At 41.8% G+C, this 72,089-nt stretch overlaps 2 protein-coding genes across 5 annotated transcripts; both read left to right on the forward strand.

The window, feature by feature from the left end:
* The first annotated feature begins 10,773 nt into the window (after positions 1 to 10,773).
* Positions 10,774 to 25,845, forward strand: LOC139402152 (uncharacterized). Of its 3 annotated transcripts, none has more exons than XM_071146241.1 (8): positions 10,774 to 10,895; positions 11,806 to 11,918; positions 18,892 to 19,099; positions 19,568 to 19,644; positions 19,730 to 22,768; positions 23,722 to 24,215; positions 24,868 to 24,972; positions 25,095 to 25,845. In XM_071146241.1, exons 2-8 carry the CDS (start codon positions 11,891 to 11,893, stop codon positions 25,095 to 25,097), a joined length of 3,954 nt encoding a protein of 1,317 aa, XP_071002342.1. In that variant the 5' UTR covers positions 10,774 to 10,895; positions 11,806 to 11,890; the 3' UTR covers positions 25,098 to 25,845. The 3 variants fall into 3 exon arrangements, with proteins under 3 accessions (XP_071002342.1, XP_071002349.1, XP_071002358.1); XM_071146248.1 differs by having other exon boundaries at positions 19,733 to 22,768; XM_071146257.1 differs by lacking the exon at positions 18,892 to 19,099 and having other exon boundaries at positions 10,802 to 10,895; positions 19,733 to 22,768.
* Positions 25,846 to 31,716: 5,871 nt separating this feature from the next.
* Positions 31,717 to 58,619, forward strand: LOC139402172 (neuroligin-4, X-linked-like). Of its 2 annotated transcripts, XM_071146266.1 has the most exons (10): positions 31,717 to 31,817; positions 32,861 to 32,941; positions 35,579 to 36,233; positions 38,289 to 38,441; positions 43,461 to 43,646; positions 43,780 to 44,060; positions 51,480 to 51,641; positions 51,815 to 52,176; positions 52,302 to 52,448; positions 54,268 to 56,520. In XM_071146266.1, exons 3-10 carry the CDS (start codon positions 35,747 to 35,749, stop codon positions 55,088 to 55,090), a joined length of 2,601 nt encoding a protein of 866 aa, XP_071002367.1. In that variant the 5' UTR covers positions 31,717 to 31,817; positions 32,861 to 32,941; positions 35,579 to 35,746; the 3' UTR covers positions 55,091 to 56,520. The 2 variants fall into 2 exon arrangements, with proteins under 2 accessions (XP_071002367.1, XP_071002376.1); XM_071146275.1 differs by lacking the exon at positions 31,717 to 31,817 and having other exon boundaries at positions 32,593 to 32,941; positions 43,795 to 44,060; positions 54,268 to 58,619.
* Positions 58,620 to 72,089: the final 13,470 nt, after the last annotated feature.

The following is a 72,089-nucleotide window of genomic DNA, read 5'->3' on the forward strand; positions in this document are numbered from 1 at the left end:
CCATAACACCATGGCTGTACTAAATTCTACAGTGACTTCAGGTTACAAAAAAAAAAGAATGTGAACTGTAAAAATGTGAACACTATGAAGTTGATATGAACACACAGACACTCAATTACATGCTCGCTTAGACATACGGATTTATACATACACACCTGATCTCTCTCTCTTCTCTCACTCTCTCTTTCTCCTCTCCCCTTTCTCTTTAAGTTTTCTATAATTTAATGTTTTTATTTGTCTATCTTTTCTATGTCTTTGTCTACATGTTTATCTATGTTTACAACAAGCCAGGGGATGATATCAGAACGGGGAAGATATCAGAACAGGAACGTTGTGGAATAATAACATATTGTACGGGATACATTTGTACTGTAGTGAAGCCGTCTCTATAGTAATGCAAGGTCTCTTTCATGATCATGTGAAACGTCAATTGCTATGGCAATACTGGGATGTGTTTTTAAATGAAAATGATGCAACTATGATGGTGATATGATATGGATTACAATTATCACCCTGAATACTAAGGCTATACTCACTTCATGTTACAAACATAGACACTCAACCATGCAAATTGTCTGGGTTACTATTTATTTGGACATCACACATTATAGTCTTACTCTAATCCAGAAATCATACACACTCTCACTAAATCACATCCAATATCATACACATCATCCTACTCAGATTTACTACACACATAATATCTTTGCCCAATTTTCCAACATCTGTGGCATTGGCTCACAGGCAAACAGGCAAGGGAATGAAACAAATATTGCTAGAACCTGTTTCTTGAATTCTAAATATCAGACATTTGAAATCTCAAAATATGACCGTCATAATACCTCTTATGGCAGTAACTTTACAAGCACTAATTATGGTCAATTTAGACTGAGAATAGTATGCTAATCCTTTGCACATGAACGCTCACTCATTCGGGAACAATTGCAATCAATATATCTATTTACGCTCAGGGTGTCGCCGGGATCGCCGGGATCTCTGCTGAAAAGTCTCTCTCTCTCTCTCTCTCTCTCTCTGTGCGTTGTGGTTAGAGGGGATAGTTCAGTGACATTCATTCATGTTGTTGTATAATGAATGTTTCGGCGGTTGTCGTTCTTCGCGTTCAATGTTACCGAATTCCTAGCTGCAGACTAGTAATTAATATCAAAGACTTGTTCTTATTCTGTCGGTATCGATAGTCTAAGAGTTTAACCACGTCGTATGGTTAAAATATTCAGCAATCATCTCAACCTTTGTCCTCTCGTGATTGAGAGAAAACATGGTCTGTAACCTTTGTCCTCTTGTAATGGAGAAAAACATGGTCTAGTGAGAACTTCTCAAAGTTGGGGTTTTATTCAGGAGTTGCAGAAAAGGACTTGTCCCAGGATGCCCGACCCTAACTGGGCTCATGGGCGGTCCTCTGATTTAGTTCAACTCAAAATGGAATTGGAGTTTCCTTCATTAAACAGTCCAAAATCACATTACACAATTTTACAAACAGTATCATCCTCACTCATTCATCTTATACAACAATTAGATGTAAACCTTGTTGGGGATGAATCAGAATTAGTTGGGTAACATAGATAAGATGTTTTATTTTCATAATATGCTTGTGAGATACTTGTCATTTAGAATGTATCTTTTTGTACTATAGTGTTGGCCGTTTGCAGTTATCCTTTCTCTGTCAGGGTTCAGAGGGCCACACAGAGAGGAGAGGTCAGGCTTGTCTTCATATGTAAACGTATCTTTTAAACCATGTGAAGGAATGATTGAGGGGGAACCAATTATCTCTTCGCTCCACAATGTCCATGTGCCAGTCACTCCCTACTTTTCCCATCGGGGAGAGGAGGATGGCAGTGTCTGGAACCATTCTATGTTCCCTCTGAGGTTGCCCTTATCTTGACCTAGAGGCTCACTCTCCTCTCCGTGAGCTTGTCCAGGATGGGTTGTATTTGGGATGGGAGTATCTAAAATGACAATTGATATATCCCATTGGATGAGGTATTGTCTTGGTACTATTTTGTACCAAGAACGATATAAGAGCTTCGTTTAGGAGACCAAACTGAACAATCATTTATAGCTAAATACTGTCTGGCGATGGGATAGTCCTCTCTCAAGTAAAATCTTTCTTTGTATAATGTTCTTAAGATATGTTATTTGTCATGTCGACTAGGGGGGTGGATCTTTGCTATAAAGGATCTCAGTTGCCAATATGTAAACACTCTCTTCATTTATAGACACTGAATTGATCTGAGAGTCACAGGGTTGTGATGGAGCTCATATAATTAAAGATGGACTTTATGATAACTCTGACTTGTGTGTGGTTTGCTCTCATGCCTTGGTAATACAGGAAATTTCCACTACAACCTCATACAGTGCCTCGCGAAAGTATTCGGCCCCCTTGAACTTTGCGACCTTTTTCCACATTTCAGGCTTCAAACATAAAGATATAAAACTGTATTTTTTTGCGAAGAATCAACAACAAGTGGGACACAATCATGAAGTGGAACGACATTTATTGGATATTTCAAACTTTTTTAACAAATCAAAAACTGAAAAATTGGGCGTGCAAAATTATTCAGCCCCCTTAAGTTAATACTTTGTAGCGCCACCTTTTGCTGTGATTACAGCTGTAAGCCGCTTGGGGTATGTCTCTATCAGTTTTGCACATCGAGAGACTGAAATTTTTTCACATTCCTCCTTGCAAAACAGCTCGAGCTCAGTGAGGTTGGATGGAGAGCATTTGTGAACAGCAGTTTTCAGTTCTTTCCACAGATTCTTGATTGGATTCAGGTCTGGACTTTGACTTGGCCATTCTAACACCTGGATATGTTTATTTTTGAACCATTCCATTGTAGATTTTGCTTTATGTTTTGGATCATTGTCTTGTTGGAAGACAAATCTCCGTCCCAGTCTCAGGTCTTTTGCAGACTCCATCAGGTTTTCTTCCAGAATGGTCCTGTATTTGGCTCCATCCATCTTCCCATCAATTTGAACCATCTTCCCTGTCCCTGCTGAAGAAAAGCAGGCCCAAACCATGATGCTGCCACCACCATGTTTGACAGTGGGGATGGTGTGTTCAGCTGTGTTGCTTTTACGCCAAACATAAAGTTTTGCATTGTTGCCAAAAGGTTCAATTTTGGTTTCATCTGACCAGAGCACCTTCTTCCACATGTTTGGTGTGTCTCCCAGGTGGCTTGTGGCAAACTTTAAACAACACTTTTTATGGATATCTTTAAGAAATGGCTTTCTTCTTGCCACTCTTCCATAAAGGCCAGATTTGTGCAATATACGACTGATTGTTGTCCTATGGACAGAGTCTCCCACCTCAGCTGTAGATCTCTGCAGTTCATCCAGAGTGATCATGGGCCTCTTGGCTGCATCTCTGATCAGTCTTCTCCTTGTATGAGCTGAAAGTTTAGAGGGACGGCCAGGTCTTGGTAGATTTGCAGTGGTCTGATACTCCTTCCATTTCAATATTATCGCTTGCACAGTGCTCCTTGGGATGTTTAAAGCTTGGGAAATCTTTTTGTATCCAAATCCGGCTTTAAACTTCTTCACAACAGTATATCGGACCTGCCTGGTGTGTTCCTTGTTCTTCATGATGCTCTCTGCGCTTTTAACGGACCTCTGAGACTATCACAGTGCAGGTGCATTTATACGGAGACTTGATTACACACAGGTGGATTGTATTTATCATCATTAGTCATTTAGGTCAACATTGGATCATTCAGAGATCCTCACTGAACTTCTGGAGAGAGTTTGCTGCACTGAAAGTAAAGGGGCTGAATAATTTTGCACGCCCAATTTTTCAGTTTTTGATTTGTTAAAAGAGTTTGAAATTTCCAATAAATGTCGTTCCACTTCATGATTGTGTCCCACTTGTTGTTGATTCTTCACAAAAAAATACAGTTTTATATCTTTATGTTTGAGGCCTGAAATGTGGCAAAAGGTCGCAAAGTTCAAGGGGGCCGAATATTTTCGCAAGGCACTGTATCTGAGGCTATTATATAAACAGCGTTATGGCAATGTGGCCGCACCGTCTCTCATGAGTTTTACAAACTTGTACCAAACGGACCAGTTCGTAGCTGGATTCTTCACCAATCTTTTATACCGTCTCCGGAACATAAATGTTGTTCGGACCTCAAGTTCTGTGAGGTGGAAGAAATTCCTTTGTTCTCTATGAAACTTCACTCTGTCTCTATACTGTGTCCATGAGACAATCTCTTCCAGGAATTTACGACCTCTCTGGCCACAGCAGCCTAGTTGTAGGAGGCAGGGAGAGGGGGATGGGGCTTGCTGTACCCAAAGAGGGCAACGTCATGACAACTGTTTACAGGAAACTCGCTCTACAAACTTAGATGAAGTTGCGTGGAAAAAGAAATGAGGTGGTGAAATAATTTTCTGTCATGGACAAAGGAACTCAAAAGGTGTAATGATATTAATTAACAAAAATGTTGATCTGAATGTGCAAATAGTCAAGAATGATTCGCAAGGAAGGTGGATCTTTCTGAATATGAAAGTGGACGAAAAAGAGATTTGGCTCATTAATTTATATGGTCCAAATCAGGATGATCAATACTTCTTTGAAAATATTCATACCAATTTATTGAACTTACAAATCAAATCATCATGGTGGGAGATTATAACACAGTGTTAAGTTCCTCAATGGACCGAAAAGGAAATCCCTCTACAAACTATCATCACCTTGCCCTTAAGGAAATCACAAATATTATGGACACATTAGAAATAGTGGATATTTGGAGACTATAAAAACCCGACCTAGTGAGATATACATGGAGGAGACTTAATCAAGCTAGTCGTCTTGACTACTTTCTTGTCTCTTTCTCTCTTGCCTCATAGGTTAAAAAAGTTTTAATAGAAGACAGAATGCGATTGGATCATCATCTAGTTGGCCTTCACATAACTCTTATAGAATTTCCACGTGGACGGGGATATTGGAAATGGAATCAACATTTACTGGAGGACAATTTATTTTTTAACTAAGACATAGTCATTTATAACTGAATTCTTCCAGTATAATATAGGTTCAGCAAATCCCCTTATTGTTTGGGATACTTTTATGTGTACCTTCAGAGGTCATCCAATTCAATATTCATCAATAATAAAAATGCAGTTTCTGGCTAAAGAGACAAGACTAACAAGGGAAATACATGAACTAATAGTACAGGTAGATAGCAATAAAAATGATACTACAGAGATACAAAATAAGTTAAAGGAAAAACAAAAAGAACTGGAGGAACTTATTCAAGAACGATCTAATGTAATCTATTACATAAGTAAAGCAAACAGGATGGAATATGGACAAAAATGCACCAAATTCTTCCTGAATCACCAACACAGGAACGCTAACAAAAATAATTTGCAGAAACTCGTTACTGAAAAGGGAGTCATCTATGATTCTCCAAATTATATTTTAAAAGAGGAAGCTAAATATTTTAAGCAGATGTTCTCTTTTCCTTCTCATCCTCAACCACTGAATTATGATTATTGTAAGGAATTCTTTCCAAATAATAATTTTAAAAAATGAAAATTAACAAATGTACACAAAGATCAGTGCGAAGGCCAAATTACAGAGGAATTACTTTTTGAGGCTATTAAACCATTTCAATCTGGAAAAACCCCAGGGCTTGATGGATACTGGTAGATGTATATCTAAGTTCCATTGCTAGCTTGTTTTAACTACTCCTGTAGAAATGGTAGTCTGTCAGGTACTCAGCAGTAAGGTCTGATTTCACTATTATTAAAACAAAACCCAGATGGCAAATATAAAGACCCAGTATATATAAAAATCTGGAGGCCTCTTACACTTCAATGTTGTGATGAAAAAATACTAGTGAAATGCATAGCACTCAGAATTAAAAAGGTTTTACCATGTATTGTTCATCCTGATTAGACAGATTTTTTTACATGGACAATGCATTGGCGATAATATACAACTACTATAAATAATAGAACATCATGAAACATCTAAGAAGCCAGGCCTGGTATTTATAGCGGATTTTGAAAAGGCCTTTGATAAAGACTGGATTTTATTTATAAATGCCTGGATTTTTTCAATTTTGGTGATTCTCTTATAAAATGATTAAAAGTAATGTATAACAACCACAGGTGTAAAATAGTAAATTGTGGCTACTTCTCAAGAGAGTTTTGAATTGTCAAGAGGAGTTAAACAAGGGTGTCTGCTGTCACCATATCTATTCATTATGGCCATTGAAATGCTAGCTATTACAATCAGATCAAATGACAACATTAGAGGATTAGAAATCCAAGGCTTAAAAACAAAGGTTTCCATGTATGCCAATGACTCAAGTTTTATATTAAGTCTACAAGCTAGATCCCTGCAATGTCTCATTGAAGATCTAGATTACTTTTCTGGACTCTCTGGACTAAAACCTAATTATAATAAGTGTACAATATTATGTATTGGATCTTTAAAAAATACAACATTTTACATTACCTTGCTGTTTACCTATAAAATGGGCTGACGGTGAAGTTAACATACTTGGTATTCATATCACAAAATATATTAATGAGCTCTCCACAATGAATTTCAAAAGAAAACGTGTAAAATGTTTACAAGATCCTGCAACCATGGAGAGGCAAATACCTGTCTATTTTTGGAAAAAATGTCCCTGATTAACTCCTTAGTCATATCTCAGTTTACTCACTTATGGCGCTGCCTACTCCTGATGATTAGTTTTTCAAATCATATGAGCAAAAATTATTTTGCTTTATTTGCGATGCTAAACCAGACAAAATAAAGCGTGCCTATCTACTGTATATAATGAATATGAATTGGGTGGGTTGAGATGATTAAATATAAAAGCACTTTTTTAATCTTTATTTAACTAGGCAAGTCAGTTAAGAACAAATTCTTATTTTCAATGACGGCCTAGGAACAGTGGGTTAACTGCCTGTTCAGGGGCAGAACGTCAGCCCTGTAACCTTCCGGTTACTAGTCCAACGCTCTAACCACTAGGCTACCCTGCCGCCCCACTAAACCTCTCTCTAAAAGCTAAAAGCTTACTTGTTGTCACGATCGTTGGAAGCATACTCGGACCAACGTGCAGCGTGATCTGGGTTCCACATCTTTTTATTTAAAGTAAGTGAACCACACAATAAGGACTAAACGAAATGACAATGGAGTGCTAACATGCAACTACACATAAACAATATCCCACAAAACACAGGTGGGGAAAAAAAGCTACCTAAATATGATCCTCAATTAGAGACAACGATTACCAGCTGCCTCTAATTGGGAATCATACAAAATCACCAACATAGAAAAACAAAACTAGAACCCAACATAGAAATAATAAAATAGACTAACCCCCAGTCACGCCCTGACCTACTCTACCATAGAAAATAAGGTCTCTCTATGGTCAGGACATGACACTTGTACCCTAAATGGTTCTCAAGTAGATTACTAAGAAAAGCTCAGCCATTGTTTAAAAATGTCCTTTTTGCCTTTGTGCAGATTGCCATGTCTCATTTTCGATTTATTGAAAATTATACTTTTTCAAAGTATCTCTCTTTTTCAAACAAGCATTACAGAGCTGGCTACAATTTCAATTTCATCGACCTGAAAAGATAGAACAAATATTACAACAAATATTCTGGCTAAACTCAAATGTGCTGGTTGATAAAATACCTGTATTTATGAGAAAGATGTTTGAGAAGGGTATTTTGTTTCTAGTAACACGATGATTGATCCTTGATTGCTGTTTGACAAATACCAATATTCTCATTTTTAGGCCTATATCCATAAAAATGTCATTATGTAGACTAGCCTAACTGCCCTGTATCTGCGAGTTGCTGGCTAGAGCGCACGTGCCAGGACCAGAGTAGGCACATTTGCTATTTGACACAATTACACAGTTTTTGTGACAGAACTATCATTAGAGTTGAAAAGGTGATGGAAACACATTGAACTTTAGATTTTTGTTTGGTAGGCTACATGAAAACTTAAGCGCAAAAGTAGGTTACATTTTGTGGAAACACACCACTGGTGTGAAAATACAGATTTTTTGAATATTCGCATGAAAATCTGCAGCCAATTGGATGGAAACCTAGCTAGTGATGTGTTTCCATCAAATTGACTTGTTGCGGATAAAATTGCCTGTGCGTAATTCCGTAGTGCACATCAAATCAAATGTTATTTGTCACATGCGCCGAATACAACAGGTGTAGGTAGACCTTACAGTGAAATGCTTTACAAGCCCTTAACCAACAATGCTTTACGAAGTTTTAAGAAAAAAGTTAAAAATAGATAAGTAAAAAATGTAAAATAATTTAACAGCAGCAGTAAAATAACAATAGCGAGGCTATATCCAGGGGTACCGGTACAGAGTCAATGTGCGGGGGCACCAGTTTATCAAGGTAATTGAGGTAATATTCACATGTAGGTAGAGTTAAAGTGACTATGCATAGATAATAAACAGAGAGTAGCAGCAGTGTAAAAGAGGGGTCTGGGTAGCCCTTTGATTTGCTGTTCAGGAGTCTTATGGTTTGGAGGTAGAAGCTGTTAAGAAGCCTTTTGGACTTGGACTTGGCGCTCCGGTAGCAGAGAGAACAGTCATGACTAGTGTGGCTGGAGTCTTTGACAATTTTTAGGGCCTTCCTCTGACACCGCCTGGTATAGAGGTCCTGGATGGCAGGATGCTTGGCCCCAGTGATGTACTGGGCCGTACGTGCTACCCTCTGTAGTGCCTTGCAGTCGGAGGCCGAGCAGTTGCCATACCAGGCAGTGATGCAACCAGTCAGGATGCTCTCGATGGTGCAGCAGTAGAACCTTTTGAGGGCCTTAGGACCCATGCCAAATCTTTTCAGTCTCCTGGGGGTGAATAGGCTTTGTCATGCCCTCTTCATGACTGTCTTAGTGTGTTTCGACCATGATAGTTTGTTGGTGATGTGGACCCCAAGGAACTTGAAGCTCTCAACCTGCTCCACTGCAGCCCCGTCGATGAGAATGGGGCCGTGATCGGGCCTCCTTTTCCTGTAGTCCACAATCATCTCCTTTGTCTTGATCACGTTGAGGGACAGGTTGTGTTCCTGGCACCACACGGCCAGGTCTCTGACCCCCTCCCTATAGGCTGTCTCATCGTTGTTGGTGATCAGGCCTACCACTGTGTCATCTGCAAACTTGATGATGATGTTGGAGTTGTGCCTGGCCATGCAGTTATGAGTGAACAGGGAGTACAGGAGGGGACTGAGCACACACCCCCGAGGGGCCCCGTAATGAGGATCAGCGTGGCAGATGTGTTGTTACCTACCCTTACCACCTGGAGGCGGCCCGTCAGGAAGTCCAGGATACAGTTGCAGAGGGAGGTGTTTAGTCCCAGGGTCCTTAGCTTAGTGATGAGCTTTGAGGGCACTATGATGTTAAACGCTGAGCTGTAGTCAATGAATAGTATTCTCACATAGGTGTTCCTTTTGTCCAGGTGGAAAATGGCAGTGTTGAGTGGAATAAATATTGCATCATCTGTGGATCTGTTGGGGCGGTGTGCAAATTTGAGTGGGTCTAGGGTTTCTGGGATAATGGTGTTGATGTGAGCCATGATCAGCCTTTCAAAACACTTCATGGCTACAGACGTGAGTGCTCCGGGTCGGTAGTCATTTAGGCAGGCTACCTTAGGCAGGTTACCTTAGTCTTGGGCACAGGGACTATGGTGGTGTGCTTGAAACATGTTGGTATTACAGACTCAGTTAAGGACAGGTTGAAAATGTCAGTGAAGACACTTGCCAGTTGGTCAGCACATGCTGTGGTTACATTCCCAAGTAGCCTACCGAATAAAAAATACTAGGTAATTGGGTTTCCATCTCATTTTCAACTCCACTGATGGTTTGTCTCAAAAAATGTTGCCTTATACAGGCTAGTAAATGCGCCCACCGGTATTGGCGCTGCACTAGCCAACAGCTCGCAGATAGGCTACACTGCATATAAAGCCAATTGTATACATGATAAGATTATTATGGACAAAAGAGAGAGATTATTTTGATTTGTCAAATTACAGTCAAGCATCGACATCATGTCACCAGAATAAGACCCTCGATATTTCTTGGAAAGGAGCATCAAGCTAAACAGCGTGCAATTTTCACCACTGTGAAGTTCATCATAACATATTTCATATGTAGCCTAATAAACTCCATGCTTTACAGAGTCAAGTGGGAGGACCACACAACATATTATATCAACATTTGTTCTTGTATAATTTATTTTATCTACACAAAAAGAACCCACCTTATCTAGCGTATTTTGTTTTGTCAACATTTGGAAATTTTACTGCCAAATGTGCTGTTTCCACCAGGCCTCTTTTAGGCCTACTTTACTCGCATATCATGTAGGATGGAAACCTGGTTTAGTCTCAGCTAAACTGGGGTGGTAATTATTAATTGAGGTCTCTACTAACGAAATATGTTTTGTTTTTTGAGTGACATTTTTGAGGGACACGGTCTGCTGCATGGCTTTTTACTCTGCCCCATGACCCAATGCAATACACTGTATATAGGCTACTGTATAGAATAGGCCTACATATTGGGTTGTAGAGAAAAAAACGTACAACCTGTCTCAGCTAAAGTGTCTATTTATATGGCCCCTGTGCCCTATGCCTCTGTCATAGAAATAGATAGAATATATTGGTCGAATTAATAATAGAATGTATGATTTCTTTGATTATTCTTTGTTGATTTTTAAAGAAGAGCCTTCATCTCTGAGTTGCCATGGAGATTCCTCTAGGAATTTGCCGCCCAGGACGGCATTCTGGGATTACTGGGTCTCCCCAAACTATCATGGCGTTCTGTGAAGATGGCGACTACCATTAAACAGGCGTTGCTGGATTTCCTAACTATTTAAATTCAAGGAATTGGAGACATAGGTAAAAAAAAAACACACAAAAAAACGGTGTGCATATGTGTTATAGCGCAAGCATCGGTTGTCTGCATTACGTATGGTTGGTTTTGTGCGACGAGTTAAGTAATCTACAAACTGTTAGCAAGCTAGTCGAATGAATGAGGCCGCGGGTGCTGATACGGCGTGTCTTTGTTAGATAACACGTCGTGGATAACTAGCTAGCTACATTTTAAAGTTCACAAGTTTTAAAAATTGTTACGCTTAAGACTTAACTTTTTTTGGACCATTGGGTTGGATTAAAAACGACACAATCCTCTCGTTGATAACTAGCTAGCATTAGCGTGCCACGTTAGCTAACTATACGCCAACTAGCTAACGTTAGTGCTTAGCTACTTTGGTTGCTATGTAGCTGCCCAGCAAAGTACCTTTCTAACTCTTAGCAAGTGTTCAGCACAGTTGTTTTTATCTAACGTTACAGAGCAAGTGTTATTGCCAGTTGAGATGAACGATTACAAAAAAGTTGCATGTAAGTGGGTCATTGGTTACGTAATACTGCTGCAGTGTTTCTTTTTGTTGTGTGCCCAGACTCAGTGTAACCAAGATGACATTCATGGCTGTTTGTTTAACGGTAGTAATGTAATTAATTTGTATTGTCTTGACATTCTGAAACTGGCAGGTGTTATTCATTAGTCAGATTCAGTTGCAAAACGTTTTGCAATGGAAACCGTTTATTATAGAAAGTAGGAACCACAGAAAAGGGAAGGGACATACCTGAATTTGTACAATAGAAACACTGATTTTCGTTGCAAAAGGTTTCAGTTCAGAGTAGACCTATAAACGGTTTTGCAACAGATGGAACATTTAACAACGGAATCTGACTAATCAACACATCCCTGTTGAGTGCCCTGGAGTAACTGTACTGTTTTTCCTTATAGAGTGAGAGACGAGGGCCAGGAGAGCAGTGCTAGTGGCCAGAGGTTTTCAGGCCATCACTCACCCCCCCCACACAGAGCTGATAAAATGGAGTGTGCAATGGACACTCGGCAAGGTGTGTTATCAAGATTTATTATAGAGATATGCCTGTAATACGATGGATGGTTATCCTCACAGGGTTATACCTATATACAGGAAATTCATGACCAAAACAATTTTACTTGGCAATGCTTCTTAAATTCTCATTTGGAAAGCACCGGTGTCTTATAAACGCCTGTTTCTAGTTGCTGGTGGAACTCCAATAATTAGGAAATATTCAGAAGTATATTAAATCAACGTTTTGTACCAAGTGAGAGATGCTTCTCGTGTGTGTGACGTAGATCTTTGTTTGGGTTGTGTGTGTGCTGTCACCTATTTATACACATGGCCACGTCTTTTAGAAATAACTAGTTCCAGCTTAGATGTTGGGAAATGTGATATGTCTGGCAGCTAAAATGACGAGGTATCGCCTCACTCAGTACAAAAGGTGGATTTAATATCTTTCTGAATATTCTCTGGTTATCAGAGTTTCACCAGCAACTGGAAACAGACACCCATGCCCAGACATGCTCAAACTTTGGTGAATAGTAAGTGTGTTTTTTTAAACCTCCCGCTTTGGGCTGCATGTGTAAATGTGCAGTATATACAGTACTAGTCAAAAGTTTGGACACACCTACTCATTCTAGGGTTTTTCTTTATTTGACTATTTCCTACATTGTAAAATAATAGTGAAGACATCAGAACTATGAAATAACACATATGGAATCATGTAGTAACCAAAAAAGTGTTAAACAAATCTAAATGTATTTTATATTTGAGATTCTTCAAAGTACGTAGCCACCCTTTGCCTTGATGACAGATTTGCACACTCTTGGCATTCTCTCAACCATCTTCATGAGGAATTATTTTCCAATAGTCTTGAAGGATTTCCCACATATGCTGAGCACTTGTTGGCTGCTTTTCCTTCACTCTGCAGTCCAATTGATCCCAACCATCTCAATTGGGTTGAGGTCAGGTGATTGTGAAGGCCAGGTCATCTCATGCAGCACTCAATCACTCTTATTTGGTAAAATAGCCCTTACACAGCCTGGAGGTGTGTTGGGTCATTGTCCTGTTGAAAAACAAATGATAGTCCCACTAAGCGCAAAGCAGATGGGACGGTGAATTGCTGCAGAATGCTGTGGTAGCCATGCTGGTTAAGTGTACCTTGAATTTGAAATAAATCACACACTGTCACCAGCAAAGCACCATCACACCACCACCTCCATGCTTCACAGTGTAACTACACATAAAGAGATCATCCATTTAGTCTCACAAAGACAGAGGTTTTTAACCCAAAATCTCAAATTAAGACTAACGGCCCTCATGAGCGCCAGTTTCATAATAGCGCTTGATGGTTTTTGTGACTGCACTTGAAGAAACTTTCAAAGTTCCTGAAATTTTTGACAAACCTTCATGTCTTAAAGTAATGATGGATTGTCATTTATCTTTGCTTATTTGAGCTGTTCTTGCCATAATAAGGACTTGGTATTTTACCAAATAAGGCTATCCTCTGTATACCACCCATACCATGTCACAACACAACTGATTGGCTCAAATGCATTAAGAAGGAAAGAAATTGCACAAATGAACTTTTAACAAAGGCACACCTGTTAAAACCTCTTACAGCTCCCCCCCTTACTTTGTGCAATTTCCACCTGAAGACATACCCGTATCTAACAGCCTGTAGCTCAGGCACAGAACCAAGGATATGCATATTCTTGGTACCATTTGAAGGAAAACACTCTGAAGTTTGTGTACATGTGAATTGAATGTAGGAGAATATAACACAATAGATCTGGTTTAGATAGAACAATGAAAAAAAAACATGTTTTTTTATTTTTGTATCATCTTTAAAATGAACAAGATAACATTCAGATAGGATGATGGGGACAATTTCAGTGAAAAATATAAGAGGGCAACAGTACTTGTGCAAAGTTTCAGAATGATAACTTCTAAAATGAGTGTGCTACATGACCCCCCCCCCCCCCCCCCAACACACTCACACACACACACACACACACACAAAAAATTGAGAAGAAAAATATTGATTAGAAAATATATATATATACATTTACAAAATAACATGGGTAACTATTTACACACTTTCAATATTTGAAAGACCCTCAGTCCTCTATCAAATCAAATCAATTTATATAGCCCCCGCCTAAAACCCCAAACAGCAAGCAATGCAGGTGTAGAAGCACGGTGGCTGGGAAAAACTCACTAGAAAGGAAGAAACCTAGAGAGGAACCAGGCTATGAGGGGTGGCCAGTCCTCTTCTGGTTGTGCCGGGTGGATATCACAGTGGTTGTAGAGGGTGCAACAGGACAGCACCTCGAGTAAAAATGAACAGTTTAGGGTTCCATAGCCGCAGGCAGAACAGTTGAAACTGGAACAGCGGCAAGGCCAGGTGGACTGGGGACAGCAAGGAGTCATCATGCCAGGTAGTCCTGACGCATGGTCCTAGGGCTCAGGTCCTCCTCCGAGAGAAAGAGAGAATTAGAGAGAGCATACTTAAATTCACACAGGACACTGGATAAGACTCCCATTCGGAGTCAGTGTCACTGTGAAAGAAAATGTTCAGTTAGAATAGTTTCACATATGAGCCCTGTATCAACAGGTATAATAAACAGATATATATAGAGAGTTGAAGGTTGAATATATTAGGTTGAATATATTATTATTACCTGCTAGATCTACTGTCTCTTTTATGTTATGACATTTCAGCTAGATCTACTGTCTCTATTATATTATGACAGACCAGCTAGATCTACTGTCTTTATTATATTACAACAGACCAGCTGAATCTACTGTCTCCATTTCACTTTGGCCATTGATGTGGTCCTGCCCTCTCCTCAACAGCCTCAAATAGGCTATTTCATGTGGGTTGGGGTGGGGCGGCAGACACACGTAATGTCATGAAATGTGAGATGCATGTTTATATATTGCTTCTAAAATGTTTTAAAAAAATCACAAATAATATTTCATATTATTAATTTCAAACAAGGGCATTAGCATGATAAGAACTTACCAGTCCAAAACGATGTCCTCTCCCGTTCAAAAAATATTCCTCCACAATCGCTAAATGAATCATCCTACAAGAATCTCTGTCTCACCTTCCCAATCAATTTATTCTAAAATTGTGTGAACATCTGTATATCTAGACTTAGATTTAGCTTTCCCTGACTTAGTCGCCATAATGATTGATATATAAACAACTGAATCTGCGCGTTCACCAAACAATGCAGTGCGTAACATGTGCTTCTCCTTCCGGTATGAAACTTCAATAGCGAATGACTCACTTTACGCTGGAGCTTACTACATGGGTTGGTCTTGCAACACATAAACATGGCGTATTGCCGTTTAGCTCAGCTCAGCTCATTGGCTATCTACAGTGCCTTGCGAAAGTATTCGGCCCCCTTGAACTTTGCGACCTTTTGCCACATTTCAGGCTTCAAACATAAAGATATAAAACTGTATTTTTTTGTGAGGAATCAACAACAAGTGGGACACAATCATGAAGTGGAACGACATTTATTGGATATTTCAAACTTTTTTAACAAATCAAAAACTGAAAAATTGGGCGTGCTAAATTATTCAGCCCCCTTAAGTTAATACTTTGTAGCGCCACCTTTTGCTGCGATTACAGCTGTAAGTCGCTTGGGGTATGTCTATCAGTTTTGCACATCGAGAGACTGAAATTTTTTCCCATTCCTCCTTGAAAAACAGCTCGAGCTCAGTGAGGTTGGATGGAGAGCATTTGTGAACAGCAGTTTTCAGTTCTTTCCACAGATTCTCGATTGGATTCAGGTCTGGACTTTGACTTGGCCATTCTAACACCTGGATATGTTTATTTTTGAACCATTCCATTGTAGATTTTGCTTTATATTTTGGATCATTGTCTTGTTGGAAGACAAATCTCTGTCCCAGTCTCAGGTCTTTTGCAGACTCCATCAGGTTTTCTTCCAGAATGGTCCTGTATTTGGCTCCATCCATCTTCCCATCAATTTTAACCATCTTCCCTGTCCCTGCTGAAGAAAAGCAGGCCCAAACCATGATGCTGCCACCACCATGTTTGACAGTGGGGATGGTGTGTTCAGTGTGATGAGCTGTGTTGCTTTTACGCCAAACATAACGTTTTGCATTGTTGCCAAAAAGTTCAATTTTGGTTTCATCTGACCAGAGCACCTTCTTCCACATGTTTGGTGTGTCTCCCAGGTGGCTTGTGGCAAACTTTAAACGACACTTTTTATGGATATCTTTAAGAAATGGCTTTCTTCTTGCCACTCTTCCATAAAGGCCAGATTTGTGCAATATACAACTGATTGTTGTCCTATGGACAGAGTCTCCCACCTCAGCTGTAGATCTCTGCAGTTCATCCAGAGTGATCATGGGCCTCTTGGCTGCATCTCTGATCAGTCTTCTCCTTGTATGAGCTGAAAGTTTAGAGGGACGGCCAGGTCTTGGTAGATTTGCAGTGGTCTGATACTCCTTCCATTTCAATATTATCGCTTGCACAGTGCTCCTTGGGATGTTTAAAGCTTGGGAAATCTTTTTGTATCCAAATCCGGCTTTAAACTTCTTCACAACAGTATCTCGGACCTGCCTGGTGTGTTCCTTGTTCTTCATGATGCTCTCTGCGCTTTTAACGGACCTCTGAGACTATCACAGTGCAGGTGCATTTATACGGAGACTTGATTACACACAGGTGGATTGTATTTATCATCATTAGTCATTTAGGTCAACATTGGATCATTCAGAGATCCTCACTGAACTTCTGGAGAGAGTTTGCTGCACTGAAAGTAAAGGGGCTGAATAATTTTGCACGCCCAATTTTTCAGTTTTTGATTTGTTAAAAAAGTTTGAAATATCCAATAAATGTCGTTCCACTTCATGATTGTGTCCCACTTGTTGTTGATTCTTCACAAAAAATACAGTTTTATATCTTTATGTTTGAAGCCTGAAATGTGGCAAAAGGTCGCAAAGCTCAAGGGGGCCGAATACTTTCGCAAGGCACTGTACCCAGCTAGATTTCAAAACGATCAGTGGTCATTGGGTTAAAAGACAGTCAATCAACGAAACAGCGAGCAAATCATTGGTGCACAATGATGTCATGACTTGTTGTCTTCAAATCGTTTTTTTTTCAGTCAGTACATCCTGCGAAATGGCCCATCATGTTTGATTGTGTTACAAACAAACCAGTTGATTGCAGTGAAACTAAACATGACTGGAAAAGTCACGTTCTGTGTGGGTTATTTACCTGGAATGTGTCGTCGAAAATGGAATGAGACGGAATTCACGACACAAGCGGTTCACAAAATGTTTCGTGTTAGGCTATAAAAACAGATTTTATCAAACAAAGGATCATTCATTGTGTAACAATGAGCATTGGAATTGCAAACAGACAAAGATCGTCAAAGGTAAACTATTTATTTTAATGCAGTTGTGATTAGGTTACGCCTGTGCTGGTTAAATGTTTTTTTTTTAATGGGGCTCTATGCTCAGATAATCGCATCGTATTCTTTCGCAGTAAATGCTTTTTTAAATCTGACCGCAGTTGGATTAGCAAGATTCTAGGCTTTCGATACACGTGAGACACTTGTATTTTCATGAAAGTTTAATATGACTATTTATGTAGCGATCACCGTATGTTGTGGAATTTCAGCCCGCTAGCGGGTTCCGTGCGCAGAGAGGTTAATTGAAATGCATTCCAGGTGACTACCTCATGAATCTGGTTGAGAGAATGCCAAGAATGTGCAAAGCTGTCATTAAGGCAAACTGTGGCTACTTTGAAGAATCTAAAATATATTTGGATTTGTTTAACACTTTTTTGGTTACTACATGATTCCATATGTGTTCATAGTTTTGATGTCTTCGCTATTATGTTGCACATCTTTTAGAATTTTGAACAACGTTACCTGACACTCTTGTCCCTGCTCCCCTTTTTTCTTCTGCTGCTGTGGCTGGAAATATTTCAAACTCACCTGAGGAATTTTTTAAAATTGAAGACAGATAAATGTAGCTATCTTGCTTGCACTTTATACAGTTCCAAACAAACTAGCTAGCTAACTTGCTAGACTAGTAACTTTAGTTAATCATGTTTCTATCATCAACATACTTTTGGATATTTGTTAGCTAATTGCCATTATAATTGTGGCAGCAATATTATAGAGCTAAATTATGTTAGTTTTTAGGTTATATCTATCTTATGTAGTTAACTAGTTGGCTAGCTAACGTTAGTCAAACAACCTAACTTAACTTTCTTGCAGTTTCTCATGCAGGATCACTCTGAGGGGATTCAAGTGAATTGTGTTTCAAGCCGCAGGGCTTCTGTATTGCGCACTGGTCACTCGTATACTGGTCCCTGGCGTGCCGTTTCTCGCACAGGTGTATTCTGAAGTGAATCAAGTGAATTGTGTTTCGCGCCATAGAGCGTCTGTATCGAGCATGGGTCACTCGTGCACGTGTCACTGGCACGGGTGTTTCTTGAGTTCTAGGCTGCCTGCCACAGCTCACAGAGCTAAATAACCTTCAGAACTGTGTTGAACCCAGACAGATTATTTTTTTACCAAGAAAAGTGAATGTGCTTTACAGAACTTTATTGAAACTATGTTTGGTATTTATTTTGGTGTGGTGGAAATCATTCTGCCGTGGAGCAGTGCAACACTTAAGTGAACCTAGAGGAAACCCTGCCCCAAGTAAATGTTTGTTGAAAGTTTCTTTGCCGTGCTTTCGGTAGACTATCATCTCGACCTCAAAATAGCTATAGCTATGCCGCTGGAGGTTCGAGCTGGATTGGCTAGATCCTGAAATGCCAATGACACACACATCAGAGGTTGCCAATTCTCTTCCTGGCCACCTTTCGTTAGGATTGTATGTCCCATGTTGGTGATGAAATTCACCAATCGTAATTTATCCAGACAAAGAAATGCGATTGGTTAATCTGTGACTAAAGAATGTGGTTGGCTAATCTGTAAATAAGGAATATGATTGGTTAATCTGTGCAGGTGGGGACGAGGCAGCAGAGAGTGAACACACTCTAGAGGAAACGTCTGCAAAAGAAGGAAGTGAGATGCTGCACAAGAAGAACAAGAAGCACAAAAAACACAAGGGCAAAAAGAAGAAGAAGAAACGTGGCAAGGGAGAGCGGGAGACCAGCTCAGAGTCGGTCCCAGAGTCCGACGTAGAGAAGCCACTAGTCAGAACCAGAGCAGGGTGAGGCTCCTCCCATTAGACCCAGAACATTGTTTGACTCCTCCCGTTAGAACCACAGCAATGAGGAAGTTAGATTAAGCTTAACTGCTGTGCACGTGCTTAACCTATGTCACTTTTGTTTTGAGAAGACTTCGCCGTCAGCCAGAGCAGGGCATCTGGCTCACACCCGGAAGGCAGCGCAGTTCCAAAACGAATGCAATTACTTTTCACCCGGCGCATACTCCTCCCACCAGAGCAACATGGGCCAAATAATTGAATGCACTCACTGCTAGACTCTGCCCATTACACCCAGACCTGTGCTGTGCCTGGTCACCTCTAGATGGTTTCCTCACTGGAATATAGGAGACAAAGCAGCAGAAATCTTGCACTAATCAGCCAACAGGCTCTTGTTTGTCTTTATACTACTGGGACGATTGTGAATATTTGCTGTAATAATAAATGTTTTTGTTTTTAATGTGTTGTTTTTAGTTTGAGGAGTGCTGGCCTTGTGGCTTCTGATGAAGCAGCAGGCACAAAAGATGAGGCAACAAAGGGCTTGATCACAGGTAAGGAGTGTGGCTCTGGGTTCGGGTGTAGGAAATTAACGGATGCCAAAGTTATTTGTTGCTAATGCCTGTGTACCGCTCCAAGCAGATAAACCTGAGGTATGTGATGCTAAAGCCAGAAAACACAAAAGACATTTTGGGAAAAAGAAGAAAAAGAGGAGGAGAAAAGGGGAAGAGAAACAGGAGAAGAACTCACCTTTACACTCCCCATCAGAGAGCGAATCTATGTCAGGGTCAGATTCTGAGTCTGAGGAGAAGCCAGCTGGCACGGATGTGCAAGCAGTTCCCATCCTGTCTAAGGCCAGACAAGAGGAAAGGGTGTCCTCCCTACGCCTAACTCTCGGCCAAAAAGAGGGATCTCTGAAAATGTGTCAAACCTTGGATGAGCAGTCTGCGGATGCACGAGGAAAGACAGAAGAGAAGGCGTCCCCTGCTGACAGGGAGGAACAGACCGTCTCCGTCATAAAGGCAGAAGATTCACGGAGCGACAGGTGCTTCAGTCACTCCCAGGAGCTTCCGGACATCATCCCCAAGCAAGGCGGCCAGAGAGAGGAGACAAACACAGGGCAGAGGTCAAAGGTGAATAACCATGCTCCCTCACGGTCAAGGTCACAGTCACTGACGGACACTAAAAGAGCCAGATCGAGTGTTAGTCATTCGACAAGCTCCAAGCGGTCCAGATCAAGCCGCAGTCGTTCACAAAGCCCCAAGCAATTGTCTGGTCTGCTTGTGTCTAGCAGGGGCAGGTCTCGATCCTTCTCAAAGAGCATGACTCCCAAGAGGAAGCAGTCCAAGTCCCTTAAAAGGACAGGACGTAAGTCACATTCTCTGACTCCTAAGAGAGGACGGAAGTCCCCCTCTCTGTCCCCCAGCAGAGGACGCAAGTCCCCTTCTCTGTCCCCCAGCAGAGGACGCAAGTCCCCTTCTCTGTCCCCCAGGAGAGGACGCAAGTCTCCTTCTCTGTCCCCCAGGAGAGGACGCAAGTCCCCTTCTCTGTCCCCCAGGAGAGGACGCAAGTCCCCTTCTCTGTCCCCCAGGAGAGGACGCAAGTCCCCTTCTCTGTCCCCCAGGAGAGGACGCAAGTCCCCTTCTCTGTCCCCCAGGACAGGACGCAAGTCCCCTTCTCTGTCCCCCAGGAGAGGACGCAAGTCGTCTCCTCTGTCCCCCAGGAGAGGACGCAAGTCGTCTCCTCTGTCCCCCAGGAGAGGACGCAAGTCGTCTCCTCTGTCCCCCAGGAGAGGACGCAAGTCGTCTCCTCTGTCCCCCAGGAGAGGACGCAAGTCGTCTCCTCTGTCCCCCAGGAGAGGACGCAAGTCGTCTCCTCTGTCCCCCAGGAGAGGACGCAAGTCGTCTCCTCTGTCCCCCAGGAGAGGACGCAAGTCGTCTCCTCTGTCCCCCAGGAGGGGACGCAAGTCGTCTCCTCTGTCCCCCAGGAGGGGACGCAAGTCGTCTCCTCTGTCCCCCAGGAGGGGACGCAAGTCGTCTCCTCTGTCCCCCAGGAGGGGACGCAAGTCGTCTCCTCTGTCCCCCAGGAGGGGACGCAAACTGTCTCCGTCTCCAAGACGAGGGCGGCGGTCTGAGTCCAGGCCTCGTGGTCGTGTCAGGAGGTCGAGGACCAGAACCCCTCCCCCTCGTCGTGGTAGACCCTCGAGGTCCCGCTCGCCTGTGAGGCTGACTCGCCGCTCACGTTCCAAATCTAGACGGCTCCGTCATTCCCGGTCCCTGAGAAGAGGCCGGCGCTCCAAAAGCAGCTCCCCGTCTCACAGGAAGAGGTCCCCCCCCAGGACACGACGGTTCCGGTCTCCGGTCAGAAAAGGCAAGCGTACTCGGTCCCGCTCTGTCGTGATCCTAAAGAGGAACAGGAAAGGCTCACTGTCCAAATCCCCAACAGGCAAGAACACCAAGTCCCGCTCCAGGAGCTGCAGGAGATCCAGTTCACCAGTACAGAAAGTACTTTCTAGATCACCAAAGCGGAGCAGGACAAAGTCCAGATCCCCAATACGCAGTAAACCATCAAGATCACCATCCCCATGTAACAGGTCTTGTACTCCTAAATCCAAATCGCTGAAAAGAAACAAGTGTTCACTGTCAAAATCGCCCAAAAGAGACATATCGAAATCTAGGTCTGTCTTAAGCGATAGGCAATCTGAGAGCGTATCCCCAGAACGCTCAAGATCCAGGTCTACTGACCTGAAATCAGTCAAACATACTGCAGACAAGACTGTGAATGATGAACCACCTACCAAGCCTGTTGGGGAGGCTGTAGCAACAGCTGCAACAGAGCCCTGGAAGCACCTCCCTTGGGCTGCACCCTCCAGTTCTATCATACAGGGCAAGCCAGTGGCTGGGCAGGCTGACGAGAGCAGCTCTGAGATTCCATCTGAAGACCACGACTCCGCAGCAAAAGAGCCAAAGGGAGCAAAAAGCCCAACAAGCTCCTCTGAAGAAGAGCCAGATGAGCATGCTATATCCAGGTCTGTGTCACCAGAGACCGTTTGTGCTGATCGTCGCTACAGGGCATCATCTTCTAAATCCTCCATCAAGAAGGCATCATCCTCGAAACAACGTCAGTCCTCAAAATCAGCATCACCTGCCAGGAAGTCCCACTCACCTGCCGGCAGAAAGACGTCCACCTCTCCCTCACGGAGGTGCTCCCGGTCTAAGTCTACCTCTCCCTCTCAGTCCAAGTCTACCTCCAGAAGGAGGCGTTCCAAGTCCCCATCCAGGAAAAGGAAGTCTGTCTCCCCGCCTGCTAGACGGAAGAAGAGGTCCAAGTCCAGAAGTCCTGTCTGGCGCAGGAGATCACGCTCTAAGTCACCGGCACGGCGCAGGAAGTCACATTCCAAGTCCAGGACCAAGCACTCAAAGTCCCGCTCCCCGGCCAGAAGGAAGAGGTCCAAATCCACAGACAGGCGCAAACGCCTCAAGTCTCGTTCTCCAGGCCGGAGGAGAAGGTCCGTGTCGCGACGGCGCCGGCCCATCATGCGAAATCGCTCATTTGACCGCCGCGACCGATGGAAACGGGAACCAAGCCATTCACCCATCCTCATCCTCCGCAAGCGCCGGTCCACATCTCGAACCCGCCGCAGTGCAAGCAAGACCCCTCCTCGTCTCACTGAGCTGGGTAAGACTACAAGTATGGAGTTCTTTGGAACCCTCTTCCCGACAGCTAAAGCTACGAAGCTTCTGCGCATGTGCAGGATTCTCTATTTTACACACAATCTGTGCTCTACTTGTTCAGCTGCCCAGAGTACAGGCTACCCTGGCGAAAGCGGAATCAATGTCTGCAAGATCACATAATGATAGTGTTTTACCAAATATAATAGCATAGTATAACGTTACTGTAAGACAAAAATAATCACCAGATTTTTGGACGATTGTGCGAATGGTCTCAATTCTCTCTTGCAGCCAAAACTCAACCGAGTGCACCACTAGGCAAAATATGTGCTTTGATTGAAACAAAACACAGGTATGCTACAGTTTAACAAAAATGTGCAATAAAATTCGCTCACTGTACATTCAAAACAACACTGTAGGTTACTTCAAACAACACTGTTGCTAGCTCAAGAAGATCTAAATGATTATCCCCATGAAACTAATTGATGCTGCATGGACGTTTTATCAGTAAAACTTGAATGTAAGAATTCTCACACCTAGTTTCTAATATTTTAGGGTGTTTTTTTGTCTTACAGTAATGTTATACTATGCTATTATATTTGGTTCTGTTATGTAGAATACTATCATGCTGTCTAGCAGACATTGTTTCAGATTTGATCAAACTTTATTAAACAAGCACCATTCGCCAGAGTAGCCTGTTCTCTGGACAGCTGAACAAGTACAGTAGAGACTGGGTGTAAAGTAGAGAATCCCACACATGCGCAGAAGCTTAGAACCTTTGAGAACTTGGATCCGCAGCCACTCCGTATATACATACACCAATCCAATGTATTGTACCCTCGGTTTAATGGTGGCTGTTCTAGGCACCTTAGAACAGATTAGGTGTGATTATGTAGTCTAAAATACCACTGTTGACAGATGTCTATTCTCCACTTTCTTCTCCCCTTTCTCTCTTCACAGACAAAGACCAGCTACTGGAGATAGCGAAGGCCAATGCAGCAGCCATGTGTGCTAAAGCAGGTGTGCCCATTCCAGAGAGTCTGAGACCCAAGGCCATCCTCCAGCTTCCCCTGCCCAACCCAGCCCCAACCCCTCTGAATCTGCCTCTTCCCCTGCCCTTGCCTCTCAACATGCCCGGCATGGGAATGCCCAACATGAACATGCCCAACATGAACATGCCCAACATGAACATGCCCAACATGAACATGTCCAATATGGCCATGAGTGCTGCCATGGCCAGTATGAAAGCTGCCACCATGACTGCAGCCCTCACCAACATGGCTCAGATGTCAAACATGCCCCAGATGGCTCCCCTCCCCACCATCACCAACAAGCCCCCTCCTAGCCAGGCTCCCCAAACAACCCTTCCCCCCCTCAACCTGGACCACATAGAGGAGGTGAAGAGGAAGGTGACTCAGCAGGCCAACATCTACAGCATCAAGGAGCTCACTGAGGTAAGACTTACAAGAGACTTGTACTGCATGTAATAACAAAGACTTACTTTATCAATTGTGGATGTAGACCCCCCCATGATGTATTACAGCAAGCGTCAAACTTTAGCTCAGACTCCCATTTGTATTGTTTTATGTAATGATTTTGGCAATTAAGCCCTTTATCTGCTTCCCCAGAGTCATGATCTTATGGATACCATTTTTATGTCTCTGCATGCAGTTTGAAGGAATTTGCTAACTGTGCAATTGCTAACTAGTGTTACCGTCATGCCTGGAAGTCTATGGTAACTGCTAGCATGCTAGTATATGCCATAGTCTTCCAGTCCATTGTGCTAATGCTAGTTAGCATTGGCTCACAAAACTACCTCTAACTTACTTCATACTGGATGCAGAGACCTGATCTGGGGAAGTAAAGGACTTCATTGCCAAAATCGCAAAGTATCCTTAAAGGTTACAAACATGAAGAGAATGAACCTGCATCTTACTGACGAGTCAACCGGTTCCAGATGTTTTATGTAGTGTCTTAAGGTTACAAGCACGACAAGACTTGAATGTGAAGACAACTGTGTTGTCTGGGGTGTTCTCTTGTATTATTCTGACTGTGTTGACTTCACAATGATTTGTTTACGTTTCTAATATCATTCTGTGTGTGTAGAAATGTAAGATGATAGCAGCAAGTAAAGAGGAGATGGCCATAGCGAAGCCGCATGTGTCTGATGACGAGGATGAGGACAGAAAGCCCTGTGGCAAGAGCTTAAGTGTAAGAACTCCCAAGCTTCATTCTAGCATTCATCCACTATACATTCAAACATTCACCCATATTAGATGAATGCTGAGTAGTAGAGTGATTTAGTAACATACATTTTTCTCTCTATTCCGCAGTAACTTTCTTTGGGGCGTATCAGAGGTACTCCCCATGGATACCATCACCAGGTGTCAAGGTTGTCGTGGTTATAGAGCAGGAACCTCATCAGATACTGCCAGCCCTTGTTCTCTGGACAATCATTCCCTCCCCAACCCCTCCCATCAGTACTCTAGCTGTCTGGGGAAGTGTTTGAAACGTCAGTGATCCTGTGTCCCATTGGACAGACTGGCCTGAGTGTTCTTGTGTGTCATTGGATGGATTGCAGTGTGTACAGTATGGTTATCCCTAGCTTCTACACGTTGCTCAGACAGAGCTCTCTGGACAATGACTGAAGCAAAATGATATAGGAACATATTTTCAATGTTTTGTCAACCCTTTCTAATGTTAAACTTCTGTTCCTTTTTTATTGTGTTCAGTAATAATATTTCCACCTCATGGTTCCTTTAGTGACATTTTAACCTGTAATTAAGTGAACTGCTCGGTCTGCCCTCAGCACGCACGGGCACACAAATACACACATCAGTAATATGATGGTCAGGTGTGTCTTTAGTGACGGGCAGACGACCAGGTCTCTCCATTGAGAAGACAAACTTATCAGGTCTTTGTAGAATCCACTCTAAATGTTTTCACTTCTCTACATATTAACTGATGTAATCTTTAGCTATTTTAATAACAAATGCATTTTAGGATTTCCTTGATCAGTAGTAGAATATTATTTGGCTGACTTTGTACATAATATGTTGATTATTAAAGGAAACCAGAAAATCACCTGTTGTCTAATGTTCTTTATGTAGTACCCTAACTGTCAAGGTCCCCTTTTTTTTCTAAATCTTTACCTTGTGGTCAGTACTGCAGGGGTGTATTCATTACGCCAATTCTGTTGCAAAACGTTTCTCCAATAGAAACTTGTTTTAATTGTTTGGATTAATTACCCCTGATGTACTATATATTCTTTGATTCTAATCAGAGACTGATTCAGACCTGGAACACAAGTTTTTTTAGTTTGCTTGAATGCTTGCTGCATTTTGAAACAGTTTCTAGTGAACGACACTTTCCACCAAGATGTTCTTGAACAGACTTTGAGGTACGTTTGCTCCCGTTTGGTGAGTGTGGCGGGATGTGGCTTGAAGCAATGAGTGACGTATTTAAAAGGCAGTGGCCACATGCTGACAGTATTCCACAACCCCTCCCTGTTTTTCATCTGGTTGTTCAGTACAGCACCGTTTCCGTTCAATTGAATTTTCCGAACTTAAAAACGTATTGAACTTTGCTCCTGTTTGTTATTTCTGACCTCACAGCTATATGACTAACTCTGAGCCGTGTAAGTAAGTTTAACCTCTTTCCCATTCCAAAAGACAACCCTATTGACCTCAGCCAGGGATCTAGTGCTAATGGGTCCTGAGGCACTGGAGGTCCTTCTGCCTTGCACTTCGTTGGGTTCTAAAGATCCACAGTTCATTGTTTTACTGGCCCTTATTTGGGCTTTTCAGACCGCACGTTCAGAGCAGGGCCAGGGGTGTATTCATTATTCAGACTGTTGCAACGATAAGCATTAGCCGTTTATTCTAGGAACCAAGAACGGCAAACAAAATAAAATTTTGAAGGACCTACCTGAATTTGTCCATTAGAAACTTGTTTTCAGTTTGAGAAAAAACGGTTTCTGTTGCAAAATATTTTGCAACAGAATCAAATTAATGAATACACCCCAGCTATGATCATGCCGTTGTGACCATGGTGGCTCAAAGTCTCATGGAAGCTCTTTGGTATTAAAAAACAACAATGATGGTGGAACACTTTTGACAGCCGGACCATAGTGCCAGGAAAACGGATCACACACTCATTCGGCAGCCCCAATTCTGGTGGAGAGATCAGAGCTGAACTGTTCTCAAGAGTTAGATAGATCTTTCACACATTAGCCTTCAGTATGTCAATCTACAGAATTATGGGATCCCATCTCTGTCTGTGTGTGTGTTCAGTACCAGCCTGCCATGGTGTCTAAATGGGGCCACTGCTTGTGTGTGTTAATATTGTGTGTGTGCCTGTGAGGGGTCTGATGATTGCGTGTGTTAATATTGTGTGTGTGCCTGTGAGGGGTCTGATGATTGTGTGTTAATATTGTGTGTGTGCCTGTGAGGGGTCTGATGATTGCGTGTGTTAATATTGTGTGTGTGCCTGTGAGGGGTCTGATGATTGCGTGTGTTAATATTGTGTGTGTGCCTGTGAGGGGTCTGATGATTGTGTGTTAATATTGTGTGGTCTGATGATTGTGTGTGTAGGTCCTGACTCCCAGCCTGGTATTGGTGAGAGGGTTGATTGGATATCATGAGCATGTGACTTGTCAGTGAAGATCACAGGAGGCTGGTGGCACCTTAATCGGGGAGGACGGGCTCGAGGTAAAGATTGGAGCGGAATTAGTGGAATGGTATCAAATACATTAAACACATGGCTTTCATGTGATTGATGCCATTCCATTTACTCCGTTCCAGCCATTCATGAACCATTCTCTCCTCAGCAGCCTCCACTGGTAGAGATACTATTCTCTGACTGGCTCACTCCTCCCCACTCCTGTCCATGAGCCAGAGAAACTCTACCAATGGTTGGAGCCTGAGAGCTTCACAAGACCCGCCCAGGACTTGCAGGTAGGATGTCTTAAAGCAGTTCAAAGAGTTAGCCAGAGCCCACTGCATCAAGGTCAGCTGGGAGTCATGCTTACTAACCCCTACTTCCCTACACCTAAAGGATTCTCATACCATGAGAAACGAGATTCTCTGGTCTGATGAAACCAAGATTGAACTCTTTGGCCTGAATGCCAAGCATCACGCCTAGAGGAAACCTGGCACTACAGTGAAGCATGGTGGTGGCAGCATCATGCTGTGGGGATGTTTTTCAGCGGCAGGGACTGGGAGACGAGTCAGGATGGAGGGAACGATGAACGGAGCAAAGTACAGAGAGATCCTTGATGAAAACCTGCTCCAGAGCGTTCAGGACTTTGGACTGGGCGAAGGTTCACCTTCCAACAGGACAACGACCCTAAGCACACAGTCAAGAGAACACATGAGTGGCTTCAGAACAAGTCTCTGAATGTCCTTAAGCGGTCCAGCCAGAGCCCGCTGTTGAACCCAATCAAACATCTCTGGAGAGACCTGAAAATAGCTGTGCAGCGATGCTCCCCACCCAACCTGACAGAGATTGAGAGGATCTGCAGAGAAGAATGGGAGAAACTACCCAAGTACAGGTCTGCCAAGTTTGTAGCATCATACCCAAGAGACCCGAGGCTGTAATCGCTGCCAAAGTTGCTTTAATAAAGTACTGAGTAAGGTGTCTGAATACTTATGTAAATGTGATATATCAGTTTTTAAGTTTTATAAATTTTACAAAAACATCTGGTTTTGCTTTGTCATTATGGGGTATTGTGTGTAGATTGATGACAATTATTTTATTTTTTTAATCAATTTTAGAATAAGGCTGTAACCTAACAAAATGTGGAAAAAGTCAAGGGGTCTGAATATACTTTCCGAATGCACTGTAAAACCAATACAGGGTGTGTTCAGTAGGGCACAGCATAGCAAAATATTTTGCATCAGAAAATGAATGTCCTTATTAATCAAGTCACAAGTGTATTTATTTTTTACTGAATCAAGTTTTGAGTTTATTATGTTGCATACATTGTTGAGTCTGTTGAAATGTTGGTTAAAAAGTTTCATAGATTTGAATTTTCATGTAACACATATAAACTGCCTCTACGTTTATGATCCAGCAGAGTGCAGCATCGCTCCACTCCCTGTGTGTCATCAAGTAAAATGTTATTTGTCACACGCTTCGAAAACAACAGGTGTAGATGAACAATGAAGTGCTTACTTCCGGCTCTTGCCTACAATGCAGAGAGTACAATAATAACACAAGGAAGAAATACACAATTGTTAACAACACCTTGGCTATATACACAATGCACCAGTACCGAGTTGATATGCAAAGGTACGAGGTAATTGAGGTAGATATGTACAGTACCAGTCAAATGTTTAGACACACCTACTTATCCAAGGGTTTTTCTTTACTTGTACTATTTTCTACATTGTAAAATAATAGTTAAGACTTCAAAACTATGAAATAATACATATGGAATCATGTAGTAACCAAAAAAGTGTTAAACAAATCTAAATATATTTTTGATTCTTCAAAGTAGCCACCCTTTGCCTTGATGACAGCTTTGCACACTCTTGGCATTCTCTCAACCAGCTTCTCCTGGAATGTTTTTCCAACAGTCCTGAAGGAGTTCCCACATATGCTGAGCAATTGTTGGCTGCTTTTCCTTCACTCTGCTGTCAAACTCATCCCAAATCTCAATTGGATTGAGTTCGGGTGATTGTGGAGGCCAGGTCATCTGATGCAGCACTCCATCACTCTCCTTCTTGGTCAAATAGCCCTTACACAGCCTGGTGGTGTGTTGGGTCATTATCCTGTTGAAAAACAAAGATAGTTCCACTAAGCGCAAACCAGATGGGATGCCGTATCGCTGCAGAATGCTGTGGTAGCCATGCTGGTTAAGTATGCTTTGAATTCTAAATGAATCACTGACAGTGTCACGAGCAAAGCATCATCATACCACCTCCGCCATGGTTCACGGTGGGAACCACATATGCGGAGATCATCGGAAGGTGGAGGAGTGCAAGGTCTCTAACATCCACCAGCTCAGTGATGTCGTCATGGAGGAGTGGAAGAGGACTCCAGTGGCAACCTGTGAAGCTCTGGTGAACTCCATGCCCAAGAGGATTAAGGCAGTGCTGGAAAATGATGGTGGCCACACAAAATATTGACACTTTGGGCCCAATTTGGACATTTTCACTTAGGGGTGTACTCACTTTTGTTGCCAGCGGTTTAGACATTAATGGCTGTGTGTTGAGTTATTTTGAGGGGACAGCAGATTTACACTGTTATACAAGCTGCTCACTCACTACTTTACATTGTAGCAAAGTGTCATTTTTTCAGTGTTGTCACATGAAAAGATATACTCAAATATTTACAAAAATGTGAGGGGTGTACTCACTTTTGTGATATACTGTAGATACTTTTGTACTTGTTTCCTCCAGCATCTTCACCACGTCCTTTGCTGCTATTCTGGGATTGATTTGCACTTTTCTTACCAAAGTACGTTCATCTCTAGGAGACAGAACGCGTCTCCTTCCTGAGCGGTATGACGGCTGCGTGGTCCCAGGGTGTTTATACTTGCGTACTATTATTTGTACAGATGAAAGTGGTACCTTCATGCGTTTGGAAATTGCTCCCAAGGATGAACCAGACTTGTGGTCTACAATTTTTTTCAGAGGTCTTGGCTGATTTCTTTTGATTTTCCCATGATGTCAAGCAAAGAGGCACGGAGTTTGAAGGTAGGCCTTGAAAAACATCCACAGGTACATCTCCAATTGATGTACCTGTGGATGTCTAAAGCCATGACATCATTTTCTGGAATTTTCCAAGCTGCTTAAAGGCACGGTCAACTTAGTGTATGTAAACTTCTGACCCACTGGAATTGTAATACAGTGAATTATAAGTGAAATAATGTGTCTGTAAACAATTGTTGGAAAACTTACTTGTGTCATGCACAAAGTAGATGTCCTAACCCACTTGACAAAACTTGTTAACAAGAAATGTGTGGAGTGGTTGAAAAACAAGATGGAATGACTCCAACCTAAGTATACGTAAACTTCTGACTTCAGCTGTAGGTAGGGATAAAGTGACTAGGCAACAGGATAGATAATAAACCGTAGCAGCAGCATATGTGAGGAGTCAAGAGTTAGTGCAAAAAGGGTCAATGCAGATAGTCTGGGTAGCTATTTGGGTAACTATTAAGTAGATTTATGGCTTGGGGGTAGAAGTTGTTTAAGGTCCCGTTGGTTCCAGACTTGGAACATCGATACTGCTTTGCTGTGCCGTATCAGAGAGAACAGTCTAGGACTTTGGTGGCTGGAATTTCTGAAAATGTTTTTGGCCTTCCTCTGACACCGCCTGGTATGGAGGTCCGGGACGACAGGAAGCTTGGTCCCAGTGATGTACTGGGTCGTACTCACTACTCTCTGTAGCGCCTTGCGGTCGGATGCCAAGCGGTTGCCGTACCAAGCGGTGATGCAGTCAGTCAAAATGCTCTCAGTGCTGCAGCTGTAGAACTTTTGGAGGATCTGAGGACCCATGCCAGATCTGTTCAGCCTCCTGAGGGGGAAGAGGCGTTTTTTTATTTTATTGAACCTTTATTTAACTAGGCAAGTTGGTTAAGAACAAATTCTTATTTACAATTACTGCCTACCCCGGCCAAGCCCTAACCCGGACAACTCTGGGCCAAATGTACGCAGTGCTATGGGACTCCCAATCACGGCCGGTTGTGATACAGCCTGTGTGTGTGTGTGTGACACCTGCAGATGAGATGAGCGTTCCTAAAAGTCCACATCAGGGAGCCAGTCCTCACATTGCCTCATAGCAGACACCTGAGGCAGGCTTGATATTGGAAGACATATCAGGCTACTGAATGACAAGGACTACACTCTGTCCTCCTAGGCACCCCTTTTAGGGATTTGTGTGTTTATAAAAGTACCCTCATGCACTGTACTGTTTTGGGCTTATGTTTGCATACCCTGTTTTTGGTTAATGTTTTTCTATGTTTGCTGAGAAGGTGAAGAGAGGATGGCGGGCACACAGGGATCTGAGAGGATGGAGAGAACGTGTGGAGGAAACTAAATCTGTCTGACATGGTGAATGTTCCCAAACACACTGAAAGAACGACACACACACACACACAACAGTATTTCTAGTATAGCTGTTACCATTTACACCTCTACATCTTCAGGATCTCATCCATACAGAGGCCTACTGCTCCTACCAGCGTTCTAGCTCTTGGGGGCCACAAAGTCAGATTTGTGCAGTGTATAATTTGTTTATAGAACCAGATCGTCTATGTAGGGAGAATCAGCTTTGTTGTGTGGCATCGTGGGTTAGGGTTAGAGTTAGGGTAGCGTCATGGGAGGGGACATGAATCACTGAGCTGACATTAAGGGTTAGGGATTGAGGTGACTTGGTGAGTCATGTCATGTCTCTCTCACTCATACACACACACTGTCCACCGGAATGGCCCCAGGAAATAATACAGACATAGGGTAGTTATTGGAGACAGAAAAACACACTAATGTGATGTCATCTTGTGACTTAGTTTCATTGAAGGTTGTTTGTCACAAAGTTGTGTGATTGTATGTATTTTACCGTTGGTGCTGCAATGATACAATGTGTGGTTTTGGCAAAGCCTAGTGTTTTGAAGATATCCCATTCCATTTATGTTCCATCTTGTCTGAGACAGTTCTCCCAACATGGATTCAGAAGTTAAGATGGGCTGTGTTGTTGTGATTACTGATAGCCTGTCCTGTGGTGTGTGTGTATGTGTGTGTCTGTCCCAGCTGATGAGGGTGCATGAATCTATTGGCTGCAGGCTCCATTCAACACTGTCCAATAGCATCTGGAGAGAGAGAGAGAGAGAGAGAGAGAGAGAAAGAGAGCGAGAAAGATGTGAACGTCGTAGTTTTTTATTCTGTTAACGATAATCACGTCCTGTACGGTATTCAGTTGTTGCGGGGTTCAGACCACAAATACTTAGGCTATTCCCGGGAGCTCACGGCAACGGTGGAATTTACCCCAGGCACGTCGCTGGTGCACGAGGCTCTGCAGTCATCGACACACGGTCCCAGGATTTCTCTCACCGCTCTCCTGTCCTCTCTCCCCATCTTATTTTCTGTTTTCTTCGCAGTGAGGGATGAAACGCTCTGTCAGCTGACATTTTTACTGCAGCAGCTGCGTGAACAGACCAATGGAGCAATGACGTGTGTCGGTGAGTCTCATTTATCACCATGTTCTACTGTGTGTGTGTGTGTGTGTGTGTGTGTGCGGGGGGGGGGGGGGGGGGGGGTCCTGTATGCTACAGTACGCTCATTACTATTCATCTGATGTTGCGCTTCACAGTCACATTTTTGTGACTAAAACCCCGCTATAGAATGTATTTCACTATTGGCTGTATATAATAGATAAATAGCTGGATTTCAGATGGATAAAAGGTTGATTGTCTTTAGACATGTCCTGAGTCTAAACGTCATGATTTAAGCAACACAACCGGTGTCATGGCCCCTGTAGCACCTGGGGGGTGTCACTGCAGCGAATGGAGAGGAATGGGCTCTGATTAAAATATCCAGCCATATGCCGCTGATACAGGTCCAGATATATGATACCTGATGATGCAGCTGCAGTACCAGTCACAGCCAAGAGATAACATTTAAATGTTACATATTCATTTCTCTCTCTCGCGCGCGCTCTCTCCATCTCTTTCTCTAAAATCGATTCAATTCAAATTACCTTTGTTGGCACGAATGGGAACGACCAATACAAGATCAATGCTATAGCAACAACAACAACTTGTGCGGACGTTTTAAACATTCATACTAATTTCCCCAAAAGGGCAGGGGGTTTCTGAGATTTAGAAACCAAAGACTGATATTTAACAAAAATTACAATAAGGAAATTACATGAATGACAATTGCAACAACTAGCACATACTGTGCTGCCAGCGCCAAGACTGTTGCCATGTCGATTTTGAATGAAGGCACAAATTATTATTCCACTGAAATAATAATATAGATCATTACACTGAAGTTAAGTGTTAACTGGGCAAAATAATGCCCTAATGGTGAGTAACTATAACTTGTTACCATGATATTGCAATGCTATTACCATTTTATCCTGTGCTGTAGTCAGTGGTGATTTAAGCATCTAAGTCATGGTGGGTCTAACTCCACACATTTTTTTTTAGATGCATGCCAGCAAAGCCACTACACAACATTACACTAAACAATACATTAATTGCACTATAACGGTGACAAACAGGGCCCACAAACTGTTAGGGCCTACATAAAGCTGTCCCAACAGCAGAGCTTTCTTTTCAACACCATGGAGTGAATCCTTACCACCGCTACACCTGGCTATCAGCGGAGCCTTGTCTGGCAGCGAAACAGTTAATTCAGCCTCATTTACCTCCTTTTTAAAAAACATAGCTGATATGGTTGACTTGCTTAAACAAATGTGATTTCTTCTGACAATTGAGATGTACAAACTATGGCATAAAGGAACGAGAGGTAATCGTAATTTCGATTAAGACATTTAATGAATGAGCTAAGATGGACGTAGTCAGTACAACTATTTGTTCAGCACTTTTGAAATATATAGCGACAGAATTCAGATCATGGGCCGTTCTTAACGTATTCTCCCTGTACATCAAGTCAGAACCTAGGATAAATAAAGGGGGCATATAAGCAGACAATGAAAGCTATTTCAATATTCAATGATGACGTTTCTCTAAAACAGGCTATAGGCTACATGTGCACCACTAAGTCAGAACAGTAGGCTAAGTTCTGAGGGGGATAGGTGCCAAATTATTAGGGTGAGGCACATTGGTTACTAACAGCTTACTACACAACATACACGTAGTATTACTTTCTTAGCTACAGTATACATATCTCCCTAGCAAATTACATTACTTATTATTTAATACATTTTTGGAATCACTGTTGTGCTGTGCTCACTTGAACAGGAATGTGGTGCAGCAGTCCTTCTTGTGGGCAAATTTTGTCATGATGATGACTGCTTGTCTAGCTTGGAAGCTAAGATTTTGATAGTATTATGTTGACATGATCAGTTCAATCAAAGCTACAGTAGATATAATGTGATTTGACGTCATTTTATCTGTGGCCAATGACCTTGAGGATTCTTGGATGTGCACTTCAAATGTAAGTCTATGACAGCACCCGTTAGGGCTTGAAATGTCTAGCTCTCCCTGTAGATTTTGAGGTGATGTAGTGTCCCCATGAGTGACAGAACACTGAGCCAATCATGGCACAACTAGAGAAGATGACCAACCCCTATGCTCTGTATTTTCCGCTAGCTGCCCCTACACCACAGAAAGCACTGAGCTAGGCTGAAGCACTTGCATGTTTGTACGTGGCTTTATTAACTCAATACATTTTTTTTTTACATTGTTTGCCAAAATAACATGCAAAACAGGCAACAAAAAAACAAGTGGGGCTCAAAATGACAGGTCGCCACTGGCTGCTATGTAAAATTATACCAAGATTGCTCTCAGTTTCTCTTTAGTTGGAGCATGAGAGGAGAACATGTCTCTCAGTTTCTACCACTCTGCACCCTGAGAGGTTGCAGCCTGTTCTCTCTGGCCAGTCATGTTGTTTTAATGGGGTCTTCATGTCTATACAAAGTCCGCCTTTATTTGTGGCATTGTACTCTTTCAGACTAGGCTGTGTCAAAACTTGCATGCTTTTTTTCAACTGGCAGTGGAAGAGGGAATTTTCCCAGTTCAGCCCGCACGCTTGAAGGAGAACCATTGTACATGCAGTATGTATATATAATTCAAGCTCTGTCTCTGCTTTTTCTCTCTGTCTGTCTCTGTCTCTCTCCCTCCCTCCAGGCAGAACAGTGTGACTGTACGAAGAGAACCGGGAGGTGACTGGCTGACCCAGGGAGGAGAGAGACATATTCTGAGACAAACACACACAAAAAACTGAGCAGGGCTGTGTGAGTGTGTGTTAAACTCTCAGACGGAGTCCTGATCTAAACCGAACGCCGACACTCCCACATGTCTCCCCCGTCTCCCCCCACCCCTATCCCCTCTCTGCCCTCCTATCTACTGTGTGTCCTCTCCATGTTACTGTCCCTGTCCAGACTGAGGGGCATCCTCCCCCCTCTCCTCTCCCTTGTCCTGTCCCTCCCCCCTGCTGCTAGCCAGTCAGTCATCACCACGTCCCAGGGCAGACTGAGGGGTCAGTTGACCCCCCTGCCTTCTGACCTGCTGGGCCCTGTGGTCCAGTACCTGGGGGTCCCCTATGCCCGCCCCCCCACCGGGGAGAGACGCTTCCAGCCCCCCGAGCCCCCACTGTCCTGGCCAGGGGTGAGGAACGCCACCCAGTTTTCCCCCGTCTGTCCCCAGCCTGTAGAGGAACACAGCCTGCTGACAGAGATGTTACCTCTCTGGTACTCTGCCAATCTGGACATAGCCAGCACATACTTGTCACAGCAGAGTGAAGACTGCCTCCACCTCAATATATACGTCCCTACTGAGGAAGGTATGTAGTATATACAGTACACACACACACAATCAAATCAAAGTTTATTTGTCACGTGCGCCGAATACAACATTTAACCTTACAGTTAAATGCTTACTTACAGGCTCTAACCAACAGCGCAAAAAATGTATTAGGTGAACAATAGGTAAGTAAAGAAATAAAAACAACAGTAAAAAGACAGTGAAAAACAGTAGCGAGGCTATATACAGTAGCAAGGCTACATACAGACACCGGTTAGTCAGGCTGATTGAGGTAGTATGTACATGTAGATATGGTTAAAGTGACTATGCATATATGATGAACAGAGAGTAGAAGTAGCGTAAAGAGGGGTTAGCGGGTGGATGCATCCATCTCTACATACAGTGGGGCAAAAAAGTATTTAGTCAGCCACCAATTGTGCAAGTTCTCCCACTTAAAAAGATGAGAGAGGCCTGTAATTTTCATCATAGGTACACTTCAACTATGACAGACAAAATGAGAAAAAAAATCCAGAAAATCACATTGTAGGATTTTATTATTATTATTTAGGAATTTATTTGCAAATTATGGTGGAAAATAAGTATTTGGACACCTACAAACCAGCAAGATTTCTGGCTCTCACAGACCTGTAACTTCTTCTTTAAGAGGCTCCTCTGTCCTCCACTCGTTACCTGTATTAATGGCACCTGTTTGAACTTGCTATCACTATAAAAGTCACTTGTCCACAACCTCAAACAGTCACACTCCAAACTCCACTATGGCCAAGACACCAGAAACAAAATTGTATACCTGCACCAGGCTGGGAAGACTGAATCTGCAATAGGTAAGCAGCTTGGTTTGAAGAAATCAACTGTGGGAGTAATTATTAGGAGATGGAAGACATACAAGACCACTGATAATCTCCCTCGATCTGGGGCTCCACGCAAGATCTCACCCCGTGGGGTCAAAATGATCACAAGAACGGTGAGCAAAAATCCTAGAACCACACGGGGGGACCTAGTGAATGACCTGCAGAGAGCTGGGACCAAAGTAACAAAGCCTACCATCAGTAACACACTACGCCGCCAGGGACTCAAGTCCTGCAGTGCCAGACGTGTCCCCCTGCTTAAGCTAGTACATGTCCAGGCCCGTCTGAAGTTTGCTAGAGAGCATTTGGATGATCCAGAAGAAGATTGGTAGAATGTCATATGGTCAGATGAAACCAAAATATAACTTTTTGGTAAAAACTCAACTCGTCGTGTTTGGAGGACAAAGAATGCTGAGTTGCATCCAAAGAACACCATACCTACTGTGAAGCATGAGGGTGGAAACATCATGCTTTGGGGCTGTTTTTCTGCAATGCAAAGGGACCAGGACGACTGATCCGTGTAAAGGAAAGAATGAATGGGGCCATGTATCGTGAGATTTTGAGTGAAAACCTCCTTCCATCAGCAAGGGCATTGAAGATGAAACGTGGCAGGGTCTTTCAGCATGACAATGATCCCAAACACACCGCCCGGGCAGCGAAGCAGTCATTTCGTAAGAAGCATTTCAAGGTCCTGGAGTGGCCTAACCAGTCTCCAGATCTCAACCCTATAGAAAATCTTTGGAGGGAGTTGAAAGTCCGTGTTGCCCAGCAACAGCCCCAAAACATCACTGCTCTAGAGGAGATCTGCATGGAGGAATGGGCCAAAATACCAGCAACAGTGTGTGAAAGCCTTGTGAAGACTTACAGAAAACGTTTGACCTCTGTCATTGCAAACGAAGGGTATATAACAAAGTATTGAGATAAACTTTTGTTATTGACCAAATACTTATTTTCCACCATAATTTGCAAATAAATTAATAAAAAAATCCTACAATGTGATTTTCAGGATTTTTTTTCCTCATTTTGTCTGTCATAGTTGAAGTGTACCTATGATGAAAATTACAGGCCTCTCTCATCTTTTTAAGTGGGAGAACTTGCACAATTGGTGGCTGACTAAATACTTTTTTTGCCCCACTGTATTTATACATGCACCCACATATGTTTCTTTGCATACTGCAAGAGCTGTTGAACGTTCTGAAAATCTGGCTTGTGTGTGTGTGTGATTCCAGACATCCATGATGAGGGCGGTCTGCGGCCAGTGATGGTGTATGTCCATGGAGGTTCTTATTCTGAAGGGAGCGGCAACATGATGGACGGCAGTGTCCTCGCTAGCTATGGAAACGTCATTGTCATCACAATCAACTACAGGCTGGGAGTACTGGGTTAGTCAACTTCTTCATCAGCGTCGTCGTCATCTTTACCATCATCATCGTGAGATTCCGCCTAATCACCTTTCTGGCTTACTCTCTCACTGGTTGAAATGTCACCGGTCTGTGCTGCCACTGAGTAGCTAGCAGCCTGTAGACAGCCAGATTCATCTGTGTGTATGCCTGGTTAGAGGGGAGCCATCAGCTTTGTGTTTATGGCTCACAGTAGGTAGGGTTAAATTAAGCTTGAGAGAAGGAGGAGAGAGAGAGACTAGACACATTGGAAAGAATTAACCAAAAAACAGAGCAAACTAGAATGCTATTTGACCCTAAATAAAGAGTACAAAGTGGCAGAATACCTGACCACTGTGACTGACCCAAAATGAAGGAAGGTTTTGACTATGTAAATATTCAGTGAGCATAGCCTTGCTATTGACTGAGGTCGCCGTAGGCAGACCTGGCTCTCAAGAGAAGACAGACTATGTGCACACTGCCCACACAATGAGGTGGAAATTGAGCTGCACTTCCTAACCTCCTGCCAAATGTATGACCATATTAGAGACACATATTTCCCTCAGATTACACAGAACCACAAAGAATTTGAAAACAAATCAAATTTTGATAAAAAAAAAACTCTCATATCTATTGGGTGAAATACCACAGTGTGCCATCACAGCAGCAAGATTTGTGACCTGTTGCCACAAGAAAAGGGCAACCAGTGAAGAACAACTATAATAAACTACAACCCATATTTATGTTGATTTATTTTCCCTTTTGTTCTTTAACTATTTGCGCATCGTTACAACACTGTACATAACATTTGAAATGTCTATTCCTTTGAAATGTTTGTTAATGTAATGTTTACTGTTTGTTTTTTATCATTTATTTCACTTATAAAAAATCGATTTAATTTGCTTTAGCAATGTAAATATATGAAAGCAATTCAAAGCAATAAAGCGCTTTGAATTAAATTTAATTGAGATAAGAGAAGCAGGGTGCGAGGCAAGGAAGGGGAGGGAATAAGAGAGAGGATAAGAGAGGAGGAGAGGAGGTGATCTAGAGAAAGAGGTAGTGCAGAAAGGGTTAAGAGGAAAAGAGTGGGAGGGGATGAGGAAAACAAGAGGGGAGAAGAGGAGGTGATCTAGAGAAAGAGGTAGTCCAGAAAGGGTTAAGAGGAAAAGAGTGGGAGGGGAGGAGGAAAACAAGAGGGCTAAGTGATCGGATTTATAATCATTGAAGGTCACATGTATCTTGTGGCTCAGCCCTCAGTAACACACACACACTCCAGCTCATCCTGTTAGTGACACACTCATGTCCCTAGTGTGGCGTGTGAATTAGTGACACACTCATTTTGCGTGTGCATGTGTTCAGTGACACATGGATGTTCTGCTGTCCCAGGTCTACCCCAGGTCTGACTGAGGGTGGTGAGCAACGGTCACATGACATCATCAGTCACTGAGTCATGTCACCACATTACCCAGGGTCCTCAGGGTTTGGCTACACTGTAAAACATGTCTGTCAATCTGTGTTTAGACAATTAATTTGTTCTACAGTATAAGGGTTAGTGCGCAACTTTAGCCACTTACTGGATTAGGTTTAGGTTATAACGGCATACTGTAATACTTGTTATTATTGATTTATTAAAATCACTAATGAGAGATTTATAAGTATCTGCCGTATTAACCAATCCCCAGTGAGAATACTAGTCTCATAATTGTAAGGAATCAAATCTAGTTTCAAGTGGAGATCGGCCTTTAGTTCCAAGTCCATGTTTACATCCTGCTGTTCATGTCTTTGATGAAAAGTATTTTTTAAATACAATACAGTGCATTCGATACAGTGTATTCAGACCCCTTCACTTTTTCAACATTTTGTTACTTTACAGCTTTATTCTAAATTGGTTTAAAAAAATGTTTCCCTCATCAATCTACACATAATACCCCATAATGGCAAAGCGAAAACAGGTTTTTAGAAATGTATGTACATTTATAAAAACAACCAAACAGAAATACCTTATTTACATGAGTATTCAGACCCTTTGCTATGAGACTCGAAATTGAGCTCAGGTGGATCCTGTTTCCATTGATCATCCTTGAGATTTTTCTACAACTTGATTGGAGTCCACCTGTGGTAAATTCAATTGATTGGGCATGATTTGGAAAGGCATACACCTGTCTATATCAGGTCCCGCAGTTGACAGTGCATGTCAGAGCAAATACCAAGCCATGAGGTCGAAGGAATTGTCCGTAGAGCTTGGAGACAGAATTGTGTCAAGGCACAGATCTGGGGAAGGTTACCAAAAATGTCTGCAGCATTGAAGGTCCCCAAGAACACAGTGGCGTCCATCATATTAAGTGGAAGAAGTATGGAACCACCAAGACTCTTCCTAGAGTTATCCGCCTGGCCAATCGGGGAGAAAGGCCTTTGTCAGGGAGGTGACCAAGAACCTGATGGTCACTCTGACAGCGCTCCAGAGTTCCTCTGTGGAGATGGGAGAACCTTCCAGAAGGACAACCATCTCTGTAGCACTCCACAATCAGGCCTTTATGGTAGAGTGGCCAGAAAGAAGCCACTCCTCAGTAAAAGGCACATGACAGCCTGCATGGAGTTTGCCAAGTAGCACCGAAAGGAATCTCAGACCACGTGAAACAGGATTCTCTGGTCTGATGAAAACAAGGTTGAACTTTTTGGCCTGAATACCAAGCGTCATATCTGGAGGAAACCTGGCACCGCTCATCACCTGGCCAATACCATCCCTACGGTGAAGCATAGTGGTGACAGCATCCTGCTGTGGGGATGTTTTTCAGTAGCAAGGACTGTGAGACTAGTCAGGATTGAGGGAAAGATGAACGGAGCAAAGCACAGAGCGATCCTTGATGAAAACCTGCTCCAGAGCGCTCAGGACCTCGGACTGGTGCGAAGGTTCACCTTCCAACTGGAGGAGAATGACCCTAATCACATAGCCAAGACAACACAGGAGTGGCTTGGGGACAAGTCTCTGAATGTCCTTGAGTGGTCCAGCCAGAGCCCGGACTTGAACCTGATCTAACATCTCTGGAGTAGAGGTCGACGAATTATGATTTTTCAACGCTGATACCGATACCAATTATTGGAGGACCAAAAAAAGCCGATACCGATTAATCGGCTGATTTAAATAAAAAATATGTATATATATTTGTAATAATGACAATTACAACAATACTGAAGGAACACTTTTATTTTAACTTAATATAATACATCAATAAAATCAATTTAGTCTCAAATAAATAATGAAACATGTTCAATTTGGTTTAAATAATGCAAAAACAAAGTGTTTGGGAAGACAGTTAAGGTGCAATATTTGCCATGTAAAAAAGCTAACGTTTTAGTTCCTTGCTCAGAACATGAGAACATATGAAAGCTGGTGGTTCCTTTTAACATGAGTCTTCAATATTTCCAGGTAAGACGTTTTCTGTTATAGTTATTATAGGAATTATAGGACTATTTCTCTCTCTACCCTTTGTATTTCATATACCTTTGACTTGGATGTTCTTATAGGCACTTTAGTATTGCCAGCCTAATCTCGGGAGTTGATAGGCTTGAAGTCATAAACAGCGCAATGCTTGAAGCACAGCAAAGAGCTGCTGGCAAATGCAGGAAAGTGCTGTTTGAATGAATGCTTACGAGCCTGCTGCTGCCTACCAACGCTTGGTCAGACTGCTCTATCAAATCATAGACTTAATTATAATATAATAACACACAGAAATACGAGCCTTAGGTCATTAATTTGGTCAAATCTGTAAACTATCATTTTGAAAACAAAACGTTTATTCTTTCAGTGAAATACGGAACCGTTCTGTATTTTATCTAACGGGTGGCATCCCTAAGTCTAAATATTGCTGTTACATTGCAAAACCTTCAATGTTATGTCATAATTATGTACAATTCTGGCAAATTAATCACGGTATTTGTTAGGAAGATATGGTCTTCACACAGTTCGCAACGAGCCAGGCGGCCCAAACTGCTGCATATACCCTGACTCTGCTTGCACAGAATGCAAGAGAAGTGACAATTTCCCAATTTAAAATAAATTAATGTTAGCAGGCAATATTAACTAAATATGGAGGTTTAAAAATATATACTTATGTATTGATTTTAATAAAGGCATTGATGTTTATGGTTAGGTACATTGGTGCAACGACAGTACTTTTTTCGCAAATGAGCTTGTTAAATCATCACCCGTTTGGCAAAGTAGGCTGTGATTCGATGATAAATTAACGGGCACCGCATCGATTATATGCAACGCATGACAAACTAGTAATATCATCAACCATGTGTAGTTAATCTGTGATTATGTTAAGATTGGTTGTTTTTTATAAGATAAGTTTAATGCTAGCTAGCAACTTACCTTGGCTCCTTGCTGCACTCGTGTAACAGGTAGTCAGCCTGCCACGCAGTCTCCTCGTGGAGTGCAATGTAATCGGCCATGATCGGTGTCCAAAAATGACGATTACCGATTGTTATGAAAACTTGAAATCCCCCCTAATTAATCGGCCACTCTGATTAATTGGTCGACCTCTGCTCTGGAGAGACCTGAAAATAGCTGTGCAGCGATGCTCCCCATCCAGCCTGACAGAGCTTGAGAGGATCTGCAGAGAAGAATGGGAGAAACTCCCCAAATACAGGTCTGCCAAGTTTGTAGCATCATACCCAAGAAGACTTGAGGCTGGAATCACTGCCAAAGGTGCTTCAACAAAGTACTGAGTAAAGGGTCTGAATACTTAAATACTTGTAAATGTGATATTTGCTAAAAAAAACGAAACGGTTTTTGCTTTGTCATTATGGGGTGTTGTGTGTAGATTGATGAGGAAAAACTACAATTCAATCAATTTAAAAAATAAGTCTGTAACGTAACACAATGTGGAAAAAGTCAAGGGGTCTGAATACTGTCCGAATGCACTGTATTTCTGTTGTGTTATATATATTTTTTTACTGTAATATCTACTAGACTTTCCTTCTATATTGTTGTGTATTTTATATGTGTTATTCCCTCAGGTTTCCTCAGTACGGGTGACCAGGCAGCTAAAGGCAACTATGGTCTGTTGGACCAGATCCAGGCTCTGCGTTGGGTGAAGGAGAACATTGCTGCATTCAGCGGAGACCCAGACAGAGTCACTGTGTTTGGCTCTGGGGCTGGAGCCTCCTGTGTCAGCCTACTAACTCTGTCCCACTACTCTGAGGGTAAGTAACCCCTGAACCCAACCTATGAACCCTTACCCTAGACCTTTAACTTCTAACTGTTAGCCTGGTCACACTTCTCAAAGAGTCACCTCCAATTCTTGACCCATAACCTCTGACCTCTAACCTCTGTCAGCATGCTGTGTATCAGATCTGTTCCAGAAGGCGATCATCCAGAGTGGGACAGCCCTGTCCAGCTGGGCGGTCAACTACCAGCCAGGAAAGTATGCAAGGCTGCTGGGGGACAAGGTGGGCTGCAGCCTGGAGGACTCATCAGAGCTCATCGTCTGTCTGCAGGGGAAGACCTACCAGGAGCTGGTGGAACAGAATATCACTCCAGCTAAATACCACACCGCCTTCGGACCTGTCATCGACGGTGATGTCATCCCTGATGACCCCCAGATACTCATGGAGCAGGTGAGAAAATATAGAACACTCTATGGCTTATATATATTATACATGTATTACAAGTTATTCTTAAAATGTTAGAACTGGACATAGCACCATTTCAGCAGCTGCGCTTGTCTTAAATGTTATATTAAATTGCTTGGATCATAGGAATCACTGTGCTGCCATATTTATAGACCTATCCAAGGCTTTTGATACTGTCGACCATCCCTTACTCATTCAAAGGTTGTCTGAAATGGGCCTTGACCAGGCATCTTGCAAGTGGTTTAGGAACTATCTGTCAGATAGGACACAATGTGTGCATTCTGATGGTGTTAAGTCAAGTTTCCTCGATATTACTAAAGGTGTCCTACAGGGGTCGATTTAAATCCTAGGCAGCACCTACTCTTCCTGGGGTCTGGCAAAATGAAGGCAGTTTTACAATTTTAATAACATTGCAATACATTCATTACAGAATTCACAACACACTAATGTGGGCCCTTAGGCCCATACACCACTACCACATATCTACAACACAAAGTACATGTGTACATGTGTATAGTGTGTATGTTACCATATGTGTGTATGCATAGGTCTATGTCTATTTGACCATGCTGGTCATTTATGAACATTTGAACATCTTGGCCATGTTCTGTTATAATCTCCACCCGGCACAGCCAGAAGAAGACTGGCCACCCCTCATAGCCTGGTTCCTCTCTAGGTTTCTTCCTAGGTTTTGGCCTTTCTAGGGAGTTTTTCCTAGCCACCGTGCTTCTACACCTGCATTGCTTGCTGTTTTGGGTTTTAGGCTGGGTTTCTGTGCAGCACTTTGAGATATCAGCTGATCTAAGAAGGGCTATATAAATAGATTTGATTTGATATGCCTATGTTTGTGTTGCTTCACAGTCCAAGTTGTTCTATAAGGTGTGTTTTTATCTGTTTTTTAAATCTGATTCTACTGCTTTAATCAATTGCCTGATGTGGAATAGAGTTTCATGTAGTCATGGATCTATGTAGTACTGTGCACCTCCAGTAGTCTATTCTGGACTTGAAGAGACCTCTGGTGGCATGTCAAGATTTAGTTAGGTTTAGGGTTTAGTGAATGATTTCTCCCAAATACAATGCTTTTAGTTTTTGAAATATTTAGGACTAACTTATTCCTTGTCACCCATTCTGAAACTAACTTCAGCTCTTTGTTAAGTGTTGCAGTCATTTCAGTTGCTGTAGTAGCTGACGTGTATAGTGTTGAGTCATCCGCATACATAGACATACTGGCTTTACTCAATGTCGTTAGTAAAGACTGAAAAAAGTAAGGGGCCTAGACAGTTGCCCTGGGGAATTCCTGATTCTACCTTTATTATGTTGGAAAAGCTTCCATTAAAGAACACCCTCTGTGTTCTGTTAGACAGGTAAATCTTTATCCACAAAATAGCAGGGGGTGTAAAGCTAAAACACAAAGTTTTTCCAGTAGCAGACTGATTGATAATGTCAAAAGCCGACTAACAGTCAAACAAAACAACATATTTTTAGCATCAATTTCTCTGAGCCAATCATCAGTCATTTGTGTAAGTGCTGTGCTTGTTGAATGTCCTTCCCTATAAGCATGCTGAAAGTCTGTTGTCAATTTGTTTACTGTAAAATAGCATTGTATCTGGTCAAACACTATTTTTTCTACAACTTTACTAAGGGTTGGTAACAGTCTGATTGGTTGGCTATTTGAACCATGAAAAGGGGCTTTACTATTCTTAGGCAGCAAAATTAATTTTTCTTCCCTCCAGGCCTGAGGGCACACACATTCTAGTAGGCTTGAATTGAAGATATGGTAAATAGGAGTGGCAATATCATCCTTTGTCATTTGTTGCTGGCATGTCATGCCTAAGTTTGCTAATCTTGCCAATTATTTGTTTTTAAATAGTTGGCAATATCAGTCGGTTTTGTAATGAATGAGCCATCTGATTCAATGAATGATGGAGCTGAGTTTGCTTTCCCAACATTTCATTGAAGGTGCTCCAAAGCGTTTTACTATTGTTCTTTGTCATTTATCTTTCATAGTGTAGTTTCTTCTTCTTTTTATTCAGTTTAGTCACATGATTTCTCAATTTGCAGTACGTTTGCCAATCAGTTATGCAGCCAGACTTATTTGCCATCCCTTTTGCCTCATACATCTCAACCATACAATTTTTCTATTCCTCATCAATCCACGGGGAGTTAACCATTTTTACAGTCATTTTCTTAATGGGTGCATGCTTATTAGTAACTGGGATAAGCAATTTCATTTCAATTTCAAGTGCAGTGTCTGTTTGCTCCTAATTACATACCACAGACCAACAAATATTATTTACATCAACAACATAGGAATCACTACAAAACGTATTGTATGACATCTTATACACTATATTAGGCCCAGCCTTAGGAACTTTGGGTTTCCTAGATATGGCCACTATATTGTGATCACTACATCTGATGGATCCAGATACTGCTTTCCAGCATATTTCTGCAGCATCAGTAAAGATGTGATCAATACATATTGTAAATGTCATTCCTGTGCTGTTTGTAACTACTCTGTTAGGTTGACTGATAACCTGAAGCAGGTTGCAGGCACTGGTTACAGTTTGAAGCTTTTTTCTTGAGTGGGCAGCTTGATGAAAGACATTTTAATCACCTAGAAAATATACCTCTCTGTTGATATTGTAACGAACTCCTTCTTCGTCTGATGATAAGTAGGAAGGATCGGACCTAAATGCAGCGTTGTAAGTGTCCATGATAATTTATTATATCAGAACACGAGAAAATACAAAATAACAAAGTGCAGGAAAGAAATGAAAATCGAAACAGTTCTGTATGGTGAAGACACAGAAAACATAGAATGCCCACCCCAATTCACGCCCTGACCAAACTAAAATAGAGACATAAAAATGGAACTAAGGTCAGGACGTGACAGATATTGTATACATTATCAAGCATTTCACACATGCTATCCAGCTACTGACTGTTAACACTCTGTGGTCTATAGTAGCTTCCCACAAGAATGGGCTTAAGGTGAGGCAGATGAACCTGTAGCCATATTACTTCAACAGTATTTAACATGAGATCCTCTCTAATCTTTACAGGAATGTGGTTCTGAATATAAACAGCAACACCTCCACCACTGGCATTTCTGTATTTTCTGTAAATGTTATAACCTTGTATTGCTACCACTGTATCAATAAAGGTATTGTCTAAGTGAGTTTCAAAGATAGTCAGAAAATGAATGTAATCTGTTACTACAAGTTATTAATTTCATGAACCTTGTTTCTTAACTTCTTGACGCTTCCCCTTAAGCGGGATAATTGTCATCAGCAACCGCTGAATAGCATAGCGCCACAATCAAATAATATTACAAAAAAATATTCATATTCATGAAATCCCAAGTGCAATATTGCAAAACACAGCTTAGCTTTTTGTTAATCCACCTTTCGTCTCAGATTTAGAAATTATGCTTTACAGCGAAAGCAATCCAAGCGTTTGTGTAAGTTTATCGATAGCACAACAAAACATTATGTACACTAAGCATTAAGTAGCTAGGTCACGAATCAGAAAAGCAATCAAATTAATCGTTTATCTTTGATCTTCGGATGTTTTCACTCAGGAGACTCCCAGTTACACAACAAATGTTCCTTTTGTTCCATAAAACATATTTTTATATCCAAATGCCTGTTTGTCGCGTTATGTTCAGAAATCCACAGAAAGAGCGGTCACGACAACGCAGACGAAAATTCCAAATAATATCCATAATGGCCACAGAAACATGTCAAACGTTTTTTATAATCAATCCTTAGGTTGTTTTTAAAATATATATTCGATAATATATCAACCGTGAGTGTAGGTTTTTCAATAGGACCGGGAGAAACAATGGCCGCTTTACTCTGTTACGCAAAACTCACTCTGAGAGCCCCCACCTATCCACTTACGCAATGTGATCTTTCTCGCTCATTTTTCAAAATAAAAGCCTGAAACTATGTCTAAAGTCTGACACCTTAGGGAAGCCATAGAAAAAGTAATCTCTTTGATATCCCTTTAAATGGAGGATAGGCATGCATAGGAACAGAGAGGTTTCAAAATAAGAGGCACTTACTGATTTTCCTCAGGTTTTCGCCTGCAATATCAGTTCTGTTATACTCACAGACAATATTTTGGCAGTTTTGGAAACTTTAGAGTGTTTTCTATCCTAATCTGACAATTATATGCATATTCTAGTTTCTGGGGCTGAGAAATAGGCAGTTTCAAATGGGTACGTTTTTTGCCAAAAACAAAAATACTGTCCCCTACACGCAAAATGTAAAGCTACATATGTTAACGTGGGCTATTTTGAGCACTTTTCTGGGAGGCTTGCTTCTTTTCATAGCTTTATTGGGAAGCTTAGCAGAAGTAGATATTCTCATGGTATTTATGTTAGTTCAGGGTGAGCTGCACACTAGGGCACACCACCCCATTGCTAACAGCATAAATCTGGTTCATAGACACATGATTGCTGCATACAATAGCTGTAGGTTCAGCAGAGGCATTCAGGGCAGTTAGAGGGACATATATTAGGTTACTTACATTGTGTCTACCAATGCCCCTGATATAATGTACATTTTCTAAAGCATTATGATGACTCAGCGACACAATGGTAGGGATTAACTGAGCTGGGCTTGGGTCATTGAGCAGGTTCCCACCTATAAATATCTGGGCTTTTGGACTGACAATATGTCTGTAAAAAACATATGGATGAGCTAGTTAAGAAGCTGACATTTAAAGTAGGCTTCTTTTATAGAAATAGATCATGCTGATCAACAAGAGGCAGATTGTATAGTCAACTTTCCTGCCAGAGCTTGACTAAGGTGACCATTTATTGGAATGCAGCAGGCACTACTCTTAACCCTTTGGATGCCGTCTACCATAGTACCCTTCGCTTTATCACAGGTGATAGTTTTAATACGTATCACTGCATCCTGTATTAAAAGGTTGTCTGGTTCTCATTTAAGTCCCGTAGATCACTTCATGAGTCCCTTTTTGTGTTCAAAGCTCTACTATACAAGCTCTTGACTTACCTAACTTAGTTTTAAAAACATGAGATACCAAACACGTTCACAGGGTTGGTCTCCACCAAACTAGGTATATCTGTTTTTCAACATTTTGTGACAAAATAGCCCAACACAAATGACAAAGCACATGTCACTCAATTCAATACTTCCAAGTTTCATGTATCGAACGGTTATTTCAGTTATATTAAAACCAGGAAAACCTGGAGAGTCCCCTGCTGATTATAGACCCTTAAGTTTAATAAATTGTGACAATAAAATAATAACAAAGCTTATAAGCAATAGAATGGCAAAAATCTTAACAGACTTGATACAGTATATATTAATTAAACAGGGTTTATTGAAAATATACACAAACAAATATAATAACATGTTTCAGTTCAATACAATACCCCAAAAAACAAGATTTACATTTATCAATAATGTCTGTTGATGCCGAGAAGGCTTTCAACCATCTTGAATGGTATTTTCTATTCACAACTTTGGAAGCTTTCTACTTTCCAGCTGAAATAATACATTTATAAAAATATTGCATGAATGTCCCAAAGCCCAAATATACACAAATAATAAATTATCTGCTGAAATTGCTTTAGAAAGGTGCACAAGACAGGGATGTCCCCTCTCCCCACTCCTGTTTGCACTGGCTATTTAACTACTTGCAGAAAGAATTAGACAGGACCCAAATGTAACAGGTATCAGTATTGGTAAGCATGAATAAAAAAAACAACTTATTTGCAGATGATCTCCTGATATACCTGACCAATATTGAAAATTCAATGCCCCCTTTTGCTAAAAATATTTTATGAATACTCAAATCTCAGGATCAAAAATATATGTGGAAAAAATGAAATAATGGCATTAGGAAAAAGTAAAATAATAAGTCACGATCTACAGGAATCCTTTAAGTGGACCACAAAAAATATGAAATACTAAGGATGCTTAATAAATAACAACAAATAACTTTATTCCATTACTCAACTATATGAAAGCAGGTCTAATTAAATGGAAATATCTTCCCATAAATCTTACAGGTAGGATAAACCTCTTTAGAATGGCATGGCTGCCAATGATTTTGGATTTAATACCAAGTACCCTACCGAAGACATTCTTTAAAAAAGTATACTTGGTCAAAACAGACTTTATATGGGCAAATAAAATGTATAGAATTTAAAAAAAGTTGAACATCTTCCTAAGTCTGAGGGTGGTTTTAACCCTCCAGACATGGAATTGTATCAACTCGCTACCCAAGGCTTTTACTTGCAACATATGATAAAATGCACTAAAGAGGAACAATGGTACATATGGAAAATGCACATGCTCATCTCCAGAATCAACTTCATAGTTAAGAACACTATAACAGTATTGAAGAAAATGAAACATATTCTACAAGAAAAAATATAATTCCCTAAAAACACAACCTTATGGAACAATCCTTGGATAGCTTTTCAGAATTCACAGATGAATTGGTCCACATGGAAAACTAAAGGCATAGAAACCCTAAATGACTTGGTAACAGAAAATAAATGTATTTCCATGACAGAATTAAAAAGTAATTTTGGACTGACCAGTGAAGATACAGTAGTTTTAAATATTTGCAACTTAAAAGTTACGGAAACCGATGCTCAAATGATAGGGAACATACAAAAACTTGCAGAGGGCATATCCAACTGACAGTCTTTTAGACAAATATATAAACTATAGCAACCAAGACTTATAAAGATGGAGGTATAAACTACTGTATATAATTTTTTTATACAAGATTCAAAATTCATGTCTTACATGTAAAACTAATAATAACTCAATAATCCATGCTTTTTGGGAATGCTATAAAGTCCGGAAGTTGTGGGCGGAGCTATAAAGTTAGCTGTCAGAAGTATTTCAATGTAACTTACTTTTAATCCGTCTGCATATTTCAAGACATGGTTTATTGGGGTGTAGTTAGATACCAATGGACTGGACAATTATCTTCTCATCACTTGAAAAAACCTATTGTAAAAACTTGGAAATAAATCAATCCGCCATCATTAACACAATGGAAAAATCAAATGATTTATTATTAAAATATATAAATAGCATTGGCGACAGAGAAAAACAAATCGATACAATTGTAGGCCAATTAGCAAACAATAATGCAGGCACTAGGGATGGGGGTGTGAGCATGCTGGTCCGGGCAGTTGAAATGTACTCATTTTGTAAGTTGTCTGTAAGTTGATGTTCGTATAAGTTTGTATATGGAGTAAAAAAAGAATAATAATATAATTGGGCTCCCCTGATTAAATAAAAGTTCATAATAAAATATGGTTTATTAGATTTAGCAAAATTTGGTTCTGAGTCAGGGTTAAGGATGCATAATGTTGTTATTGTCAACCCTGTTCATCACACATAGGGAGAGTTCCTCAACTATGACATCATGCTGGGTGTGAACCAGGGGGAGGGGCTTCAGTTTGTTGACGGGATGGTGGACAGTGAGGATGGTGTCTCCAGCGACGATTTTGACTTTGCCGTGTCGGACTTCGTGGACAGTCTCTACGGCTACCCAGAGGGGAAGGTAGGCTGTAGGAAAATATATATGCCCATCCAGTGTTTCTACGCAAGGTGCTGGAGGGCAAAGAATAAGTTCAGCAAAAAGTAGAACTACACTCTGCATGCTGCAATCTGTCTATGCTCTCATGTGCTTTATTGACAAGGTCTTTTTTTACCTTGTTTTTATCCTTGCGGCAGGACACGCTGAGAGAGAGCATCAAGTTCATGTACACAGACTGGGCCGACCGGGAGAACCCTGAAACGCGGCGGAAGACGCTAGTTGCACTTTTCACTGATCACCAGTGGGTGGCGCCGGCGGTGGCCACAGCAGACCTCCATGCCCAGTACGGATCGCCAACATATTTCTACTCCTTCTACCACCACTGTCAGAGTGACGCGTCGCCCGCCTGGGCTGACTCCGCTCATGGAGATGAGGTGCCGTATGTGTTCGGTCTGCCGCTGATCGGCCCCACGGACCTCTTCAACTGTAACTTTTCTAAGAACGATGTGATGCTCAGCGCCGTGGTCATGACATACTGGACCAACTTCGCCAAGACAGGGTGAGAAAAATCTCTTGTCTAACTCCTTTGCTAAGAAATATCTTACTTTCCTCTAATGAATGGTAAAGTAACAACAGTTCACTTTTAAGATCACATTTTCTGATTGTGTTTGTGCTGTGTCTCAGAGATCCTAACCAGCCGGTGCCCCAGGACACCAAGTTCATCCACACCAAACCCAACCGTTTTGAGGAGGTGGCCTGGGCCAAGTACACCCCCAAGGAACAGCTGTACCTGCACATCGGCCTGAAGCCACGCGTCAGAGACCACTACAGGTAGATCAGATAATCACAGTCCACTACAGAACACTACAGGTAGATCAGATTATCACAGACCACTACAGGTAGATCAGATAATCACAGTCCACCACAGAACACTACAGGTAGATCAGATAATCACAGACCACTACAGGTAGATCAGATTATTACAGACCACTACAGGTAGATCAGATAATCACAGGCCACTACAGGTAGATCAGATTATCACAGACCACTACAGGTAGATCAGATAATCACAGTCCACCACAGAACACTACAGGTAGATCAGATAATCACAGACCACTACAGGTAGATCAGATTATCACAGACCACTACAGGTAGATCAGATAATCACAGGCCACTACAGGTAGATCAGATTATCACAGACCACTACAGGTAGATCAGATAATCACAGGCCACTACAGGTAGATCAGATTATCACAGACCACTACAGGTAGATCAGATAATCACAGACCACTACAGGTAGATCAGATAATCACAGGCCACTACAGGTAGATCAGATTATCACAGGCCACTACAGGTAGATCAGATTATCACAGACCACTACAGGTAGATCAGATAATCACAGACTACTACAGGCCACTACAGGTAGATCACATAGTCAGAGACCAGTACAGGCAGATCAGATTATCACAGACCACTACAGGTAGATCAGATTATCACAGACCACTACAGATAGATCAGATTATCACAGACCACTAAAGAACACTACAGGTAGATCAGATTATCACAGTCCACTACAGAACACTACAGGTATCAAATCAAATCAAATCAAATTTTATTTGTCACATACACATGGTTAGCAGATGTTAATGCGAGTGTAGCGAAATGCTTGTGCTTCTAGTTCCGACAATGCAGTAATAACCAACAAGTAATCTAACTAACAATTCCAAAACTACTGTCTTGTACACAGTGTGAGGGGATAAAGAATATGTACATAAGGATATATGAATGAGTGATGGTACAGAGCAGCATAGGCAGATACAGTAGATTGTATCGAGTACAGTATATACATATGAGATGAGTATGTAAACAAAGTGGCATAGTTAAAGTGGCTAGTGATACATGTATTACATAAGGATACAGTCGATGATATAGAGTACAGTATATACGTATGCCTATGAGATGAATAATGTAGGGTAAGTAACATTATATAAGGTAGCATTGTTTAAAGTGGCTAGTGATATATTTACATCATTTCCCATCAATTCCCATTATTAAAGTGGCTGGAGTTGAGTCAGTGTCAGTGTGTTGGCAGCAGCCACTCAATGTTAGTGGTGGCTGTTTAACAGTCTGATAGCCTTGAGATAGAAGCTGTTTTTCAGTCTCTCGGTCCCAGCTTTGATGCACCTGTACTGACCTCGCCTTCTGGATGATAGATCAGATAATCACAGACCACTTCAGACAGATCACATAGTCACAGGCCACTACAGGTAGATCAGATAATCACAGTCCACTACAGGTAGATCAGATAATCACAGACTACTACAGGCCACTACAGGTAGATCACATAGTCAGAGACCACTATCAGTAGATCAGATAATCACAGACCACTACAGGTAGATATTCCTTTGCCTACCTTTCCAAGAGCAATATATATCTTGCTGCTTCCATATCTTGTTAAATGATGTATAATGAACCACTTTGCAGTGTTAGCACTTCATGCTAGCAACACTTGCCACTTTCCCCTTCTGACTGTTTAATGTATAATAACTATAATTTATAATGTATGATGTTATCTTACGTTATTGTGTATATTATCTGATTCCTTGTTAAATGTTTTTTTTCTTTGTATGGATGATGATTCTGACTCCAGAGCCGCCAAGACAGCTTTCTGGCTACAGCTGGTGCCCCACCTCCACAACATCAACGAGTTGCTGCAGTATGTGTCCTCTGCAACCCACAGCCCTCCCCAGGACACCACCCCCCACTCCTACACCAAGCGGCTGTCTAAAGGCCTGGGCTTGGGTAGCACGCGCCACCCCAACCCCAACCCCAACCCCCCTGCCACGCCCCAGGCTCCAGCACTGCAGGGGGAGGAGCTGCAGGTCCCCCACCCCGTCATGGAGGACTACTCCACTGAGCTGAGTGTTACCATCGCAGTGGGAGCCTCACTCCTTTTCCTCAACATCCTGGCCTTTGCAGCTCTGCTCTACAAGAAGGACAAACGCAAGATGGAACATCGGAGGCTGCCACGCCCACCTCCACGCCGTGACATCATGAACGCTGACATCACACACCAACTGCAGGGGGAGGGACTTCTGAAGCAGCTGGAGGCTGAGGCTCTGCACCAACACAACACGCTGGAGATACACGACACACACAACATACACCACACACTGGAGGCTCTGGACACGCTGGACACACAGGACATCTACAACACTCTGGACACCCTGCGACTGACCTGTCCACCTGACTACACCCTGACCCTGAGACGCTCCCCTGACGACGTGCCCCTGATGACCCCCAGGTCCCTGCCAATGACCCCTGGCTCTCACCCTGCCACCCCCATGACCCCTGGATCTGTTGTGGGGGTACAGCCCATGCAGGGCTATAGTCCTTACAGTAACACTCACCTGCCCCATACACACACGCACACACACCCCAACACACACACACATTCTACCACACGTGTATAACCACAGACAGAGATGGGGCAGAACGAAGCAGGATAGTTTCTCCAGCACCTAAGATGGCGGAACGATCCAGTCTGCCGTGTTGCATGAATAGAACAATGAGGGAGCGGAAGTGATGAACTCTGGGAGATTAAGTAATGTGCATCAGTAAAAAGAACATTATAAATGAGAACATCCAATATGGCTGCCAATTTGGTCCATACATCATTGAAACATTGCTTCTATAAGCTGCGTCCGAAATGGCTGAAGTTGCCATGTGACTTGCCCTGGAGCGGGGCTGCTGTGATGTCCAGATCAGACTACTGACTGAACCCTCTGGGAACAACTTGAAGAACCTGTGAAATGTGAATGTAGAATATTTCAATTGCAATGAAATCCTTCAGAGGATCAATGTTCGCTGTAGCTCTGTGCTCAGCCAGGCCAGGGATGTAGTCTGAAGGACAGACAGACAGACACACAGACAGACAGAGAACAACAGATGGACAGGGACAGAGACAGACTGTATTCATAGCACCTGGGACAAATTCCTCTGAATGGTTCAACAATAACAAGTTCAACAGTCCGAAGATCTACCAACCAGCAGTCTGTTCAAATATGTAAATAACTTGTAAACATAATGGAGAAAAGATGGTAAGATTTAAAGCTTTTACTGTTTTATTGCATTCAATGTTATTTAACGACCGTAGGTTTTAATTTGAGTTGATTATAAATGTATAGGTCCCCAGAACAAGATGTAACTTGACGCTTGACTAACCCTGACCACATCTATCAAGATGTAAACCCTGACCCTAACACTAACCCTGACCACATCTATGCCCAACCTCTTCCCTGATCTGAAACTTGTACTGGGACATGGAACTGGGTCTATTTTTGGCCCCATCTCTCAGCCATGGACCCATACTTTTGTCCTTACCCCTGACATGTAACCTTTGACCCTGACCTCTAACCCTATCCTCATCCTAACTTTGACCTACATCCTAACTTGGACCCTCAACCTGTCTATGAACTCTTATTTCAATCCTTACACTTATTGACCCCTTACCTCTAACCCTGTCTTCTAACCCTGATCCTGACCCTACCTACTTCCACCATGTCTCCCAGCGACAAAACTGATCAGTTGACCTGAGACCCAAATTCAATCATACTGAAGTCTAAAACGTTGCGATTAAAATCCGTCCCGACACAAATCCTGCATTTGTGAGCTTTTTGAACCATAAAATAAAACGAATATGAAATCATATACTGAAAGCTGAAAAAGTGGATCTGAAACAATGATTCTTATTTGAAATACTCCCATAGGCTAGATTCAAATATGATTTTTTTTTCCAAATATTTTCAGTTTCTGCCTTAACAGATGGAAGGAGTCTTTGCTGTATGTACTGTATGAACTTTCTGCTCCATTTTGTTAAATAAAGTATCAGTATTTTACCATTTATATGTTTCTCATATACAGTGCCTTCGGAAAGTATTCAGACCCCTTGACTTTTTCCACATTTTGGTACATTACAGCCTTATTCTAAAATGTATTAAATTGTTTTTTCCCCTCATCAATCTACACACAAAACCCAATAATGACAAAAACAAAAACAGGTTTAGAAATGTTTGCATATTTCAGACCCTTTACTCAGTACTTTGTTAAACACCCTTTGTTAGCGATTACAGCACCGAGTCTTCTTGTGTATGACACTACAAGCTTGGCACATCTGTATTTGGGGAGTTTCTCCCATTTCTCTACAGATCCTCTCAAGCTCTGTCAGGTTGGATAAGGAGCGTTTCTGCACAGCTATTTTCAGGTCTCTCCAGAGATGTTAGATCAGATTCAAGTCTGGGCACTGGCTGGGCCACTCAAGGACATTCAGACACTTATCCCGAAGTCACTCCTGCATTGTCTTGGCTGTGTGCTTAGGGTCATTGTCCTGTTGGAAGGTGAATGTTCACCCCAGTCTGAGGTCCTGAGTGCTCTGGTGCAGGTTCTCATCAAGGATCTCTGTACTTTGCTCCATTTGTCTTGGCCTCATTCCTGACTAGTCTCCCAGTTCCTGCCACTGAAAAATATCCCCACAGCATGGTGCTGCCACCACCATGCCTCACTGTTGGGATGCTGCCAGGTTTCCTCCAGACGTGACGCTTGGCATTCAGGCCAAAGAGTTAAATCTTGGTTTCATCAGACCAGAGAATCTTGTTTCTCATGGTCTGAGAGTCTTTAGGTGCCTCTTGGCAAACTCCAAGTGGGTTGTCATGTGCCTTTTACTGATGCGTGGCTTCCATCTGGCCCCTCTACCATAAATGCCTGATTGGTGGAACTGCAGAGATGGTTGTCCTTCTGGAAGGTTCTCCCATCTCCACAGAGGAACTCTAAAGCTCTGTCAGAGTGACCATCGGGTTCTTGGTCACCTCCCTGACCAAGGCCCTTCTCCCCCGATTGCTCAGTTTGGCCGGGCAGCCAGCTCTTGGAAGAGTCTTGGTGGTTCCAAACTTCTTCCATTTAAGAATGTTGGAGGCCACTGTGTTCTTGGGGACCTTCAACGCTGCAGCAATGTTTTGGTATCCTTACCCAGATCTGCACCTCGACACAATCCTGTCTCGGAGCTCTCGGGATAATTCCTTGGTTTTTGCTCTGACATGCACTAACAATTGTGGAACCTTTATATAGACAGGTGTGTGCCTTTTCAAATCATGTCCAATCAAGTTATGAAAACATCTCAAGGATGATCAATTGAAACAGGATGCACCTGAGCTCAATTTCGAGTCTCATAGCAAGGGTCTGAATACTTACACTACCGTTCAAATGTTTGGTGTCACTTAGAATTATTATTATAATATTTTTTTTTAAAGAAAAGCACATTTTTTGTCCATTAAAATAACATCATGTTGATCAGAAATAAAGTGTAGCCATTTTTAATGGAATATCTACATAGGCGTACAGAGGCCCATTATCAGCAACCATCACTCTTGTGTTCCAATGGCACGTTGTGTTAGCTAATCCTAGTTTATACATTTTAAGAGGCTAATTGATCATTAGAAAACCCTTTTGCAATTCTGTTAGCACAGCTGAAAACTGTTGTTCTGTTTAAAGAAGCAATAAAACTGGCCTTTAGACTCATTGAGTATGTGTAGCATCAGCATTTGTGTGTTCGATTACAGGCTCAAAATGGCCAGAAACAAAGCACTTTCTTCTGAAACCTGTCAGTCTCTTCTTGTTCTGAGAAATGAAGGCTATTCCATGCGAGAAATTGCCAACAAACTGAAGATCTCATACAATGCTGTGTACTACTCCTTTCATAGAACAGGGCAAACTGGCTTTAGCCAGAATAGAAAGAGGAGTGGGAGGTGCACAACTGAGCAAGAGGACAAGTACATTAGTGTGTCTAGTTTGAGAAACTTTTTAAAATCCATTTTTGAATAAGGTTGTAATGTAAAAAAAATGTGGAAATAGTCAAGTGGTCTGAATACTTTCCGAAGGCACTACATATTCTATACTCTCATAGGTATACTGTCTTCTGGAATAAAAATCCTGATGTTCATAAACAAACCCACTGTTTTTCAGGACACACACACACTCTCTCTCTCTCTCCCTCTCCCTCTCTCTTCACTAAATGGCTGTGTGGTTATCTGATGCCCTTCAGCTGATCTTGAAGGATCACAGTAGCTGAGGAGCAGACCAGCCGTTTTCAGAGAAAAACCTTCAAACTGAATCAGTCATGATTTCTCCCCTCTGCCCTGGAAAATACCAACAAGAGCTGAGTGTAAAAGAGGAGATATTGCACTGTAAAACATTTAATGTAAAATGTACAGTAATTTATGGCAGCAATTGGCCAGTAAGTTACTGCCATTTATTTTACAGTAATCCATTTTATGGTAATTTAATTTACAGTATATTACTGGAATTACCCACACAGCAACATATTACCCAGTGTTCTTTGCATGTTTTAATATTTACATTTTGGTCATTTAGCTTGGCATTCTTACAGTCAGTGCATTCAACCAAGGTTGATAAAAAACAAACATATCACAGTCATAGTAAGTCAAATGTTTCTGTAACAGTGACTCAAAATGTTTTTGTAGTTAGGGATACATTGGTCTTCAAAATAACTGTAATTACAATTAGATACCTTATGATATACAGTGCATTCAGAAAGTATTCAAACCCCTTGACTTTATCCACATTTTGTTACGTTACAGCCTTATTATAAAATTGATTAAATAAATGTTTTCCATCAATCTACACACAGTACCCCATAATGACAAAGCGAAAACAGTTTTTAAAAAAAAATTTTTGCAAATGTATCAAAAATTAAAAACATAAATACCTTAGTTATTTAAGTATTCATAACCTTTGCTATGAGACTCGAAATTGAGCTCAGGTGCATCCGGTTTTTTATTGATCATCCTTGAGATGTTTTGACAACTTGATTTGAACCACCTGTGGTAAATTCAATTGATTGGACATGATTTGGAAAGGCACACAACTGTCTATACAAGGTCCCACATTTGACAGTGCATGTCAGAGCAAAAACCAAGTCATGAGGTTGAAGGAATTGTCCGTAGAGCTCCGAGACTGGATTGTGTTGAGGCACAGATCTGGGGAAGGGTACCAAAAAAATGTCTGCAGCATTGAAGCACCCCAAGAACAGAGTGGCCTCCAGCATTCTAAAATGGAAGAATTTGGAAGCACCAAGACTCTTCCTAGAGCTGGCCACCCGGCCAAACTGAGCAATCGGAGGAGAAGGACCTTGGTCAGAGAGGTGACCAAGATCCCAATGGTAACTCTGAAAGAGCTCCAGAGTTCCTCTGTGGAGATGGGAGAACCTTCCAGGAGGACAATCATCTCTGCAGCACTCCGTCAATCAGGCCTTTATGGTAGAGTGGCCAGATGGAAGCCACACCTCAGTAAAAGGCACATGACAGACCACCTGGTGTTTGCCAAGAGGCACCTAAAGACTCTCAGACCATGAGAAACAAGATTCTCTGGTATGATGAAACCAAGATTGAACTTGGCTGTATCACAACAGACTGTGATTTGTAGTCCCATAGGTTGGTGCACAATTGGCCCTGGGTTTGGCTGGTGTATGCCTTCATTGTAAAGAAGAATTTGTTCTTAACTGACTTGCCTAGTTAAATGAAGGTTAAATAAAAATAAATCAATAAATACAGTGAAGCATGGTGGTGGCAGTATCATGATGTGGGGATGTTTTTCAGTGGCAGGGACTTGGAGACTAGTCAGGATCGAGGGAAAGATGAACGGAGCAAAGTACAGAGTGATCCTTAATGAAAACCTGCTCCAGAGTGCTCAGGTCCTCAGACTGGGGAGAAGGTTCACCTTCCAACAGGGCAACGACCCTAAGCACACAGCCAAGACAATGCAGGGGTGGCTTCGGGACAAGTCTCTCAATGTTCTTCTGTGGCCCAGCCAGAGCCCGGACTTGAACCAGATCGAACATCTCTGGAGAGACCTGAAAATAACTGTGCAGCAGCTCTCCCCATCCAACCTGACAGAGCTTGAGAGGATCTGCAGAGAAGAATGGGAGAAACTCCCCAAATACAGGTGTGCCAAGCTTGTAGCATCATACCCAAGAGACCCGAGGCTGTAATCGCTGCCAAAAGGTGCTTCAATAAAGTACTGAGTAAAGGGTTTAAATAATTCTGTAAATGTGATATTTCATTTTTTATTATATTTTTTATATGGTAAAATTGATAAACAGTTTTTACTTTGTCTTTATGGGGTATTGTGTGTAGATTGATGGAAAAAATCGATATAAGCAATTTTTGAATAAGGCTGTAACGTGACAAAATGTGGAAAAAGTTAAGGGGTCTGACTACTTTCCGAATGCACTGTATATCTGACTATCGCTGTTTTTACGAACTCACTTCACTCGTGCATAACATAAGAGGGAGGCTTGTGCTACCAGTGCAGGTATATGCACAGATCAAATACACCACTGGATTGCAGTTTACATGTCCTAGTAATTTGAAAGATTGATTAGAAAACCAGGTGTTTTAATCGGCGTATGCTTACTTTGATTATGACCTTATGCCAATTAGGATAAAGAGAGTAAAGTGTTTACATGACTATTGCCATACTCGGCCTACTGCCATAATCAGTTTAATACTTTATTAGTGTGCATGTAACTGCACTCGATACAGTAAAAGTGACTATTAAACTATAAGATTTTTTTTACAGTATTTTACTATAATTACAGGGGATTAGAGAAAGCAAGCAGGTTGGCTGTAGGTATTTACATATTACAGCACATTAATGAATACTATGTGTTTTATATCACTTTAATTTCCAGAGGCCTAACAAAGGCTTCCAAACTGATTACAGGGCAAAACAGATCAAATGGGTAAATATTCAACCATTACATTTAAAAAAATATATATACATATTTTAATTTTACCCCTTTTTCTCCCCAATTTCGTGGTATCCAATTGTTGTAGTAGCTACTATCTTGTCTCATTGCTACAACTCCCGTACGGGCTCGGGAGAGACGAAGGCTGAATGTCATGCGTCCTCCGATACACAACCCAACCAGCCGTACTGCTTCTTAACACTGCGCGCATCCAACCCGGAAGCCAGCCGCACCAATGTGTCGGAGGCAACACCGTGCCCCTGGCAACCTTGGCTAGCGCGCACTGCGCCCGGCCCGCCACAGGAGTCGCTGGTGCGCGATGAGACAAGGAGATCCCTACCGACCAATCCCTCCCTAACCCGGACGACGCCAATTGTGCGTCGCCCCACGGACCTCCCGGTCGCGGCCGGCCGGCCATATCACTTCAATTGGTACAGGACTCAAATATAGCCACCTACAAGGCACGCCTTAAAATATGTTAATGAGCCAACCATTATTTCTCCTCCCACAATATTTTTCCAAAATGCATCATCATTTACAGTATGCTGCAGTAAATATACAGCAAAACAGCAATACAGTACTTTATTGTTGAATTGTATTGTAAATAAAATCAGCAATTGCTAATAGTGAATATTGTATTATGTATTACAGTATACCAACTGATGTTGATGTTGAAAATATCACTTGTACTTTAGGCCTTAACAAAGGCTTCTAGACTGACAGTGACTACAGGGCAAAAAAGATCAAAAGGGCATGTCTAGCCACTCAATCAACAAACTCTTGAGACTTTCTACCACTCTGATCTGTCCCCTAAATACATGGAATTAATAGGGAACCACTCCCACATATCACTTCAATTGATAAAGCCTCTTACAAGACACCTCAAAAGTATTCGTGAGAAACAACAATACCATGCACTCACTAGCGTTCAAAATGTTTTTGGCACTCCAAAAATGCGGTATGGTAGTGTATTCTGAATTACAATAAATGACTGGCATCAATTGGCCAGTAAGTTACTGTAAAGTTTCAGGACAAGGTTTGTAGAATTCCTAAAATACAGTATATTACCATATTCTGTGGGGGTACAGCAATCTCACTCATGGGACTCTTACAAGACACTCCTTAAAATATGTTAATTAGCCAGATTCTTTCACCACCCACAACATTTCCCCACAATGCACCATAATTAATACTGTAAAACACATTTACTGTATTTTACTGTGCATTATACAGTGTTTACTGTTGAATTTACAGAACGGTCTTACAGTGTGCTGTAAAACAAATGTACAGTATTTTATTGTGCATTCTACGGTAATCTACTGTATTCAGTTTACTGTACCTCTAAAATCCTTGGTTATGAAAAGCCAACTGACATTTACTCATGAGGTGCTGGCTGACCTGTTGCACCCTCCTATAACCACTGGTCATCTATGAATGTTTGAACATCTTGAAGAACGATCTAACCTTAATGGCCATGTTCTGTTATAATCTCCACCGGCACAGCCAGAAGAGGACTGCCCACCCCTCAGAGCCTGGTTCTCTAGCTTTCTACCTAGGTTCCTGCCTTTCAATTGAGTTTTTCCTAGCTACATGCTTCTACATCTGCATTGCTTGCTCTTAGGCATTTTAGGCTGGGTTTCTGTATAAGCACTGTGTGACATCTGCTGATGTAAAAAGGGTTTTATAAAAACATTTGATTGAAGTTACATGTTTAAAGACCCTGTGCTCCTCTCCTCTCCTCGTCCTGTGTGCTTCATGAATTATGAGAAGAAAATCATCAGTGCTCTTTGTGGTGGAAATTAAAGTGTTGTTCTGGAGAGAAATTGAGGGGAAATGTGAAGCTGGAGATGTAGTGATTAAACATTTGCTCCTTCCTCCAATCTCTCTTTTCTCACTCATCACTAAGCCTCCCCCTCTGCCTCACTATTTTCGGATTGTGCCCTCCTTTAGATGTGACCAAGCATGATGCGACCTTGCAAAAAAAAAACTATTTTCTTGAAGGTGAAGTTTTCTAACAACAGGGATGAGAAAAAAGGGGGCTTTTCACATTGTACATGTTCCTGCCTAATCCAGCACTGGAACCTAACCTACCCTGGTCCGTTACTGTCTATTTGGGGCTAGCCCCAAAAGACTCAAAACTTCTCCATTTCTATTTCTCTCGCTTTCACCATCCCTCCCTTCTCTCTCACTGTAACGCTCGTCAAAATGGGTAGACCAAGGCGCATCATAATTTATTTAAATGTGAACCAGCAACGAACAATAAAGAGAAACAAACAAACGAACGTACAGCCTTGTAGGGCTCAAAAGCAACAATACAAAAAAAACAAGATCCCACAAACAACAGGTGGGAAAGGCTGCCTAAATATGATCAATGACAGCTGTCTCTGATTGGGAACCATACCAGGCCAACATAGAAATACAAAAACTAGACTATACATAGAAATAATAAACTAGAACACCCCTCAGTCATGCCCTGACCTACTCCACCATAGAAAATAAAGGCTTTCTATGGTCAGGACGTGACACTCACGTCCTGGCAACAGTAACTACACAAATTTACCTGAACACAATGCATTTTCTCATGGAGCCCTTCTCTTCCCTAGATAGATACTGCTGCACACACATGTGCACAGACACATATGCACACACACACACACACAAACTACAGTATATTTACATACAGGTTGGGTGCAGGTGCTGAATGTTGCCTGAGATTGAAGTGAAACTAGTAATTACATTATTATATCTGAGATTACATTTTCATTAGGTATGAAATGGTAATGGAGTAAAATCCTTTGAGAATCCTTATTCCCTTATTTTGAGTTTGTGTTTAATTGTTGCCTGAGGCTCAGTGACTAAGCTGTGCTTTGATGTTTCTCCTTAAAACCACCTCTCTGTTCTATTTCTGTTCTGATGCCGCAGCTGATACAAGAACAAAACATATTTTTTAAAGAAGAAATGAAACTGCAGACGTACGCCAAACCTCTTGGTGATGTGCATCCGGCTTAGAGGCCCTTTAGTGAGATACCCAATAGTCCATTAGGTCTACAGACAATTTGAATAACATAGTCACTAGTTCATCAGGTCTACAGACAATTTGAATAACATAGTCACTAGTTCATCAGGTCTACAGACAATTAGAATAACATAGTCACTAGTCCATCAGGTCTACAGACAATTAGAATAACATAGTCACTAGTCCATCAGGTCTACAGACAATTTGAATAACATAGTCACTAGTCCATCAGGTCTACAGACAATTTGAATAACATAGTCATTAGTCCATCAGGTCTACAAACAATTAGAATGACAGTCATTAGTCCATCCGGCCTCAGACAATTTGAATAGCATAGTCACTAGTCCATCCGGTTTACAGACAATTAGAATGACAGTCATTAGTCCATCAGGTCTACAGACAAATTTTTTTTTCAATTTAAAGTTTTATTAAGTTTTCTTGTTTTTCTTTTTTTTCAATTTAAAGTTTTATTAAGTTTTCTTGTTTTTTTTAAAAGTTTTATTTAAAGTTTTATTAAGTTTTCTTGTTTTTCAATCAACCAACAAAACACATTCCACATTCACAGATGTGACAGGCTTAAAAAAATAAAAAGTCAAAAAATATAATAGTACATTTGAAAAAATAAAAATACAATTAAAATGAAAGATAAAGTCAAATAAAAACACTTATTTTTCTTAATCTATTTATTTTCCTTGGTGCATATATATATATATATACACACACACATATACATACACATACATACATACATACATACATACATACATACATACATACATACATTCATACATACGCACACGTACTCAAAAACAAAATTTAAATAAAAACACAAAAAAAACATATATAACACTTGCAGCAGCACTATCAAGGTTCTTATCAGCTATTTCTAGCATTCGCTGAGACGACAGGCCAATAATTTGTTTTTAAGTTTTACAGTACCTTACACAACATGTATCTGCGCATTTCCCTAGTCACCCCGTTCACTCTGTCCAGTTTGAAATATAGTTGAGTAGTGGAGACCAGAGTCTATCAAACTTGGGCTGTCTCTTGTGGAGGTCATAAGTGAGCTTTTCAAGAGGAAGAAAGTCAACAATCTGGTCAATCCACATTTTAAATGTAGGAGGGGTATTAGAGGCCCACAATAGAAGAATACATTTCTTAGCAAAGTATGTAATAGTCATAAGCAAATTTTCTCTGTCAGGATCAAGAACAAAGTCCTGCTGGGCATTAAGAAGATAGATACACGGGGTCATATCAAACTGTACCACTAGTATTTTCTGTGCAGCAGTATGTATAGATTGCCAGAATCTGGCAATCTCTCTACAGCTCCAAAATACATGCATATAGGTTCCACTTTCAGAGGTACATCTTTTACAGTTAGGAGACATATGTCTACAGACAATTTGAATAACATAGTCATTAGTCTATCAGGTCTACAGATAATTAGAATGACAATCATTAGTCCTTCAGGTCTACAGACAATTAGAATGACAGTCATTAGTCCATCAGGTCTACAGACTATTTGAATAGCATAGTCACTAGTCCATCAGGTCTACAGATAATTAGAATGACAGTCATTAGTCCATCAGGTCTACAGACAATTAGAATAACAGTCATTAGTCCATCAGATCTACAGACAATTAGAATGACAGTCATTAGTCAATCAGGTCTTCAGACAATTAGAATGACAGTCATTAGTCCATCAGGTCTACAGACAATTAGAATAACAGTCATTAGTCCATCAGATCTACAGACAATTAGAATGACAGTCATTAGTCAATCAGGTCTTCAGACAATTAGAATGACAGTCATTAGTCCATCAGGTCTACAGACAATTAGAATGACAGTCATTACTCCATCAGGTCTACAGACAATTAGAATGACAGTCATTAGTTAATCAGGTCTACAGACACTTTGAATGACAGTCATTAGTTCATCAGGTCTACAGACAATTTGAATGACAGTCATTAGTTCATCAGATCTACAGACAATTAGAATGACAGTCATTAGTCCTTCAGGTCTACAGACAATTAGAATGACAGTCATTAGTCAATCAGGTCTTCAGACAATTAGAATGACAGTCATTAGTCCATCAGGTCTACAGACACTTTGAATGACAGTCATTAGTTCATCAGGTCTACAGACAATTAGAATGACAGTCATTAGTCCATCAGGTCTACAGACACTTTGAATAACATAGTCATTAGTCCATCAGGTCTACAGACAATTTGAATGACAGTCATTAGTTCATCAGGTCTACAGACACTTTGAATGACAGTAATTAGTTCATCAGGTCTACAGGCAATTTGAATGACAGTCATTAGTCCATCACGGCTAACTCAGTAGTTATGACATTTATGAACCGTTCGTCTATCAGAGATAATCTGCCTGGATAATGTAGTTTATTAGTCCAATAGACACATATCCAGCAAATAGAAAGACACAAATACAGAAAACTTAGGTCTAAAATGCCATCCTCAACTGTACATATCAATATCCACACCCCACACACTGACAAAAAGCTCCATTGTCCAAAGAATATTGTATTAACACTGCATAAAGGGACACTAGGTTCTATGTGCTATATGTTTTGACCACAGGTGGCTGCTGGCACCTTCATTTGGGAGGAAGGGCTCATAGTAATGGCTGGAACTAAATTAATGGAAGGGTATCACTTTGTTACAGATATTATTATAAACTCTCCTCCCCTTACCAGCCTCCTGTGGTTTGGACTTCAGTTTCAAAATAAATAAATAAACCATTCAAGTGATTGTCCAACTAACTGTGTGCTTCTAATATCAACAAATGCCACTAGATGTCATTCCTGCTTCATAAACCCAAGAGGATGTTACTGCAATAAAGCCAGTGAAATGGTGAAGAAACGCACAACTGGACAAGAGTACAATATCAAATATCAATATGGTACTCTCAATCTTTTCAGCTCAGCCTAGAATGTTTATTAATTATTCAAAAACATGTTACATTTTATACAAGCCTTGAAGGGTTTATATCAACAATAAAAAATGGCAGGATCTACAGCTTCACAGACTGTGTGTGTCTATGATCGGTTCACAGGGCATTGTATGGCTGTGCCTGATGTGTGTGTTCCTGCTGGTGTACGTGTGTACCGTTCTCACTGCCTGTCTTCTGGTTGATGAGTGTGTGTACCGTTCTCACTGCCTGTCTTCTGGTTGATGAGTGTGTGTACCGTTCACACTGCCTGTCTTCTGGTTGATGAGTGTGTGTACCGTTCACACTGCCTGTCTTCTGGTTGATGAGTGTGTGTACCGTTCTCACTGCCTGTCTTCTGGTTGATGAGTGTGTGTACCGTTCTCACTGCCTGTCTTCTGGTTGATGAGTGTGTGTACCGTTCACAGGATGTCTGTGTGTGTGGGTGCATGTGCGTGTGTTGTCATGGCTGATGTCTGATCTCACTATGTGTGTGTGTTTGCATGCGTGCATGTGTGTGTGTGTGTGTGTACTCTGATTCAGACAGGAAGGAAGTTTGGAATTTCAGCTTTTACTCTCCTCATGGCAAACACTCCACACACACACACACACACACACACACACACACACACACACACACACACACACACACACACACACACACACACACACACACACACACACACTGTCCCATCTGAATAAAGAGAGGGGACCTCTACAGCAGTGGGGAAACTACTGTATCAGTAGACATGAAACAGGAAAGTGTGTGTGTGTGTGTGTGTGTGTGTGTGTGTGTGTGTGTGTGTGTGTGGTTGGGGGGGGGGCAGAGGGGAAGAGAGATAGAGAGAGAGATTGAGAGTGATACAGAGGCTGGATTTACAGAGGTCAGAGGTGCTGACCTTTATAAAGACAGAGTGACTCCACCTACTGAGGTCAGCCTCTATAACTTTCACCTCTGAAATCTTATATATGTGTGTGTGTGTGTGTGTGTGTGTGTGTGTGTGTGTGTGTGTGTGTGTGTGTGTGTGTGTGTGTGTGTGTGTGTGTGTGTAATTCTGTCAGTTAGTTGTCTTTCTTCGGTTCAGTGTAACACTCACATAACCCACTCTGGGGGAGCTGTATGTGGCGGTAGGGGTAGGGTTAGTTTTAGGGCTAGGTGCCCTGGGACGTGGTCAACTCTGGTGTGGGGCGTCATTCAGATGGTGTGTGTTGCAACTGCTAAACAGCTGTTCGGGGAGGAACTGTCAGTGATAACATACTGTGAAGTGTTTCACTCACTAAATCATCACACACCCACAGACACACACAGCCAGCCTCTAGGTCAGGACTCAGGAAAGGAGAGCATCACTCTTCTTGCTCCAAAGACATATGACAGCTCTAGCAGTAGAGGTTGTGTGTGTGTGTGTGTGTGTGTGTGTGTGTGTGTGTGTGTGTGTGTGTGTGTGTGTGTGTGTGTGTGTGTGTGTGCGTGTGTGCGTTTGTTTTTATATTTTTACCAAAAGCTTCCAGCTGACCTGCTTTCTCCTGCTGACACACTCCCTCGTCTCTTTCTGCTCCCTCCTCTCTTTCTGACTCTCCCTCTACTCTTTCTGCTCCCTCTTCTTTTTCTGCTCCCTCTTCTCTTTCTGCTCCCTCCTCTTTTTCTGAATCTCCCTCTTCTTTCTCTTTCTGCTCCTTCCTCTTTTTCGGACTCTCTCTCTTTCTGCTCTCTCCTCTCTTTCTCCGACGTCCCTCTCCTTGTTTTCTATCTTACAGAGAGGTTCCATCCAACCCACATGAACAGTCCGATTGTAAGGGTTTATGACTCAAGCTGATGTCAGCACCTGTCCTACACTCACACACGCACGAACGCACGAACGCAAGAACGCACGCACGTACGCACGCACGCACGCACGCACGCACGCACACACACACACACACACACACACACACACACACACACACACACGATGTCAGTCTGATGTTTTTAGACTAGAATGCCTGTGTGTCTGTCCAGGCTGGAGTGTGTCTGTGCATCTGTCCAGTGAAAGGTTTTGCTGTCATGATTCAGCGTGAGCCATCACACATGGAAAGGTGCTTTATATGTTGGATGACGGACAGATGGAGCCAATCATACATTTTCTGCTTCAAATTGTTTTGCTACAGTGTTTGCTACGGAGACCTACTGAACAAAACCAGGCAATTAGCTGGCTGAAGTAGGCCAAAGCAGGCTCCAGGGCCTAGTAATCTGATTCTGTGTTAATATGCAGGGTTTTGGACCTCCCCAGGTTGAAAGTCCTTCCTTTTGTGAATCATTAGTTATTGGTGGTCAGCAGAGTTGTCCAGAATACCATTATGGTTTCTATAGCCACATCTGCCCGGCGTAATATAACAATATCTTGGGATTAAGTTTAATTACAGATAAGCAGAGCCCCTTACTTACAGGCTAATAACACTCTGCCTCTTATTAACTCTGGCCTCATTCATTATCCTCTCTTCCCCTCCAGTGACTTCTACGGAGTATGTTTACATGCACACTAATAATTCAATATTAAACTGATTATGGGAGTAGGCCGAGTATGGCATTAGTCATGTAAACACCTTACTCTTCTTATCTTAATCGGTTTAAGGTCATAAACGAAGTAAGCATACACTGATTATAACACCTGGTTTTCTGAGCAATCTTTCAAATTATTAGGACATGTAAACAGCTTAATCAGAGTTCAAGCGGTGTATTTGATCTGCACATGTGGCAGCACCAGATCACCAACCTCCCTCTTATGTGCAAGTGAAGTAAGTTCAGAACAACTGAAAGCATGCATCTTAGAAATAGTTTGCACATACAAACTTTATATGCCCCAACTCAGAGTCAACTACGCTTCTCAAAAAGAACATTTATCAAAGTCCCATCAGGTACCCTGTTTTTATATATATATATAAACTCAGCAAAAAAAGAAACGTCCCTTTTTCAGGACCCTGTCTTTCAAAAATAATTAGTAAAAATCCAAATAACTTCACAGATCTTCATTGTAAAGGGTTTAAACTGTTTTCCATGCTTGTTCAATGAACCATAAACAATTAATGAACATGCACCTGTGGAACGGTCGTTAAGACACTAACAGCTTGCAGACGGTAGGCAATTAAGGTCACAGTTATGAAAACTTAGGACACTAAAGAGGCCTTTCTACTGACTCTGAAAAACACCAAAAGAAAGATGCCCAGGGTCCCTGCTCATCTGCGTGAAAGTGCCTTAGGCATGCTGCAAGGAGGCATGAGGACTGCAGATGTGGCCAGGGCAATAAATTGCAATGTCCGTACTGTGAGACGCCTAAGACAGCGCTACAGGGAGACAGGACGAACAGCTGATATTCCTCACAGTAGCAGACCACGTGTAACAACACCTGCATGGGATCGGTACATCCGAACATCACATCTGCGGGACAGGTACAGGATGGAAACAACAACTGCCTGAGTTACACCAATGCACAATCCCCCCATTAGTGCTCAGACTGTCCGGAATAGGCTGAGAGAGGCTGGACTGAGGGCTTGTAGGCCTGTTGTAAGGCAGGTCCTCTTCAGACATCTCCGGCAACAATGTTGCCCATGGGCACAAATCCACTGTCGCTGGACCAGACAGGACTGGCAAAAAGTGCTTTTCACTGACGAGTCGCGGTTTTGTCTCACCAGGGGTGATGGTTGGATTCGGGTTTATCGTCGAAAGGAATGAGTGTTACACCGAGGCCTGTACTCTGGAGCGGGATCGATTTGGAGGTGGAGGGTCCATCATGGTCTGGGGCGGTGTGTCACAGTATCATCGGACTGAGCTTGTTGTCATTGCAGGCAATCTCAACGCTGTGTGTTACAGGGAAGACATCCTCTTCCCTCATGTGGTACCCTTCCTGCAGGCTCATCCTGACATGACCCTCCGGCATGACAATGCCACCAGCCATACTGCTCGTTCTGTGCGTGATTTCCTGCAAGACAGGAATGTCAGTGTTGGATTGGAGGGTGAGGGCTAGGGCCATTCCCCCCTGAAATGCGGGAACTTGCAGGTGCCTTGGTGGAAGAGTGGGGTAACATCTCACAGCAAGAACTGGCAAATCTGGTGCAGTCCATGAGGAGGAGATGCACTGCAGTACTTAATGCAGCTGGTGACCACACCTGATACTGACTGTTACTTTTGATTTTGACCTCCCCTTTGTTGAGGGACCCATTATTCCATTTCTCTTAGTCACTTGTCTGTGGAACTTGTTCAGTTTATGTCTCAGTTGTTGAATCTTGTTATGTTCATACAAATATTTACACATGTTAAGTTAGCTGAAAATAAACGCAGTTGACGGTGAGAGGACGTTTCTTTTTTTTCTTAGTTCAAATGTATATTTTTTATTTAACCTTTAACCTTTAGGGCACACATCACAACAATAGAGACAACACTACATAAAGATAGACTTAAGACAACAACATAGCAAGGCAGCAACACATGACAACACAGCATGGTAGCAACACAACATAACAACAACATGGTAGCAACACAACATGGTGGCAGCACAAAACATGGTACAAACATTATTGGGCACAGACAACAGCACAAACGGCAAGAAGTTAGAGACAACAATACATCATACAAAGCAGTCCATGTAAACATAGTTATTTTTGCAAAGAATTTAAACATTTAAATCAAACTATTAAATTAATCTGACTATCCATA

This window comes from Oncorhynchus clarkii, chromosome 3, assembly GCF_045791955.1.
Source record: "Oncorhynchus clarkii lewisi isolate Uvic-CL-2024 chromosome 3, UVic_Ocla_1.0, whole genome shotgun sequence".
NCBI classification, from domain to species: Eukaryota; Metazoa; Chordata; class Actinopteri; order Salmoniformes; family Salmonidae; genus Oncorhynchus; species Oncorhynchus clarkii.

Coding starts and splice junctions, on each gene's coding strand:
- LOC139402152 (XM_071146241.1), top strand. CDS start 11,891: ATGGAGTGTGCAATGGACACTCGGCAAG. Junction 19,645..19,729: donor AACAAAGGGCTTGATCACAG/GTAAGGAGTGTG, acceptor TACCGCTCCAAG/CAGATAAACCTGAGGTATGT. Junction 22,769..23,721: donor TCCTCGTCTCACTGAGCTGG/GTAAGACTACAA, acceptor CTCTCTTCACAG/ACAAAGACCAGCTACTGGAG.
- LOC139402172 (XM_071146266.1), top strand. CDS start 35,747: ATGTCTCCCCCGTCTCCCCCCACCCCTATCCCCTCTCTGCCCTCCTAT. Junction 44,061..51,479: donor CCCAGATACTCATGGAGCAG/GTGAGAAAATAT, acceptor CATCACACATAG/GGAGAGTTCCTCAACTATGA. Junction 51,642..51,814: donor ACGGCTACCCAGAGGGGAAG/GTAGGCTGTAGG, acceptor TCCTTGCGGCAG/GACACGCTGAGAGAGAGCAT.